The following is a 72089-nucleotide window of genomic DNA, read 5'->3' as shown; positions in this document are numbered from 1 at the left end:
ACAAAACAGAATTAGCCTGATTTCATTTATGCCAAGTTAGGGCATTTGGTACTGAAGTGTCTTTGTGCTTCCACAAATTTCAGGTCTGATTCATGAATGTAGTACAACATTAAGTGTTCTTACAGCTTTAGTAGCAGGAATTAAAGTTCAGGTAAACTTCAGCATTATTTTAACTCTTGCCTCCGTGGTTAAAATACTCTCAATAAAAACAGTTCAATCTCTCAAAACTTTCAGTGGTTATTTATTTGGGCAATATTGCAAAAGTAAAGTCTTCACATAGGCAGCAGGAAATCTAATACAGTGAGGTACTAAGATTTTCCATCATATTTTGTTAGAAAATAATGTTCATAAATGATAACTGTATTACAAAACCACTTTCTTATTAAAGAAAAGATCATGATGGAGTCTGTAAAAGTTATTTAACATTTATTGTTCAGATACTTTAAAGAATCTGAGTAAATAAGTGTTTTCCATTTAGCTGAAGTGATTGTGGTGTGCCAAATTTGTATTTCAATTTCTGTCCTTGAGGTGTAGGCTCATGGTTAAGTGTCAATGTAATAGTAGTAGTGTTTTCAGGAAGGTATTCTATGGCAGTAGGTAAACATGATAAGAATGCACCAAGTGAAATGCTCCGCTATGGTTTTGAGTCAGAATAAGGCTCAAAAGGGGGCTTAAATGGATGAGATACCCATCTTTCAAATTTAAGTTAATATTTGATCTTTATCCATTCTCAACATTTTCTTAAATCTTGATCTGGTTCTCTAATCAGAAATAGCAATGTCTTTTCCTTCATATAGGTTGACCATTTGTTTCTGTTTCTGTTTTGTTGCCAGCCTCTCACACAGGGTTTTTAAAAGAATTGAGTAAATTGTTTCTAACATTTGAACAGTACATGAATTGTAAGTTGTAAAATTGCCGCTGTAATTTAAAAATTAGTACACTTTATGTGGTACAAACCAGTTACTAGTAAGTGATAAACAGCAATGCAAAATGAAGAAGTGCTAGAGTCTCTAAGTGTTTATTTTTACATACTGTTTAGGGTAAATTACATAACAGCATCATTTTTATGCTGACTCCTGCTTTTCTTTATATTTAAATAGTAATGTAAGTTACATATTTTGTCTATTCTGAGGCATTAAGGCCATATTCTGCTTCATCCGCTCAAAAGAGGACATATAAAGATATATTTCTATGGCCATTTGGAGAGTAGTTTGATCGCTTAAAGGATTATTACACTTAGTCATTTCAGTGTATTTCGGTTTATTTTGGACCTGTTTACCTAAAGTTAACAAAGTTGTTTATGAAATGCCAAAAAAGAAATTTACATATGCCTGCTGGTTTAAAATGTAATTAATGGTGTAAACTAATGAACAGTTTTACCTAATTCACAGAGGAACTTTCATTTAGTACGTTTTGATACTGCATGGAAATTGCCCCCCTTTTTTTTTTTAGCGGAACAAGTAGCATGTAGTATAACCCAGACAAAAAAATCTCTAGCAGGCCGTGCCTTGTCACTGAAGCTGGGCCAGGGCACAGCTTAAGCTCTGCACGTGATCCCTGACGCTGTGTTATTGTTAAGCCGATCTCCGGTGCTGCTCACCGGGAGCTGTTTCCGATAAGCACTGTGGGCAAGGCCACTTTTGGTAGGGCAGGGGCTTGAGTCTCAGAACACAAATCGAGTGGTGTAGCTTTCCCTCAGGGCTTGAGAACAGGCCCAGCATTTTCTGTTAACCTGCAGAGAGAGTAATTCATGCCAACATGTCCGAGGGACCAGTAAGCACTTCCAGGAGGCAACTACAGCATCTGGGCGTGGGGGCAGGGGAAAGAATGTCTCCAGTTTTTGTACTGAAGGAATGGTGTCCGTCTGACAGATAATTATGAAATCACACAGTAAGAATAGTTTCAAAATGTAGTTCTCTTCAACCAAAATAATAATTGAATGTGAGCAGTGGTGGTATAGGCCCATTTCAGAAGACATATGCTCTTAGTTAATTACAAGATATTACAATATCTCAAGAAGAAAATAGCCTCCACAGAGGCTCACTTCTTAATAATCTCAAATTTCATCATTTCCAACTCTCTATACATTGTTAAGTTTCTAAAAAGATTTATAGAAATCCTCTAACTGAATGGTTATCACAGTTTAAAACTTAAATTCTTGAAATACCTGTACTCTGGCAAAGAAAATAGGTAAAGTGCACCTTAGATTTCATGATCTTCAAGTGTTAGCAACTATCTTACACGTAGATAACATGCATAATTTTGAAAACAATATCCATCTTTGGAGAACACTTAGTGATTTTTAAAACAAACTCCTATTCTCTCATGGAGAGGAGGAAATAAAAAAATATTGAAATATTCTCTTGGCAGCAGAATTGATTAGCAATTATGGATTTCCTTTCATTTTTTTTTCCCAAAAAAGGACATACACAGAGGAAAAATCATTTCAGAATTCTCACATAAGTCTGGACAAAGGTAATTGTATGCAAAGATACTGTTATGTGATAAAGATACCACAAAGTTCAGACAGCAATTGAATTTTGAATAAAGTATGCTTGATTTTTGGGTTCTGGCCATTTCTATCACTCAATATGAATATGTAATGTTAAAAATATAATTTCATAAGTTCTGTTGGGCTCTTAGGTTTCAATTTCCATTGTAAGGACTTGGATTCTTCCATGTTCTTAATCGTAGTATTTAGTTTTTTAGCTCTGAATGAAAAAGAGGAAGGCAGTATTTTCCAAGTAGTATCCACTTATGGTGTTAGAAAGAATATACAGTATTTATAATTGTATATTTATATATACAGTATTTATAACTGTATATGTATATTTATAATATACAGCTTTTTATAACATTATTGCTCTTTTTTCATTGGTCAATAGTGAAATGTTTAACTAGATTGACCATGAAATTATTAAGGCTCAGAATTAATACCCCTATAACATGAATATGGGACAATTCACACCTTTCCCAGCTCTTTGAAAAATCTACAGTTTATTCCTATTTCACAATTTGTAGATTTTCTGTGCGGTCATGCCAGACATACTGAGGTTCTAAGACAAGAAGAAAATAGACCTAAATATATCACTGATAGATGATCAGTCTGAGCCTTGAAAGCTTCCTCTGGCTTTTTAAATAAAGAAGAAAAAGCTCTAGCAATGTGTTTCTAGATGACACATAGAAAAAAAGCTGCAAGGCAGATTCCTCACATGCACAGGAACCTTCGGAAGATCTGAGGATATCCAAAGAGAATGGGTGAGACCAGTGGATATGTACTGCCCTTTTAAGCAGTCCTATAAACAATTTAGAACTGAATTACTACTACATTTTTTGTGTGAATGTTTTACTCCCTAGGAATGATCACAACCCTACAGCGAAGTTCCTGGCCACAGGATTTCAATGCATGCAACAATGTAGGAAGCCAGATTCATAAAGTGCTGGAATCAGTGCTGAGTCAGACTTCATGTTGATAGTCCAGACCATTGCATCCATTCTGGGAGATATGCCAGTGTTCAGAGGCCAAAACCCATGTCCACTCCATATGGAGAAGGAAGAATGGCATAGAAATAAATAGTGACTTCAGAAACTTTCTAGATTCCCAAGCAGACTTTTCCTGAAAAGGGTACTCTCTGAATTTGAGTTAATTTTTGGTTGGTACAAAGCTTAGCATTTTCTTGGTGTCAGTTTCCTATCTCTTTTCACATATTTATTTGGAGCAGAAATCACTACTCTCTTTCAATAGTTCAGTTATGCAAGATACTTTTCATCTCACATTAAAATTTATATCTTATTTGTTATCCAGAAATAGTGGCAAAGATTATTCTTCATTTCCTGACTGGATGCTCTCTGATATTGCTCAGGTAATCTTATTGATGAACAAAATGATAGTCTACCAAACTGCTTAGACTTTTTAGACAACTTTAAATCAGAATTACAGAATAGCCATCATAATTCTCTTCATAATAATGTAAAATACTCTTTTTCACTGCACAGGATTGCAGTAATGCCTGGAAAAATTTGCATTTCCTTCTGAAAAATTATACATACAACGCAGCTCCTAATTTTGACATCCATGTTCTCCTTATAGAAAAAGTATATCTCAATATCAGTAAGATTCTACAGCACAAGCTAACCTGTAGTGTGCTGTGCCTTCAGCTGGACAAGAAAATTCAATAGCTGCAGCATAGCTAGAGAAAGGTTTTTGACAGAAGAAAGTTAAAAACATGGATGCATGTTCACAATGAGATACTCTGTCACACGTATGGCAGAATCTGGAATGTGGATGGAAGGAACAGTGTCCTATGAAAAAATATTTCTTGATGCCTCAGTTGTCTGAAATGCAGCCCATTCACCCCCGCTGCTCACAGATGGCCACTGAAAACTTAGAAATCTATTGAATCATGTATATAATCCCACACCACATTGCAGATTTCTGCCAGTAGCAAGACTGCAGCCCACAGCAGCAGTAACTTACTGTTTTGGCATGTGCATGGGCTTTATAGGCCAGTTTTGCTACAAGTCAGAGAACTTCTTTGTATTCCACGACCTTACCCTCCCCAGGAGCATATTACCCTTAGCACAGTCTTAACACTGTACAGCCTCAGCTTCTGAGAGGCACCTTTCTCAGAGATGCAAACAACAATGCAGCATGAACTTTCTTGCATCTTATAAACAAAAAGAGGGTGAAGTTCAGAAGAAAATATGAGAAAAATGAAGAAAAAGGAACAGTAGAATAGCAGAAACAGGGAAAAGGGAAGAACAGACAGTCATAGTGCTTTAAAAATCGTTTTTTATATCTTAATTTCTTTTTAAATAAGCCAACAGCAGTACATCATGTAGACATAGCATAACTGATAAGATGACATTAATATTGTCAAATTACTGTTTATGGCTTCAGAGTGCAAGACTCATAAATGAGTGAAATGAGTATAAAGTACAACCGTAGTTGCAGAATTTGAACTAAAAAAGAATTTTCTCTTCTCCACAACTGTTATGTAGCACCCCTTCTGGGATCGATTAGCAGTGTCTCTGTCCTTACCAAATTAGATATTGTGGGCATCTCAGTTTGCCCAGTTTCAGTGAAGGAGGTTGCATACACACTAGCATCTCAACAATATTCATAGAAGCATGATGAAGACATTAAAAATATTAGAAACCTGTACCTATGGTGATTCCCCCATAGGTACAACGGTACCTATAGGAGATCTACCATTATGGCTTTATAATCACATTCACAACTTTTATAAGAGTTTTTCTTGTGCTATAAATCCATCAAATGAATGTTTTTAACAAATATATAATGATAGCTGGTAGAGTCTATGGTATTATCTCTACTTGTGTCCTATCTGTTCCTCATATTGTGCCAATGAGGCTCTCGCCCTTCAGAGCAGTAAAACTGCCCTCTGTATGTATCAGAACTGGTATTTATACTTTGAGCTGTATATAAAACTATGCATCATCATCTTGAATAGGAATATACATTCAAACTTTAAAGTCTATGTGAGCATAGACTCTCTTTTTGAGATTTTAGGTTTTTCTCAGCATCATGGACATGTTTTGGGTTATTAATGGGGTGTTCATAATTTATGAAACTCTTCAATTTATGCCATTAGCCTATAGATAGAATTGACTGTGTTAGGAAATCTTCCCATACAAACAGTCTTTCGAAAGTGTGACCAGCTAAGGTTTTCTGCCGTCAGAGCCAGATGCTTACTTTGCACAGCAGACTTAGAAAATAAGTGAAAGATACGACAGTCCAAAGGACTAAAGAACAGAGGGAAAGTACAGTTTAGAGTCACTCAGTAATTTGTAACTCCATATTCTTTTGAGAAAATGTAGAGTATTTTAGTAGTCCCCCTTACACCACAATAAAGCTAAATTATTCTCAAAGTTGATTGATTTAAATACATCATTGATTTTACTGATATTGGCAGTATATGTAGTGTTTATCATCTTCATATTATATCTGCTCACAACAAAATTATTTCAAATTCTCCTCTCCTTCTAAATTACACAAGTAATATCAAAAATTTCACGTAGCACTATAAAATGTAAAATTATGGTTACAACTTAGCTGAAGTGTCTCAGTAACTTAGAATTCTTTTCAGTTTTCCTTTTTAAACCCTTTTGAAAAATAAATTTAAAGTTTGAATCAAGCTGCTCCCAAAAATGTTACTCTAGAGACATTCCTTTGACTGATACTGTTAGTTAGGAATTATACCAGCTTAAAAAGAAGAAAATCAGAGTTTATGGTTGTTTCCTAGCCACTGATTTTAAAAAAATTAAGGTGGAAGATCTCTAAATAAAAATCCTAAAGAATTATCACTCCCTAGCCTTATCCCGTTAAGAACCCAAGGGGCAAAGTTGTCCTAACTTCTATAAAATCATTTCCATCAATACAACTGAGTGTAGGACATTTTTGTGGTATTCTCCAATCGTAAAAACAAATTACTTTGCACAATTGATGTAAACAAATGAGTAAAGTTAACTGTCAGATCTTTGAGTTTATTTGTGTATATAGTATCCTAGCTTCTTTTGTTCAGATCAGCTACCTTTATGTGTAAGTAGTTCTACAATGAACACCAAACAATCAAATTCAAGGATCCTATATTCCTGCTTGCGTTTTCCTGTTTTTTGGACATTGACCAGAAAAATCCTAGAGAGAATTTTTAAATGTGATTCTTCCCCTGGAGGTTGTTCCTGTGGCCACTCTCTGGACATGAAATGGTAGATTACATGACTCAAATAGCCACAGATGAACATATTTATTCAATGAGTTTTGGTACTTATTTTCAATTCCCTTTCACTCTGTAGGACTGCTACAAATAAAAAAGGACAAAATTTACTATGTGTTGCTTCTTTCTCATCCACTCCCTGAATTAAACACTGGAGTTATTAATGAAGAATTTTTGTATTATTTTAAAGTCACATGTTACATTCTTATTTTTGTTACATCGTCAACAGCACTGCTTCCTTTGCCTTGTCACCACTTTGCCTCCAAGTAGCACTAATTCCTTAATCCATCATTTTAGTCTGTATATCAAGTATGTGAGAGCCTATGTTATTTCAGGCCTGAGAATTTTAGGATGACAAAATGGAAAATTTGACTCTCTTAGATGAAGAAATCAAACAATTTTTTGGTATATTTTCTTGTCATTATTCATGTCATTATACCATGTATTGCTCCATAATGTGTTCTGTACTTCTAATGTTTATGGTACTTGGACAACTGTTTCATAGGCTGTATTTTCTCTTTCCCCGAATACATCTGCTTGTGATGATAAAACAAGATAATTGCTATTCTAAAGGATTCTTAACTTCTTATTTTGTCCTGTAAAGTGAAAAATATTGCTTGAGCCACTGATAAGTACAGGTAGACTCGGTATTGAAATAATTAATAATAAAATCTCCAAAAATGCACTATTTTTTTCTAATATCTTTAACTAGTGCAAAGTATAAAATTTTTTCAAAATTAGAGACTGATCAACCATTTTGAGTAGATATACCTCTAAATGTTACGTATAAACTCACTACAATACTTAAAAATAGAGGTGGATGTGGATATAATATAATTACCATGCATAGATCAACTGAAGTGTAATATTATGAATTAATTTTCTAAGACATTCTCAGCTGATTAATGGCACAAATATTGGTTTATATTTGTACTACAAAACTTATAGTACAAGTTCATTTATTTCATAAAATCTGTGTCACAGTAGGCCACATTATGGCTTTGAGACTACTTATGTTTTTGAGTGTTTTAAGTCACGGTGAATATCCCCATAGGCAAGTGTTAAAGTTTGGAGCTTGGTGGTAGTATTTGAAGGACCCAGTTTTTGTTTTGTTCACTGCTTCATAGTGTGGATATACCAACATCTAAATGGCTAACTTGTGTCTCTTATAATGCAAAACATTTTGAAATGTATAGAAGAAAACCAGTGGAGTTTCATAACTACCAAATGGTTTAAAAATGAAAGTACTACTCAGGTGCGTCTTTAGTTTAACCCTGTTGCAGGTGAGGTCAAATAAACGATTGATTATCTTGGCCGAGATGTGGGTTGTGAACCTTTTTCTGTACACGTTTACTCTATAGAAGATTGTCACCAATACTCATATGAAACTAACATTTATTCTTAAATCCCTGCTAGTGGGTGACTTTCAACATCTTTTAATGCATTCTACCAGAAGAACTGTGGACCTGCATCATCCAGTTCAACACTACATACAGCAATGCATCTATTTAATCATCCTCCAGCCCATCACTCTGCCTGGGGTTTGGGAAAAAGGCCTCTGGATGCAAGATAAGGGACCTAGAGGAAGAACCATCAGTTTCTACATCATGTAAACAAAGCCTTGATCATTTGAAAGACAGAAAAATATGTATGTTGTTGGGTATGCCTTATTTTACCTATTAGTCACCTCATATATAATTTTCAGTATCTATTTACCTACTTATATGGTTCTCTCATCTACCTTTCATATTCTCTTCAATATTTATCAAAATATCTCTCTTTTTCTCACTGTTAAACTCTGTTAACTCCTTGTCCTAGGATTTTAACCTCGGTCCTGTGCACTGCAGTATCAAAAAAAATAAATTCCAGTAAATGAAAGTAAGTCAGGTAACCTGAGGAATGGCTTATGAATAATGCTGATGAGAAAAAGTGTGTTATACTATGACCAAGATATTGCTAGGAGATAATGGGAGATAATAATTTGGGAAAAAAATATCCAGTAAATATAAGATATAAGAAGGAGTAGTGGCATAGACTTCTAGAAAGGGAAGTTTAGTCTGCTAATCAGGAAAATATTTCTCATGGTGAGATTTGACATCACGAAAGAATAAAAAAAATGGTGAAGTGCTTTGATTTATAGCTTCAAAAATCAGATAAGGAAAAAAAAAGAAAAATTTAACTTAGATTTCCAGAAACTCCATTCTATAAAAATACAAAGCTTTAATCTATTTTTTACTTTTATTACTTCATTTTGGGTTGTATAGGTTTTGTTAAAATACTTATGTATGGAAAATGGCCTCTTGAATTGAATGCAAGAAAACAAGCTGAGTAAGTTCAACGTGCTCAAGTTTTTAAAATGAGCAATGAGTTGATCTTAGACCATAAAGGTATGCATATACCAAGTGAACCTATTAAAAAAAACGGAAAGACCAGAGGATGTCCTTTATGACACACAGTAAGTCCAGTTCCAACTTTAGGATAGGAACAATTATTGATCAGTGTTTCATAACAAATCCCCCTGTTCTCTGAGAGGATTGCAGATCTTGAAATCATCACAATTTCATGCTATTTGTTCCAAAATATGCTAGCTCATACAAAGATCTAAACTTAAAATATTTTATATAATCTGAATCTTAAATTGAGGTAATAAGCAATGCTCTACAAGACAGCTCAGTTTCTGTTTCTGCAGCTGATCTCCTGCAGAGTCTCCATTTTCAAACTGCATAAAAAAGTCAGAGGACCAGTTCTGTGTGAAACTAATGCCATAACTGCCCTAAACTTCCGTGATGGTAGTATAAGGTGTTAAAAATCGTTCCTTATGTTAAAACTATAAAATCTTTCCAATTGGTAATGAAATACAGACCTTTGTCCTGAACCAGTTCATGACATCAGTGTATCCCAGTAGCAATAATATTAAACTGTTACCAGAGATCCACAATATCATTAAAACAAAGCACAACTGCTTTACATTATCACTTACTTGTATTTAAATAGCTTATGCTAGAATAGTGCTTCCAGAACCGTTGTTTAATTCTGACATGAAGCTAAATGGCTGAGAACAATGTATTTCACTTCATGCAGAAGATATATTGCTTTCTTGTTAGATTTCCTTACTTGAGATGACTTCTCTGTCTTATAGCCATGACTAAATCTCCTACTACAAAATGAATTTGATTAAATCCAACCACTTGACCTTGTCAACTAATGTCCCCAGACGCCTCTTTACTGACTATTCTATGGGCTTCTAAGCAGTGCAGCTGGAATATTTATACCCTATCTCATGTTCTCTGCTCTCAATAACTACAAATTCTGCAAAATAATTATTAAAATTAAAAATTTTTTAGAAGGATGGACCTTCATCCCTGTCAGGTTGACTTATATTCCTTAAAATGGAGTATTTTCTTAAACCATTAAATCCCATATAGATGTTTCCTTGTCGTAGACATCTCTGACAATTAAGATCTGTACCAATCCCTTTTGAAGTAAAATTGAAATTAAAAGTAGTTCTAGGTGAAGATTACATTGCTTCAAGGTGTTAAAATTATTTTAGATGCAGTTTAACAGTCACTAATCAAATGTTTTCAAAAAGTGGTGTTATGATGCAGTATAATTTTGGGTGTGAATTAAAAGGTTTGTTTCAACACTGTATCTAAAACTGCCTTTAATTTCAGCCAAGGCAATCTATAGTCCCATTCTCCTACACTACATTGACTTAAATATCAAACCTTAATGATTCAAAATCAATTAAAAATCTTCAGGGTTGCAATTTATTTATTTAGACTAATGTTTAACTACATTTTCCTACTCTCAGAAATGTAAAGAAATGTTACATCAATAAAGAACTCTTTGGTGAATTATAAAACCTCCAGCCAGTGCTTTATGCAGAGTCCTGTTGCACTTTAGTGAGATGTATACATACATTTTGACTTAATACAATAAAGATGAGTCAAGTGAAGGAACACCAAAACTTAAATGATGAAACCAAAGATAAATGAGACTATACTGAACATAGGTAAAATTGTCTGAAGACTAGAATGAAGTTTCCAACAATGAGAGCCATAATGTTTTAGGTCTTTCAGCAGAAGTGAATATAGATAATCTAACAGGTTTAGGATAAACAAGCGTTTTCAGAGAAGAATTATAGTAGAGAGTACCTGTGATATGAGGTGTTTGGGCATGATAGTTTTAAAATTTGCTTTATTTATATGCAAAATGCCATTGTATGTTTAAAGCAAAGTGTTATTGTTGTAGCATTTGTAGCAGACCAATTACAGTATTTAATTCAACAGAAAAAAATTATGGGGGATAGTTACATTTGATGCAAAATTTCTCCATCACTTGGTACGTGTTAGACATCATAAAAAGTTGATACCTTGAGGAACAAACTTACAAACTTTACCTGTAGTGGTCATTTTATATTGGGCTCATTCCTCTGCTGCGCTGAAGAGTGGAGATAAAGATTCTTTTATGACTCCACCCGTTCAGCACCATCCTGGTGATAAGAACCCAAGACAGCCTTCAGCACAAAGCTGGAGAAATCACAGGGGTGCTCTAATGTCTGACAACTAGAACAAAACACTCAGTACCCTCTGTCAGCCAGAACTGGAAGAGCATTCCACACTGCACCTCTCCCCACTTCTCATTGCCTCCAGGCATCACAAGCTGTCTGAATGCATGTAAATAGATGTCATTCCTGAAGCTGGCATGTAAATATATGTAATTCCTGAAGCTGACAGAAAATAAGGCTTTCTATGATGATTGCTCAGATTCCATGAAAGGGAAACTTATGGTCATTTTACTTCCCTCCAGAAATGTAAAATAGTATTATAGGACCTTACAATTGGTCGGTTTTGTTTCCTGCAGCACACTTTTTTCTGTGTATTTTGTAAAACACACACACACATAGTCACAAACACACACACCAAGTGTATGCACATATTTACATACGTATGTATTGCCTATATAGCCACACTTGTGGATACATACATATAGATTTTTTTAATGAAATCCAGAAATTCATTAAATAATGGTAACTCAACTTTAAAAAAGAAGCAGGACTCATTGTACTCTCATCATATTATTTGCTTATTAAACCCTCTGATTTTACAATGTCAGGTTTGATCTTGCACAGGTTAGGTGCAGTATGTTGCCCCTTTCTGTGAACTATCCTCCTATCTATTTCCTAAGCTGTTGTTCCACACTTGTAATCATGTTGTTTGAGTGCCTTATGTATTCTAAATATAACCATAATAGAAGTCGCATGTAAGTGCAAGGTGAGAAGTGATGAACAGGACAGCGACACAGCACAACTGATCGTACTGGATGTAAATGGGAGCCCAGACCACACTGCACTACAATAAATTATTACTATTACTATAATTTATAAAGAACCAAGGTGTTGGAAGCACTCTAAAGTGCACACAAAGAGGCATAATTCCTCCCCTGAAGACTTTATAATCTAGAAATGTTACCAGGTTGCTTATTCTTATCCCACAGGAGTAAAACAAAATAGAGAATGATGAGTTAAGTGCTGTATTATATTGGATCATGTTGAAGCCTATACTGCATCAACAAACTTTACTCTTTTCCCTCCTACTTTATAATACATTTTTGCCACTAAGGAAGGATCCATACCAGCAGTTTGAGATATGCTGAAACTTGGCTTGCAAGATATTAGTGATTAAACTCACTTGTATAGTCACAACTTGCAAATGACAAATGAACGTAAATGAATGAATGTAAATGTATTTTGCATGCTCATCACAACTTGATCTAAGTCAAACTTTCACTTCCTGGAGTCATCATTTCCAAGTCAGACCTCCAGCAAAACTTTCCTTTGGCTCACAGCCAACTGCCTGCACTTGTCTACAAGTGTGTCCTGCACCGTGGACCCTTGAACAATAGAAGTTCAGAAGTTTCTGCAAGCAAAAGTAATCCATCGTTTCCACTGCAATAGAAAGTATCCTTCATAAAAGAGAACAGTAAACACTTCCTGAAGAGGAGTATTCACTTCCGCAGAATTAGTTCATCAATTCCTTTTCCAAACACATACATCCCTAATCAACTTCTCTCCTGTAATGCCGACCCTAACATTAAACAATACCACAGCTGCTAACAAGGTAAATGTGAACAGGGGTGTGCTAAACCTTAGAACTCAAGAGAAATTATATTCTAGAGAGATGCCATACCTGCAAAAGTTAATAAAGGTGAGTACAAAGGCAAGAATCTGGTAAATAATAATGATTAATAATCTGTTCTATATGATTTAAATTCTCTGTATTACCAAATCACGTGATGCTCATCAAAGGTACCTAATCCTTTTCTGTGATGGTACTTTACTTTCTTATGCTGCTAGGTAGATGCCAGGACATACTCTAACAGTCAAAGAAGATCAGGAATTAATTTGACTCTTCTGAAGTTAATGGAATCTCTGCCATTTACTTCAGTGGGACCAGGGTCTCACATTGAACATTAACAATATAAAATTATTTCTGTGGGATTGCTCAAGGGTTAAAGTTCTCTTACAGTGTGAAAAAGTGAAGCTAAATCTCACTCTTAATGAGAATGGGTTGTTTTCTGTCCAAATAGTATCTACCTCAAATTGCAATAATAGAATATTTTCCCTTTCTGGAGATTGATTTATAGTCTGATTTTTTGCTTTTCTATATTTTACCTTTTCATATACTAGCCAAGCTGAGAAAAAGGTGAAAAGGCAACCTATTGGCATACAGTGTTGGAAAGTAAAACAATTTCAAAAGCCCATTTACACTCTTAAATTGCAAGTAACCTTTAAAATAAATATATCTCAGCAAGATTAGAAAAGAAACAAAAATATTTGTCTCCCTTTGGTAATTTATTTTGTACATGTAGTAAACTATTGTCAGTTTTACTTTTTCAGGGAAAATGGGCTTTCATTTTCCAATGTTACAAGACAGAGTGATTGTGTCATTCTCTCTGTGTCATTCTCTGGGAGAATTTCATGTGCATGCTGACCAGCAGACAGTGGAGCAGTGATTATAGCATATATCAGCACATCCTTGACACTGAAGAGACTTCAGGTAAGTATTCAAGTGGAAGCAAAAAGGGTCAACACTGCTCTTATGTCCAGATCATTTGATTCCAAATATTTGTGATATTTGATATATTATTTTCTCTCTCTCTAATGTTTTTTCTCTCTGTTTCAGCAGAAACCTGGAATTTCTATTCAAAACCAAAGCAGAAAGTTTTTATTTTTATTTCCATTCAAGAGAGTTTGGAAGATTCTATCTGAAACTGAACAAGAACACAAGTTCTGAGCTTTCTGGCTTTTTATGGCTTGCCTTGCGTCTATGTTCTCCTCAATGAAAATGAGAAGGCGAATCAGCCAACCTCTGACTCCTCTTGCCTCTACAGCAGAGAAACTGGAAACTCAGAGCCTGAGCCAGACCTTCCAGGAAGTTAAGATAGTACTGAGGGACCAGTGCTTTTAAAGCAAGACCATCCAGCTCTGATTAAGGGAACATGAGAGGACTAATGTCATGCTAATAGGTTGTGAATGAGGTCTTCCCAGACATTAAGGTCAAGACACTGAGGAAAGTCCACATGGAAGTGCTGTCCATTTGCAGCTTCCAGCTCCCAGTTTTGGAAGATTTTTCACAGAAAGAGTTATCTAAAACAAAGGAATCTGGAAGCTGGGGACTACCAACAGATGGCAAAGTAAGACGCCATGTGGATGGCCAGGAAAATCTTGAGTTTCATTGGAAACCTGTTTGCCAAACAGAGAAGTCATAAGAAATATTGTAGTTTTGATGTGTTGACTTTTTTTGGTAAGGAAAACCTACCACCTTTAAAGAATCTTAACCAGTTCTCAAAGGCATGAGAGTAAACAAGTCAAAGAGCTGGATTTTGCAGCACAGCTCCAGCTTTGTGTTGCACACGAACGTGCAGTGACAGAATTCTGTGGTGTGCATGGCTAGGGAGCGGATGGAGCCTAACAGTGTTACAAAATTCTTCATAATCATCAGATAATAATTATTTTATTAGCAATGATGTCAGCAAGATGATGTGACCTCGCCTTGTTTACAAAACAAGGAGTAATACCTGCAAAGTCTGTATTGTCCAAAGAGCCACTGGAAGGGACTTTGCAGTTAAGCAGGTGAAGCAGGCTTCAGGTTCCAGGTCACATCCTCCAAGTGTTGTCCTGCAGTAATTAGTGCAAATTTTTGTATTTATTTCTATAGTATGTATCAATAGACTTGATGTGTCAAAACTTCAGTTGTAGTAATAGTAAGACCTGCATCTACTTTTTTTTTCTTCCAAAATTTTCCATGTGGAAATTCACTTTTTGTTCAGTCTAGCAGCAATGCAATACAGGATTTTATTAAAAGAATCGAATGTGACTGTCAACAGACAGAGCAGTAGTATTGGATATCTTGTGCTGGAAAGTCGAAATAACACTACATGGAGAATATCAATATGGATTAATCTATAGGCCATGCATTTGACTGTTTATTAAATTGGGTTTAGTTGTATAATGTTCATTAAAGTGAGATAAATTCACAACTCACGTTTCATTGATTTAGCTAAGTTCAATTGAAAATTTGTGTTGTTGTTTTGTGTATTTATATTTGACTGTTTCTTCCTAGAAGCTTAATCAGTGTAAGCTTACATAGCCAATAAAACCTGCTGTGAAAGCTTGGATCTTTAATACTGTACCATAAGCCACGCTACTGAGGTAGAAAATTTACTGCTGGCCAGAAAAATAAGAATACCCTTCAAGATTATGAAATATATTTTGAAAAGATCTCCAGCTGGTCTTCCAGCTAGCTGGTTTCAGCAAAGGTATCTTAGACATAGAAAAACATAATTGTGAGAACAGAAAACTGCTCATATGAAAGATACAGCATGCAAATCAAAACTTATAATGCCTTTCTGTAGTCAGATGCATATATTAAATCCAGTGGCTCTCATCATCTATATACTGCCCAGATGTGTAACACCTACATGCATTTCAAGGAAGGCTTTAACTTGACTTGGTAGAAAGCCCTTGGAAAAAAATTAATGTTTTAATTATTTTTAACTGTATTTTATTGTGGAGTACTTCTTTTTCAGGTAATGGGCTAAAGTATTGTTATGCATCTTATACTAAGTCTAGTATACTAGTTTATAACAAAAATGCATATTATTACATATAACAATGACATTTAAAGTTCTGGGTATTCACATCTCCCTATAAACATATAGTGTGATTTTGCTATTCCATATATATTGATAGTCATTTTAATATTGAGTAGTGTGTTTACCGAAATTGATCCCCATTAATCAGTTTTGATGCAGTATTGTAGAAACCAAATGATGGAGAAACAGACAGACAAAGAATTCTCCCTATCCAGACTAACAAAGGTGTATCTTGAGAGCAGCGAAAAATATAACTACTCAACTAACTTTGGGTTCACACTAGTGGGGTTATTTACTACTGAAAAAAAAGAATGGTTCTCACAGTTGTGCTTGTAATAAACAGGGATTTCATTTTAAGTAGGCTTTGTAGTTTAACTGGATATTTAAATTATTCCAGGGAAATCAGCTTTGGATTGCTAGCCGTGGGTTAGCAGAGAGGTTGTACAAAGAAGTAACAGCCTAACTGCTAAATTGAGGGGAGATTCAACATCCAGCTCAATGACATTTCTGTCTACTTCTACTGTGCAATGCCTGGAATTTTATATTTGATCAATTTCTGTGAATCAATGGTTTGAACCCAATTACTTTTCCTAGTGGGTGGACAGGGAAAATCAAAGTAGATGGAACTCTGATTACCACATCCAGAATCTAAAATCTCCTGTGCAGCAGCCTATAGACTTTCACCGGCGCACCTGTATTCAGCTTTTTTAAATATGAAAATCCTTGAATAAATTGTTTCCAAGATACACAGGATGGGTGTCAGAAAACTTCTGGCAGGAAGTTAAGACAAGAAGGTATCCTAGTTTGAGAGAAAAGGAAGGGTAGGGATATATCTAGAAACTCTAGAATGAAGTAGGGAACCGAAGGAGCTGCAAAGAGCTGGTAAATTACAGGGGATAGGGAAGTTGGTGGCCAGTGCTAGGGGAGAAGAAAGGAGAAGAAAGGCACCCCAGGGTGCACAGTAGGCCTGACCTACAGAAGTAATGCACTATGTGACCCTCTTGTTGATGAAACAACAACAACAATAAAAGATTATTTTCTCTGGCACTCAAAAGCTTGCCACATAGTACAGCCTTTGATTGATAGTAAAATTAAATTAATATGAAATAATCTTAAAATTACAAAGCTTTCTAGAAGGGTCTTTGATTCTATACATGACTCAATGAAACAAAATTTTAAAGTAAATGTGTGAAACTGAAATTAAATAGACTAAGCTGAAAAATTCACCTAATATAGCCACTGCCACTTTGCTGTAGATGTTTTCTAATATTACTCAGTCTTCACATAGTGAAATTATAGACTTTCAGGAAATGTTTGAAACAATGGAAATATGCAGATAAATTTGACTTCTTTCAAATTTTACTTTTTGCTCCATTTCTGAGTTAAATTGTTGTGTAGACTGGCAAAATGGTCCTCCTGTGTTTCCAGTAGTTTGTTCATGTTGATAAGGATGATGGTTACAATGGCATATTTTCCTTTCCCGCCTTTCATTTACTAATATCTTCCTTCTAAGCTCATGTATAGGTGAAACTTTGGAACAGTAGAAGTGGAAAATACTGTGAACCTTCAGTTGTGAACATGAGTTGTCTATTTATAATCTGTTTGTCCCTCTCACTGGTCTACTGCTCCTCTCTCAAATGGAAGGTGGAAAATAATGTGGGGGTTTTTTCAAGTATTCTTTTTACTCTCCTTTTTCTTTTCCTTGGGACTGTTTGTTTTTTCCCTTGCTAATTTTCTTCTTCCATTAAATTTCCTTTTTTTTTTTTCCCCTCCAAGCTTTTTGCCAGTGCTCTTTTAAAGAGCTAGGGAAAAAACCTTTGCAGTTTGTGCCTTCCTCTGAGCACTAGAGAGATTTCTGAGAAGGGTCATAAGTATAGCTCAAATTAGCAGGCGTTAAGTCAGTATACCAGAGGTAACTTAGCTTTCTTACACTATGACGTGTTGTTAAAATCATCCAACACAAACAAATCTTTCGTAACTGGTATCAGTACCTGAGAGTACAAGAGACATAGAGTATGCACAACTGACCAACACTTGACTGTGTTATTACTGTGATCATGCTTTTCCCTCTTTTCTCTTTTTGACTGAACTAATTCTCAGCTGAAGGTAATGTTTAAATATGAGCAACTTCCAGGCACTCTTTCACCTCAAGCCTATTTGGCACTACACTGAAGCTCCAAGGTTTTCCAAACAAGTCTAGAGGGACTTGATTCCCTTCATTTCACTACCTGGTAAAAAGCTGGTTTCAATTCCATTTTAAAATCAATGTTAAAGCAGCATTGACTTACTAAGTATAACAGGTATGACTATTCTAACATTCAGTATTTTTGTGTCTCCAGCTTCCATGTCCATGAGTCAAATGTATCAGAACACTTGCTGTGACATTAATCTGTTTTTATGTGTTCAACTGATATTCATGATTTAGTGCATGAAAGCTATGAATATATTTTTTTAGCATGACGCTAAAAATGTATTTTTACCTCTTGTTCCTGCCAAGTTTCCAAGCCAGTTCAGGTTTTGGATTTTTTTAATTTCATTTACTCTCAGCAATAAACTTAATATGTTTTTTTCTAAAATGTTGTATCTGACCATTACTCTACCATAATAAAAGAAAAAGAAGGTGACCTCAGAGTAGGTTTTCCCTGAACCTTGCACATAAATTATTTTATACATATTTCTGAAATAAATAATTGAAAAATAAAAAAATAAAGACATTCATAACATTCACAAAGATGCGATAAGATAAAATTTAAAGTATTACAATACCTTTAATATTCGCACTTACAGATGGGATCCAAAAGCATCTTCTTTAGGGTATATTCCCACGTCCTAGTGATGTGTCTAAGTAGCGTTAAAATCCAAGGAAAATGCCATTTTTAAACTTGATATTCCAGCAAATTTTGGGAAACTAAGCTACTTATACTCTACTTAAGTGTTAGGAAGTAATTTAACCTTATCTCCCATCAACACTATGTCGCAGTTTCTTGTTTTGAACAGAGAATTAGGCCAATGCAACAACACTTCACAAGAGTCTACTGTACATTCTATGATCTGGTAAACTGCATGCCTTTGGTAGAAAACTAAGCAAGACAAGCCACCAGCCACAAGGTAGAGTGGTTTGAAAAACTGATTGTCAATAAAACAACTGTAAATGACTTTTGGATTCACTAGTTCCTGTCTTAAACCAATATACATAGCAGCTAAATATCCAACAGGAATATCTGGTTTTGTTATAAGTTTTGGCAGTTTTTTGTCATATGCAGAACTGGAGATAAAGAGCTTAGTCAAGGTTCCAAAACCATAAGTACATCTTCTGTTTGGTCCTGTGGTTTCCACAGACTTGAATAAGAAAAAAAAAATTTCTTTCTTGATGTTTCAGCCTTGTTTAAACAAAATTGGGGCACAGTAATTTGGAAAATATCTCGAGGGTAAACAGCATCCTTGCCCAACAGGATAGAAGAAAAAAGGATCCGCTCAGTTGCAAGCTGGTTACCTTCTGAAGAAACATTTAAATTTGGCATCAGGAATAGAATTAACTATTATTTGTTTTTCAAAACCATATAAATCATAGTATTTGAAACATGGATGCAAAGCAGCAGGCACTATCACTGCCCCAATTTAATCTTCTCAAACAGTGGGTAGATCCACTAGGATAGGATAACTGACTGTTGCTTACACATCTGAACATAAAAATTATGACTTGGAGGTTATCAGTACACAAAATAATGAATACGAAAGGTTCTTTCCTGAGCTCTCTTTCATTCTCTTTGTACAGATATCACTCCAAATTATTTTATTTCTGTCTGGACTGGAAATTTCAGAATGCTTATTTCTGAAAAAATCTGTTGATAGTATCATGTCTTGAAACTGTGACAGATAAAAGGATTGAACTTGAGAAGGGATAACTAGATCTCCTTGTTTGCTCAGTCTTTGGTCTCTTTATTGACTTATTTAACAAAATTATCAAGTGACAAACAGTTTGTGCTATGTGCACAATCTCTTGGTAACTGCACTAATTACAAATTCAAGTTTAAAACAATCATCTACTCTAATCTACATTGAATCCGAACATCTTAGCTATTTCTTTCAGCTGTTCTAGACTGAATAATAACTGTACACAAATTCCACCTAGCCTATTTCCTCAATTTTTGGAAGCTATTTTCATATTTGGGTCCTATATCCAAGCTTGTATCATAAATAGTGTGGCCAGCAGGACTGGGAAAGTGACTGTTCCCCAGTACTGGCCACTGGTGAAGTTGTGCCTTGAGTCTTGTGTCCAGTTCTGGGCCTCTCACTGCAAGAAGGACATTGAGGTGCTGGAGTGAGTCCAGAGAAGGACAACAAAGCTGGTGAAGAGTCTGGAGCACAAGTCCTATGAGTAGTGGCTGAGGAAGGTGGGGTTGCTTAGTCTGGAGAAGAGGAGGCTCAGGAGTGATCTTGTATCTCTCTACCTCCTCTGAAAGGAGATTGTAGCCAGGTGGGGTGGCCTCTTCTCCCGGGCAACTAGTGACAGGACAAGAGGACATAGCCTCGTGGTGTACAAGAGGAGATTCATGTCGGATATCAGGAGGAATTTCTTCACAGAAAGACTTGTTAAACACTGGAATGGACTGCCTAGGGAGATGGCGGAGTCACCATACCTGGAGGTGTTCAAGAAATGACTAGGCACGGCACTTGGTATCATGATTTAGTTGACAAGGTGGTGTTCAGCCAAAGGTTGGACTTGATGATCTCAGAGGTCTTTTCCAACCCAAGTGATTCTGTGAACAGAAAAATTCTTTTTGCCATATTAGTGGCAGTGCAGACAATTTTGTGAACTCTAAATGAAAGAAAAATTTAGTACATTTAAAGTGTATTTATCTTTTTAGAAGAAATGAACTAGCAAACCAGTCTTAGCCTTTGCTTGGTAGCTAAATGCAGTGAAGTCCCATTTCTAAGGAATAAATGGAGAGGAGTTATTTAGAAAGCCTCATTAGAAGTTCTTTATTTACCAATGCACAAATATACAAATACCTGCAAGTCTCACCTGTACAAAGACTATTAGCTAAAATTGTGTGCTTGGATATAACATAAATTTTAAAAAGACTGCACTCTTAAATGCATTATTTGCATAAATGGGGCTCAACTTATAAAATATTGACCTCTAGCTCATGATTCTTGGGCATTTTCTGTAGATAGTAAGTCAGTTGCCTAATCTCTGAACAACATACATTCTTCAGGAAAGAATTCCCATTTGGAGAAGGCAGGGTTGAAAATACTCCCTCATTTTTTGGGAAGCTATTTTAAATACATTGAGGACTCCCTAATATACGTGTCCTCTCAGAAGTCTTTGAGGAATCACCAAAAGGTAAAGTGATTAATAAATGGGATAACAAATTAGTAAAATCTAATTTTTAGTATCAGCTATTGAATTTAAAATGAGATAGTTTTGTGTGTGTATTTCTTATTACTAGGCAATTGGAGAACCAGATTAATTTAGGCCTTTCCTTCACAATCTTAAATGTGAATCCTGCACATATGATCTATCTCTATATAAGCACTGTGTATGTTTCGGGGATGTATGCATATACTCTATCAGTTCTCAACATAGTCTAATTATTTAATGATTTTCATCACCATAAAGTAGCCATAAAAACAAAGATTTTGGGAGGTTGTGTTTCAGATTTGGAGCCCTACTGCCTGTATCCCTGCTGCAGCCTCTGAGCAATGGACCTGGCTTTTACATGGCTTACTCACTCTTCAGGAGTGCTCAGATGAGGCTCAATGACATTCAAAGTACTCCAGGGACTGAAAATATTTGAAGCCTATTACAGTGCTGCTTCTCCCCCACTTACACACCTAGTGTCACTAACCAGCAGCTCTGAATAGGGCTCATAATGAGTTACCTCTCTCACCTGACTGCAAAGCCAGGTGTCAGCTGCAAATCTTTACAGACTGAAAGTTCAAACTTGCTTTCAGGTGAAGCATACTATGACGGTTCATCTGTTAAAGTCAACATTTCTGTCTTTCTATAATGTATTTACAGCATGTTGTAATTTCTAATGCAAATTAAATACCTGAATACTATACTGGAAGATTATCAGTGTAGTGCTTGTTACGTAAAAATGTGGGCATTTTTGCAATGCAGTAATAATTCAAAAAGTATATGTTTTCAGCAGCTGGTCATTTTCTAAAGATTTCAAATGTCATATTCATATGTCAAATTTCTGGCTGACAAGCTAGAGCATGAGCAGAATTTGTACACCTTCAATTTTCTATTTAGTATGTACTTCTTAGCTATTATTTTTCTATTTTAGAGATATTAAACATTCAATAGAACATTCAGGTTTCTAAAACACCTTGTCCTGATAATTAAAATACAGCATAACAGAAACCTAAGGCAGAATTTATCTCAGGTATTGTCAGCAGAACTATTTGGATCTTCAAGGCAAGTGAGATCTGTTCCATACCGTATGGAGTGTCTATGATCATTTTTCCTCTTTTTATGGAAGAAATTCTTTACTATGAGGGTGGTGAGGCACTGGAACAGGTTGCCCAGAGAAGTTGTAGATAGCCCATCCCTGGAAGTGCTCAAGGCCAGGTTGGATGTGGCTTTGAGCATCCTGGTTTAGTGGGAGCTGTCCCTGTCTGTGGCAGGGGGATTTGGAATTAGATGATGCTTAAGGTGCTTTCCAACCCAAACCATTCTATGATTCTAAGCACAGAATACGAGTAGCGAGGAAGAATGAATGCAGCAATGGAGAAATTAAACTGAGGGCTGAAAAACAAACTGTAAGAGTTAATTCACTGGAACACTATTGAAAGGTTGTCTCAATAGAGGCAAAGTATTTTTTTCCATCAGCCTTCAGTGGAGGGCCTAAGATTTTGGATTTACCTAGTCATTCAAGGTAGAGAAGATAATGGTGGGTAGAAATTACTGAAGATCAGAAAAAGATAAACAATTAAAATAATAATTTGAAAATAATTATTGATCAACTGGGAGGAAGGAACAACCAGTAATAAAAGAGTAAGGGGAAGTAATTATTTGAGAGTAGAAATACATTGAAAAGAGAAGTGAGGAGACCTGAAAAACCCCAGGAGAAAAACTTTGACACATTGCAGAAGCCACCACTAAAAAGTGAAAACTATGTTATTTAGGCAGGAGCAAAACTGCCTGTAATAATATATTGGAATGGGGTAAGAAGAAATTAAATATAGAGAGTCATAGAAATTATCCACATTCGTGAGAAAACGCCTGCTGCCAGAAGAAGCACTTAAGTCTAAGAGAGTAAGAGGGAGTAATGAAGTACAGGCAGCAAAAACAGGGAGTCACCTAGTCACTAAGAGCAAGATGAGAATTCTATATAATCGCCAGTTTGCAGTCTGGGCTGACACTGGGAAAAGCTAGCACTGCATAGCACAAATGTGTGAAAAGTAGAGGAGGACATTTTCTTTGAGAAGTAAAAAGGGTAAAAGTCTGCACAATGTTTCTGAGGAGGATCCCTCTAATTACCAAATTTAAGAAAATCATATCAACATGAAGTGAGAAAAGCTATGAGATATGTAGGTATGGAAGTAGATATCATTCTAGAGTCATGTTCACAACTGAGAAAATTGTTAGATTTCAAGAGAAAAATAAATCTTTTTGACTGCCCCCAGAAAACACTGGGATGGAAAAATAGCCAGGCTGGTTCAAGAACAGAATTATTGATATGGAAATGGAGCAGTGGCCACGAGCATACATCAAAATGAGGAAGAAAACATACATCAAAATTAGGCTGAATTTGCAATGCTTAGGCGTCCCCATGGAATATCTGATGAGATTTACAACTCTTGTAGCAGACCAAGATAGCCCTGGTAAGAAGATGAATACCTGAATGGATTTAGTTTGTAGAGAAATCCACTGACAGCAAGAGGCTGCAGAATCCCTGAGACAGTATCTGGGGATGTCAGAATGAAGTATTGCTATTTGCTCAGTACCAGTATGTCACAGTTCAAAAGTGCAAAGCCTTCCTATATAACTTTGTTTCCAATACTGAGCATTAAAGAGAATTATGGTTGTGTCTGAAAGGTTTCCTTGGCTTGTCAGTCCAGGAAAAGGCAAATATGTGCAAAACCATGGCCTCCTTCAGCAAGGCTGGTGAAGTGTCTAGAGAGCGTCATGTGAGGAGCATCTGAGGGAGCTGCGGTTGTTCAGCCTGGTGAAAAGGATTCTCAGGGGACAGCTTATCAGGACGATGGTGTGTTGGTTTCTTCTCCCAGGGAACTAGCAATAGGAGGAGAGGGCATAGCCTCAAGCTGTGCCAGAGAAGGTTCAGGTTGGTCATCAGAAGAATTTCTTCACTGAAAGGGTTATCAAGCATTGGAACTTGCTGCCCAGGGAGGTGATGGAATTGTGTATGTGGCACGTAGGGACATTGTTTAATGGTGAATTTGACAGTGCTGGGTTAACGGTTAGACTCAAAGATCTTAGAAGTCTTTTCTCAACTAAACACTTCTGTGATTCTAAGGTAGAGTCATGCCACTCCATCTCTGGTATGGAAAAGCCTGCAAAAATCAGCCAGCTGCAGGATGGGTAGGACACTATGCAGAGAGCAGGGAGCGGCCTGCCTCTGGTACAAACAAGTGCATATACGATGCTAGAGAATAATGTGCAGCTCACTGAAAGCCTGGGGAAAACAGATTGCCCAAGGGTTGGGAGAATTCACACTGCCTTTCAGTAGGTGAGCTGATGGCTGTAAATAAGCAGTTAAATTTTATTATGGTAAATAAATGCTCTGGGCAGTTCCTAGAGCTTTGGGAGTCTCATTACTGTCTTCTCTCCTGAAAATTCTTGCAAACAATGTTATAAGCAATACTTATGAAAGAGTATATCAGCTACTAAAAATTCTTAATAAAAACCCCAAATAATTGTCACCAAAAGTATATGAAGGCAAAAAATAAAAGCACTGCTCTGGGACATAGTCTACTGTGTTTTTTTTAGCATTCTGACAAGTACATTTGAAGTCCATGAATGCCAATGGTGTCTTGAAGTACTGAAAAATTAATACAGATGTTGTGGGGAAAGTTGAAAGTCAGTAGACAACCTCAATATATGATAGATATGGAAAAAAAATTTCTGGTAATTGGCATATGTTTAAATATAATTAGAACTTGATGACAGTTTACTAAAAGAAAATTACTGTGTCAGAAGTAAATAAATAATAAAGAGAATGTGCAGACAGAAGGATGTTGAAAACTGCTAATGTGGGCATGGATTTAGGTGGGGAACTTAGGAAAAAAGGAATCTGTGTTTAAGACTTTTCCATGGCAAATTCAACCAGTGAATTTGAATCCCGTCCTCCTCCTAATACTCCTGGCTTACTCCTACAGAAGAATTTCTCAAGAAGGCAATATGTTTAGAGGAGTATATTTGATTTAGCTAACATATTTTTAAACTCATTAAATCATTAAGCAAAATTAGCACTTGGATGTATGAGTAACATCTTTCCTGTTATAATGAGAGAAAGCAAACTCACCTAAATTCACACTTCCAGAATACTTAATGTACCTTAGATATTTTGGTGTGCATCAAAACAACTTATAATACTGAAGATTAGATATTTAAATTTTGATGATTATGTATTTAGAATCATGACAATTTAAAAAAAAGAACATCAAAAACACACTACAAGAAACCAACTCTTAGAAGTTGAACATTAGTCTTCTGCTAGTAAGAAACATGTAAATAACAATTTTTTTGAAACATTTGGAGGCAAATTTTAAAATGTATGTGTAAATATAGGTGTATCTATACCCCTATAATCACTTATTTGATGAATGAACTTGATCCATGCTGTATCTATTGGTATTTTTCATTTTATTTAATTTTAATTCATTTATTCATAGTTTTAACCTTTGTAAGAACATCAGTTATTTAAATGAGTAGAAGGTAAACCACATCAACAAAACTGCAGGGTTTAATGTTGGAGATAACTGACATGCATGAAGTCATTGTATTAAAATATTGTTTTTTCTATTGTTTAGCACAGATGGTGCTGGTAATTAATATTGTGCTATTTTTTCATCAGGGGATTCCCTGATTACAAAAGTCAAGCAGTATGTAATAAACTGGTACATTACACTGTATGAATAAATGATTTATGATTTATATATTTATTAATCAAAAATCCATTATTCAAGATGCAAATTATGAAATGTTTTAAAGCTTCTCAAGATACATATTGTGAAAAATTGTATATTTTTATAAAATCCACAGTTTATTAAATACCGTACAGTATCAAAAAGATCCCATTTACTTCTCTCTTTTCTAAAGGTTTTATATAAGTGTTGATGATCACAAACAAGCTCATTAGCAATAGCACATTGGTAATCAAAATATCTTTTAGGGTGTTCTGATACTTCCTGCAGAGGATATTATAAGTACAATTAGGAATAAATTCTTCTGTTTTTACCATATGAGGGTAAACATTATGACCTCTGTGCCATTTTTGTTTCAGGGTTTGTTTACATGGGATCTTGCTTTTAAAACACTCATTGAAATCAAAGCATATATTCTAGAAACTAATTTCAAAATAGGATCACAGAAACACACTTATATATAATCACCTGAAGTGATACCATCGTTCTTTGTTGGTGTATGCTTTTAAATTTTAAAGCACTTTGCACTGTTACCAAAATGTTCATGGATGAGCACCTCTCAAGAAAACCCAGTTGTCCTGTAGTGGGACCCTACTGACAAATCTCCAAGCTGCAGAATGCAGATCTTTTTCTCCTGATGCAGACAACTACTTTAAGGTACGAAGTCCTTTCCAAATTACTCACCAAGAGAGTAACAGCAGCAACATTATTCCAGGCCACATCCTAAATAGGCACACTCCCAGTCCATCCATTGAAACTGCAAATGTAGATTCAGATGATTGAAGCCTGCCCTCCAGATTGGAGGAATTCCTAAGTCTAAATATGCGTGGTAAACTGGCAAGGATATGCAAGACAAACAAGGTGCATGAGATATGCTTCAATTACCCACATGTGCGAATTAGTAACCATAACTAGTATAAAATGAATTCCTTTACTGGTTCTGCACATATTCCATCCAGAAGTGGGTTTTTATCATCTGCCTGTAACCTCTTGTCAACATATCTTTCTCTTGTACAGTCAACTTAAACGGTACAGAAATACAGGTTATTGACTGTATTAGACATGAAGAACCCTCATTTTTGCACTCCTCAACTTTTCAAAAGATTGCTTTCCTGGAGAATATTTTCAATGATAGTGTTCTCAGAATGAGCCCCTGCTGTGCTTCACCTTCATCTCCTGACCTGATCTGGGGCAAGTGAAAACCTTAACTGTGCTACTCATTTTGAGAATGAGGAAAAAAATTTTTCCCTTCTACCTAAAATACTGGGATGCCTGAAATGAATCAAAATCCATTCTGTAAGAGTCAGACATGTGGGAACATTTATCTAGAAATGGTTGGGACTGTAGGTCGGGTGGGCAAGAATTTTCATGCCTGTATTTGGAGAGCGAGCGACATGATTAACCAGATGTCCTTATGCTTTTTCAAAACCTGAAAAAGGCAAGCTCTAAAGTAAATGTTTTCCAGAAATGTTTCCATATTTTGAGGTTGTGCAGACTGTATTTAATTTCATTCATCTGCAGTTCAGGGCTGGAATTTTGAGGCAAAAGATTTAGATATACAACATGACTTTTCAATGAGTAGAAAATGGAATCAAAATGTTCATATCAAAGAAAAGAATACTTTTGTCTTCTGAGTCAAGATGCCTGAGTCCTAAGCAACAGCAACTGCCTAGTACATGGTACTACAGACTTTAACATTTGTTTCTTAAAACAGCCAATTATTTTTCCGATAAAAGTCCTAACTACATCTACTGCAAAAATAAGTAATTTCCTGTATTCAATTGATTATGAACATATTCAATCAAAACCATATATTTCAGAAGCATACTGTATGTAGTATCTGTCTCTGGTTTTTTATTATCAGCTATTATTATACTTTTTGAAGATATGAGAAATGTCTATAAAACCATTGAACACCATAATTAATAATTGCACTTAATCATTAGTAGTAAAGCAATAGATAATTTGAATGTACACTCATGCTCTACTAAACGTCATCTTTAAAGTACACATTTATTTTAAAAATCAATACCTTTTAGCCATTGCAACTTTTGAAATCACTTTAGACTAAATTGAGTAATGCCAGATATTATTTACATTTTCATCAGATGCTCTGCAGATTTCTCTCCAGGTTTCTCTATTGATATGCACCCTTTCCAGGGAGGACAAAATTATGTACTTATAATGTAATTTGTGAGAAAACATATTTTCTGTTTAACAATGTGAAATTATTTTCCCTTTCAAATTAATAATTCCTGTCATACATTACATTTTACAATCTACAAATTTATTATGCCACTACTGAGTTTCAAGAATCTCTGGGATTTTTTGTTCCCACACAAGAACATATACATTTGTGTGGGTTCTTTAAAGTTCTCTGATTTGTTAGGTTATTATAACATGAACTAGCACATTAGAATGCAGATTATGTATCTACGCCATAAATTTTAGGGAGAAAAGCAGTATTTTAAAACAGACTAATACTGGTACAGTATGTAGCATTTATGTTTTGCTGCATGGAAAACAGCAGGTTTAAAAAAGAAACCTTTGTCATGAAGCAATTAATCCAGCTTGTTAACTTTTTAATGGAAAGATGTTACTAGAAGTGTAACAGCAGTTCCACTTGTAAACTATCTCACAATTCTCAGTTCTCTGTTAAATATTACTGTAATGTAACATATTGCATGTTTCAGATTTGCAACAGAACAATTTAAGGAAGAGCTAATAATTCCCACAAATAAAGCAATAATAAAGCTCATCGTGATCACTGAGACTCTTCTCCTAAAGTGGAAATCGAATTGCTTAGAATTTCAGCTTTCCATGGGATTTTTCTTTAATGTTTTCTGCATGAAAATGTTTAATGAATATAGGAAGCAAATGTGTAAATATCCAGCTTTAAGCTAGTATAATAATCTTTCTTTCAAATTCATATTTCACAGATACAGTGTTACTAACTGCATAAAGTATATTAGTCCAAATCACAGAGGATTTGTTCTTAAATCAGAGTCCTTGAATCATATGATATCAGGTCTGTAATGCATTTTTATACGTAGGACTATTTATTTTCTAGTAACAGTGAAGGAATTTAAAATGTGTAAAACAAATCTTCCTACTACAGTATTTTCTTTATGAGCTTCTGCTTTGACTAGGCCAATGACATCCTGGCTTGTATCAGGAATAGCACGCCCAGTGGGACTAGAGCAGGGATTGTCCTTCCCTGCTGGGCACTGGTGAGGCCACACCTTGAATCCCGTGCTCAGTTTTGTGTCCCTCACTGTAAGAGACATGGAGGGGCTGGAGCATAACCAGGCAAGGGCAACAAAGCTGGTGAAGGGTCTGGAGAACAGGTCTTACAAGGAGCACCTGAGGGAGCTGAGATTGTTTAGTCTGGAGCAAAGAAGGTTAAGGGGATTCCTTATCACTCTCTACAACTACCTGAAAGGAGGTTGTTGCAAAGTAGAGGTCTCTTCTTCAAAATAACAAATAGTAGGATGAGAGGAAATTGCCTCAGATTGTGTCAGGGGAATTTGGATATCAGGAAAAATTTCTTCACAGAAATGGTTGTCAAACAGGCTGCCCAGGAAAATGTGAAGTCACTGTTCCCAAAGGGATTTGAAAGATGTGTAGATGTGACACCTGAGAACATGGTTTAGTCATGGATTTGGCAGTGTTGGGTTAATGGTTGGATTTGAGGATCTTAGAAGTCTTTTCCAACATAAATGATTCTATGGTTTTAGTTGCTTTAATTCTTAATTGCTTATATCTCTCATTTAAATCTGGTTATGTGACCATACTTGTATGTTGCTTGGATGAGTAATAATTACAGACAGTGAAAGCATCATAAAAACAACTCTTCATATAAGTCTCTGGGTGGTTTTGGGTCCTGCCACTGCAGGCTTTTATCGTGAAAACCTCACAAAATATGCGCTTTCACTGGCCACAATTTTAAGCCTGTCAGGATTACAACTATACATCCAAAAGGACTGTAGAGTATTAGGAAATGTTCTAAACTTACAGATTCCTGTGCTTTATTGCAACTGATTGCATGACTGAGATCAACGGCTAATTTACAACACTGGATCTATTTAGTCAACACCAAGGCTGAAATAATTTGTAATTGCAACACATGTAAGCAAATATGCATGTGCAATTGCAAATCAGGTACTTCCATTTTTAAAGACTTCTCTGCATTTCTACTCAATTTATTTATTATGGGTTATTTTTTATATATGTATGATGCTATAAATGCAGGAAATCATACTACTGAGGAAAATACTTGATGAAATCTTTGTTGTTACAAGATGATACCATAGAATATCTGGTTTAGTTAAGCAAATGAACACTTCTTAATGTAGGTGGTCTTTATCTGGAAAATGCATGATAAGGAATACAATTCAAATAAATTGAAAGTTAATATTTTAGCTCAGACCAAGAAGAAACCTAGAGCTAAAGGTAAATGACTTTTCATACTTAGGGGAATAATATTTTTAGCAATATTATTATCCTTGGAATTACACCATTAAAACTTACTACATTGTATTAGAATTTTCTTTCTGTTTCATTCTGCCAAGTATCATACCTCAGGATCAATAAGTAGATAATAAACTTCATTTCTTACATTGAGCAATTACAAATGTGATCTATGGCAGCTGAAACGCAGTACAAGGATGAAGTAATGTTCTAAATCTATGTGAGTAGCTTCATTATGGAGAAAAAAAACAGCACTGGAGTTACTGGACACTTCTACTCCCAACAAAGTGAGGAGAGTAAAACATGTACGACAATTTGGAGTGATTTCCTACCTTCTCATCCTTTACTTTTACTGATACATTGCAGATATTCATTATTCTTTTTAAAGTATCTACAAATACATATCTCCTACTATATTTTAATCTCTACACTGAACTTTTTACCCAGTACTGCAGAGTTTGACAGTAGCAGGAACTGTGTGTGAAGATCTAGGATAGCATATGGCCTGAAGTCCAGCTGGATGTCTGAGCATGTCATTCCAGACTCAGGTTTTGATTGCTCAGTAATTAGCAACTGACTGTTTAATATTGTTAACTCATTTTTACTTTGCAATTCATGTCTCGCTTTTCAAAATTCTAAAAGCACAAATTGTGTGAGTGCCAGCAAAAAAAAATAATAGTAATGAGCTCATTTTCATGCCATTGGACCCATTTTCCTGCTGACTGGTGACGGTTTCCAAAACTGAGCTTTACTGGCAAACATGGTCCTACTAGCATTGTCCTTCCAAATGCCTGGAGGAAATAATCCCAGGTTTCAAATGGAAAAATAAAAAATATGCTCAGTTCTATGTTGGTTTTAGCTTTATTTTTGTTATGATCTGCAACAGCCTGTAGTAAATTCAGCTTTGGAAAAAATAAATTTTTCTTTGTTAACAGTTTGAAGTAATTGCATTCCTGCTCATGAGGTGCCACAGACTCAGGCAGTTGAGCTCTCCTTGCTCTATCTCAGTGAGGCAAGGAGACTTACTGTGATTTGTCAAATGCTGGCAACTCTATGGCTCTGCCTTTTCTATTACCAGGCTGCAATCTGCCTCAGAACAGATCTGTAGTGGAAAGTTTTTCCTCTAGGCATTTGTGCTTCATCGTTGAGGTGTATCTGTAATCAGGCTACAGCGAAGTCGTGCAGATACAAGCATCAAGAGGGTGCCTGTTCTTGTGTTTGACTTGAGCACAAAACCCACTTACTCTAAGAAGGGCCATCTTCTTTTCCAGTAGGTTGGAAACCCTCATCTGTTTTTTCTTCATTTGCTATTTTAGTGCCTGCATCCATATGCCCTTTTAGTTTTGAAATGGTTGCCTCCCTTTTAATTGCCAAAGGCCACCTTCAATTTTCAAGTCCTATTTCAAGTACTGTTCTGGAAAGCCTGTCTGAATGCAGTGAGGCTTTTGTACCATTTCATTTGTATATCACTGACCAGTGAATGTTACAAAACACTCTTTCTGTATTGGGCTTACTCCACTCCTGTTCCCAAGTCAAACTGCTCCAGGGCCAGAGAAGATGGCTGAATCTGATTCTGATTCTACTCAGTTCTCAACAAATAACAAACTATCAAGGTGAGTACATAAAGCACGTAATGGCATTCCTGGTTCCCGGAAATGCTATATATTTTTTCTGTCAGCAACATTAGCTAAAGGTTGAGTGTATTTATGGGCTTTTCATGCAGATACTCCTTTTTGAATATATTATGCTGGCAAAAGTTTTGTTTACCTCTATTTTTTTTTTGATTTTTTGATACAATGGTAAAAATACACATTTTACACCTAAACTGTAACATCTGTCCTTGAAAGCTCCATCTTATAATTCTTTCTAATACAGACAACAACTTTTTAGCTCTGTGCCAGGATTTGTGGCAAAGAGATTGATTGTACTCTGCAAATAAATTCAGCGTTTTAGCTATAATTTCATGCTCTTTAAGAGAGATTCTGACATTTACTGAAAGTTTTGTATAGTCCATTCACTTTGGTTTCGTACAACGAAGGAGTTCAGAATTTTACGTGCTTTAGTTCTCTCCCTAGGTCCAGAGGAAAACAAATGAAAGAAGGAAAGGAAGAGAAGAAAGCTCCCTGGCTCTGTCAGTGTGAATGTCATGGATACCTTGTTGATCATATTGCAGCTCATATGAAAATTTCATGTTTTTTTAAACCTAAACACTTATATTAGACACAAGAGTGTGTGATAGTATCTGGTAATTTATTTATTTACTCTTGCTGCTAATAGTTCATCCTGGAGGTTAGAGTTGGAGTTAAGGGTACATTTTTGTGTAGGATATAAAATGAGGATGCAAATCCATTTTTATTAAAATGAAGTATGACATCTATCCAGCTGGACTTCTCTGAATCTATTTGTTCCCTCATAGCTACCTATTAAACTCTTACTGCTACCTATCCATTGAAGCAGGTTACATGAGCAGATAATCTTGCTGTTCATTTCTTAGGCCAAAGATCATTTGAGGACCCTCATCAAGGCTCCTTTTCAAAGATAGGGTCCTATTGCATCTGCCCACTTATTCTTGTGGGAGGGTTGTTTGTTGTTTGGTTCGTTGTGTGGCTGAGTTAGGATTTTGTGTTATTTTTTACTTAAATTTTTATAATAACAAAACACCAAGCTCTCTTAATGGAACTTATGCAGGGATTTTATGGACAAATCATCAGACCCACTTGCTTTTAAATGTCTCTGCGCTTACCTACAGTATTTTGTCTACTTGGTTGCTAAGGGACTTACTTTTTGTGTTGCATATCACAACTGGTTTCCCAGGTCTCCTTGCTAAGCTTAATACACTGGACATCTAATAACATAACCACGCTCATTGCCAGACTTCCAGCATAGTGAGGACTTGGGTTTTACTCTTCACATCTTCAGGAAGGTGAAAGTGGGTAGACACAATGAGTTTTCAATGATTCTAAATATCAGTCAATCTTTACATTGTGGATGGTGTACGCATGCCAGGACAAACAAAAAAACCTTTGTATTCTGAATGTAGCCTGGCAAATTCCTATGCATCTATGGCATTCCATGGGATTCTGATTCATCACCTGACCATAGCTGATACATGTTAAAACCCATTGCTTATGCTGTGCTTTATGCCAGGTGGCCCAATATACAGACGGCATGCATCTGGGAACTGAAAAAGATTTTCCTTCCTTGATACAGGTGTCACTGCAAAACTGCTTCACAGTACATTAAGTAGAATTCATATGCTGAACAAAATCAGAAACCCTAAATTAAACAGAGCAATATTTTTGGAAGGAGTGGGGAAATTCTTTTAAGTAAAATTTACAAATCAATTGGTAATTCATTTACAGTTGCTTTCCAGTTATAAAATTGAGGATAGATTAATGCAAGGCAATGCTATGCATGGATAAATTGCAATCATTTGATTCGCACTGAATCTAGGCTTCTGACTGAGGGTACATTTCTGCAGAGCACTGATCTCATTGTTTATGGCTAAATGTTGATCTTCTATAAGGCCAAATCAATACAGAGATTGATAAAAAGGAGCTTGAGAAATTCATGTTTATCATCTGAAACAAGTGCTGAAATATGTTGAATAACTGGAAGATTGCTGTGTGCTACAAATTCCCTTTTTTCTGAATGCTGTGGCTGTTGCCATTCTTTTCAGGAGAAAAAAGTATTCATTCTATGCTGCCATGCCATGAAATCCTCCGAAGTATTAGTGTAGAAATTTTTGTTCTTAAATTAGTACGGTAATTTTTAGTTACTTAAATAATTATTACAGAATACTATTATGTACAACAGGATGACAGGTGAAATATAAATAGATATAAAATATAAAAGGCATATGGTTTTAGTTGATATCTATAATTTTATTTTTAGCTAAAATAAGTTTGGCCAGTTTGAAATATTTTTGTGTGGTTTAATCGTGTCAGTACTGAAAGTTTGCAGTGTAAATTCTTAGAAGAACCTTTCTGATAGAAATGATCAACAGTAATTAAACCTGATTTTACCACCAAAATTGTACTGAAACTCAAGTCTTACTAAAGACAATACAGATTTTGTGATTGACTTCAATAGAGTCAAGATTTCACTGTAAGAGATATTTCTATGGTAATATGCAGTTCATGTAATCTGTGTACTAGGTTTTTCTCCCGAATTAGGTTAAATCAGTTATTTTTACTAAAAATATTACACAATTGGAAATTAATATCTCAAGCACTTCTGAATATTGGCTATTAACTTATTTAATTACTGATACTACAGATATATGCTGAAAGAACACAAATGTTAAGGATTTTATTTATGTGCTAAATACACAATTTTACAAATGTTTAAAAATTTTGATTATTTTAAATGTGGTTTTAACTATTTCTCTTAAAAACTTAGAGAGTTGAATGTGTACATAATTATTTTTTTCTGAAAAGCATTTTCAAACATTTTGATTTTGCCAAAACTGTAATGTTAAAATTGTAATATGCCAGAAATATCCTTAAGTTCACTAGTGCTTTAAGACTGTCTGTCATTATGAAGCAACTGGAAAACCTTCTTTGTTCTCCTTCTGATATATAAAAACATATCCTAGTGTGATCACTAGTCATTCTTGTATGGTGCATTTTATTACCTGAAAATCCAAACTAGAACAGTGACATTTTCTTTACTTACTAGTGACATACATTTCATTACAAGTGCTATTTTTATGTGGGAATGTGGCCCAACCCTGTATTAAGCTCCTTGTTTTGTATGTTAAATGGATGTTGCCACAAATATCATTGTTTTGCTGTATGTTTCTTTTTTTTTTTTTTTTTACTCTGCTATGTGCCGGGGAGTTCCTCTAATTTATTTTTTTTATTTCTTTCCCATGTATTTTTCAAATGAAAGATAACTGTCTAATGATAACAAAGATTTCCTAAGAGCTAAATCTCCATTTGCAGTCAGTGTAGCAACTTTTGCCCCTCTGTTAACTGTGAGTGTCAACATTTCCTTCCACAACAGCATAAATTGCTGATTTCTAGCATATGGGCATGAAATGCTAGATACGTTGTGGCTTAGCTGAGGCATTAAAGGAATCTCTCAGTGTTGCTGAATGCTGCTGCTTCCTAGGGTCAAGGAAATGAAGGATGTGAATTTTGTGTTAGAGAAATAAAAGGAGAAGAATATTTAAATTTTGGTAATATTTGAGGAAAAAAAAAGAAAGAGAAGAGGAAAGTCCTAGCTTCCCACTAGCTCTTGTTATTCACATGCAATGCCAGGCTGCTATGGAGTACAGCTGAGCCTTTTCAAAATATAAGTACAATCCTCAAGAGCTGCACTGAAATAACAAAACATATCACATGTTATAAATGAGTGAACACAGAGACTGTAAATGTAGAAAGGACCCTAAGAAATGAAAGCTAACTTTGTGAAAGATAGAGGAAGATGAACTGCTTTTTTGGGATCACGCGTTGTCACTTTAAAAAACCCTTCATACTGGACAAAGTCTGAATGTGCCCTACCAAGTTTGGCTCATGTAGCTATACTAAATAGAAACCTACGACAGTGAGTACATTGTTTAAAGACTACTTCAGGATGGTTTAAGAAGAGGATGATATAATCTAAATATGTGATAAAAAGAGATTACTGGTACATATAATATTCCACAGTGGCAGGCATTCCTATCATGTCATATCAAAGTCTAGCAAAATGTTGAAAGTTAGAAATGTTATCTAGCATTAGCAGGCATTTAAGGAACGTCTCTTGAATATTTCTAGCATAAAAAAGTATTTCATGTGATGTAAATGAATGGTAATTTTCTGACTTTAAAAGAGAACTGTGCCAGTACATTTCAGCATTCTGGACCCAATTCTGCAAACATGGAGATGCTTTCAATTTGCTCTGCCTGCCTTCCCGCCTTAGATGGCTGCGATTGCAGCGAAATTAATCCATTTAAAAATCTGCAGCTTAAACTTAAGGATTTTCAGTTTTTTCCCCCTCTCTTTTTTTTCTTAGAATATCAATAAGTTCCAATTGAAGAGCGGATTCTTTTGCAATTCAGGCATGTGCCGGCGATAACGGGCGAGTTGGCATGAAGAGAGGCAGAGATGGATTAATTATGCAGAGAACATGGAAATTCTGCTTATCATCGGCTAGCAAAGGAGCCCAGCTCACATAATCAGCAAACGAAGGGAGAGAAAAAAATAACAATGCAATGGCACCTTCCAGCCCATCATCAGGATTTTTTCTACCCCCTTGTAATTAAAAAATAACATACACTTATAGCCCTATCTCCTGTGCAGGCAAGGAGTGGATGTCCACAAAAAAATTGCAGTGGGATATTAGAGCTGGGAACAAGGGCTGTCCATTCCTAGTATCCCTTACTCTCTCCCTCCCTTTCTCTTCTGGCCTCTCTTAGGCACTTTCCTTCTGTCTGCATTCGGAATCAGATGAATGTCTCAGGTGACATCCTATCTCAGTGTCCATAAGTCCCAAATCTCAGTCTTATCAAGATTCAAGCAAACACGTATATGATAAATATTTGAAGTGCTGAAGCTGTGGGGTTTTATCCTGATCACCTATGAGCTATCTGCAGAAAATCACTTTGATGAAAACCTTTCCAAATAGTCTTCCTGAGTTACAAAATAGGCTGACTAGGATTTTTTTGTTGCTGTTTCTATTTCACTTTTTCTCAAAGAAGATCATGGAACCTGTAAAGCCCATAATTTTTTTTTCTTTTTTGTCTCATGCTTTTTTAAACACAAGGTAAAAAACAAAGCAACAGATCCATTGTTTGGATGAAATTGTGGTTGTTTAACAAGGTTCATTAGCAATATATTTGAGGGGAATGATAGAATAAAAAAGAAGAAATCTGTTTCTGGTGCAAGAAAAACACATTGATTCTATATTTGTTATTGTTCATTTTACTAATGGTATATCTCATGCAAATTAAGGTACAGACAGTGTATTTTACAATTTTGCTCCATAGGCAGATGGTTTTACGAATGTATGTTTGCTGCTTTTGTATCTATCTACTATTTTGCCCATTTATCCCTGTAAGTCATGCTCCCAGACTTCCTGAGCTCCAGTGTCGCTACCCTGGACTCGTCAGTCAGGAACAGAGGCCAAACAGAGAGAATGAAACCCAGAACGACAAAAAATTATGCACATAGGAAGGGAGAGCAGTAGGCCAGGATTATAAAGCTGGCTGTCTCTGGAAATTTAATTTATTCATTGAGTTCCTCCAAGGCAGGGGACCAGTGTGGGGCGCAGTTTGCACACCAGTAAATGAGCTCCTGGGGACTTTGATGATAACTGATTCTCTAAGTTTGTAAAAATTTTTAATCCCAATTCAGAAACAGCGATGAAACTGGAACAGAAAAATCTGATTCCATTGCAGAATTACACATGATAAATCAGTAATAAATTTTCATCAGCATCCTTAAGAAAAGAAATGCATTTACAAAAGTGGCATCTTAAAGACAAAGTACTGTTCCAAACTCTGCTCTGAGGCTCCGTAGTGTAAATCCAGAATAAATCCACTGAGCTCATTACATTATATAATCAAAGCAGTGCTAATGTATATGTGCACACATAGATACACATGGTTTCAGAAAAAGGTTCAACAGGATGAAGCTTATACTATTTTTTTCAGCAGAACAAGACCCTCTCTAAAATCCTACATTAAAATGACTTCAGTGTGGTTTCTTTGTTTGTTTTAAATTAAATTGGAACAGAACAGCTCTTAGACACCACAGCTCTTCCTGCACTGCAGGGTTGCAGCAGCGACATGTGTACGTCTGGAAAAATCACTTCTAGCCTGAGAAATACCCCTGTCCAATTGTTCTGACTACCAACCACTTCTCCCAGTAAAGATGCCACCTAAAGGCATTTGGAATTCAGTGTTCCCACCTGGGCATTTTGTGAATAGGAGATGATCTGAGACCTTCGACCCTTCAAACCACAGCAGTACTTTGGGAGTAGACTGACTCTGGGATTTAGTTCACTATTCCCACACTTATCTCAGGTTTCACAGGAAAGTGCTCCAACCACACTGTCTGAGTCACAGAAGGCAAAGGCAAGGACTGGGAGAATGAAAAACTACCCACTGTAAGAGAAGATCAGGTTCAAGAACATCTAAGGAACCTGAAGGTATGCAAGTTCACAGGACTTGATGAGATGCATCTGCAGGTCCTGAAGGAATTGACAAAGGAAGTAATTAAGCCACCCACTGATAGGAAAAGGGGAAATGTAACCCCCATTTTTAAGAAAGTAAAAAAGGTCTGGGGAACAACAGACTAGTCATTCTCACCTCAATGTCCTGCAAGATCATGAAGCAGATCCTCCTGCAGGTTATACTAAGGCACATGGAAAACAAGGCAGCAATTGGTGACAACTAACAGGGCTTCACTAAGGACAAATTGTGCCTGAAAAATTTGGTGGCCTTCTATGACAGGGTTGCAGCATTAGTTGATGAGGCAAGAGTAACTGATGTCATCTACCTGGACTTTTGAAAAGCATTCGGCACTGTCCCACACAACATCCTTGTCACTAAACTGGAGAGAGATGGACTTGATGAGTGGATAAGGAATTGATTGAACAGTTGCACTCTCCAAGTGGAGAGACACTCTTACAAGGATTTCGGAATACTGGTTGACGAGAAGGTCAATATGACCTGTTAAGGTGCATTTGCAGCCCAGAAAGTCAGCCACATCTTGGACTGTATCAAGAGAAATGTGTCCAGAAGGTCAAGGGATATGATTCTTTCCCTCTACTCTGCTCCAGTGAAACCCCACTTGGGCCCCCCAGCTCTGGGGCCCTCACAGAAGGACATGGACTTGCTGGAAAAAGTCCAGAGAAGGGACATGAAGATGATCAGAGGGGTAGAGCACCGCTTCTATGAAGACAGGCTGAGAGACTTGGTTTTTTTCAGCCTGGAGAAGAGAAGGCTCTGGAGAGATGTTAGATCAGCCTTCCAGTATCTGAAGGGGGCCTACAAGAAAGCAGGAGGAGTGCTGTTTACTAGCACTCCTATCACAAGTGATAGGACAAGTAATTGCTTTAAACTGAAAGAGGGTAGGTTTAGACTAGGTATTAGGAAGAAATTTTTACTGTGAGGATGGTGAGACACTGGCTGCCCATAGAACTTGTGGGTGCTCCATCCCTGGAAGTGCTCAAGGCCAGGCTGCATGGGGCATTGAGCAATCTGCTCTAGTGGCAGAGGGGTTGTAATTAGATGAACTTTAAGATCCCTTCCAACCCAAATCATCCTATGAATCTATGATGTCAGATATTTTAGCGTGTTTATAGAGGGGACACAGTAACCCCAGCCTGATGGCAGCTCTGTTGTAGCAATAGTTATTTAGTGTTGAATGGAACCGGAAAGAAAAAAAAAGAAAGAAAAGAAAAGGAAAGGAAAAACAAACTAAAAAAGTAGGTGAGATGATATGTTCATAGTCACAGGAAAACACCAGAGGTATAGCCAACAGAAGAACTAACTACTCTCTAGATTACCTAGTCTATATATTAGATTGCACCTTCATTGCAGAGGCTGGTCACCTGGCTAAGTATGCTTGTGAGTAGAAGAAATCTTGGTGAGAATCTAAACCTGGTACTGCATTGTCCTTGAACCTCTAGATAGGTCTGCATAGCCAGGCATACGTTCACACAGAGGTGCAGCTCCAAATTCACCCGGAGAGTTTCATCTTTAAGTTTCTGGTATTAAGCTGGATCTTGTTGCTCTGCTGTGATAGAAACTTTGCATAAAGCACATATTTCTATAATCTTTTGCATTTCCTGAAAACAAGTTTCAACATCTTTCACAATAGGAGGCAGATAAAAGAATTCTCAGTAACCGTAACAGTAAATGGATTTGTAATCTACCTATGATTAAAATTATTTTCATCATGAAGCAGAATTCTCATTATTGCCATTTTAATATTATCAACTATAAAGTGTCTCGGTGATTGATACTATAGACAGCAAAACCCTATATTATGGTAATTAAATCTAAAATGAATCAGCCATCCTTATATGTCTTAGTATAACACTTGATTATTTAAAAACAATTATATTCTGGTGTCATATAATGGGGGAAATCGCTTTAAGGAACAAACTAGTAAAAGAACTGCTCAGGGTCAAAAAGTTAAGTCATGGACAAAACAAAAAGGAAAAAAAAAAGATGCGTTGTCCCAAATTTTAGGTAAAGAGGATTTCAATTTGTGAAGACTTTCAGTTCTAAAATCTTTGCGCAAGTTGGATAGGAGACAAACTAACTGATATCCAAAATGCAGGCATCTCCTTGTTCACAGTACAGGCTTGTAAGACAGGAAAAAAACAAAACCCATTTGCCTTTAAATGTATTTGTTCTGTCTTGGAAGCAAACCAAGTAATTGTGAGAACAAAACTAAACTCTGCTCTTTTCAGAAAAGGTATTTGTCCCAGCCCCCCTCCAAGTTTTAGAATGACAGTTTAGTGCTCTCATAAATTAGGGTTAGCTCATGGATTAGTAGCTCTTCAAAACAGATGTCAATATCTGGAAATGCTAAACTCGGCAAAAATATTCTAAAAAAATATTTGTTTACCCATTCCATATAAGGCGATTTTATGGGGAGAGGAACCTCTCAACCAGCAGAGCATTTATACCTTTTATCCCCTTAATCTTCAGTTGTTTTCAGTGCATTTTGCCACTGCCAGCTCTTACAAGCCACTTTTTCATTTTGGTGAAATTTTAGTACAAAAAAATTCTTTAGTGCCTCTACTCATTTGCAGATTTCACCAGGCTTGCAAAAGCACACCTGTTGTGCTGTCTGGATTTCCTTTTCTGATCATAGGCTTCTGACAAAGAGGAGGGAAAAGAAAGATTTTTATCAAACACTCTTCACCGGACAATGAATTTTCTTCACCATTTGAATGTATCTGTGGAATGCCTGAGTGATTCATTACAGCAGATTCTGAAGTATGACAATGGGCCGCAGAAATGACTGATGGTATCTTTTTCCTGATTTCATTTCCCTGATCCTCTTCATCCCTTGGCCTGTGTACCTCGATTAATTAGAAACCAGGGATTTTCACTCATCAGCTGATGGGTTTCATGCTCCACTCTGTCACAAATCTGCTGCTTGCACTATCTCTCTTACAGCTGGTGGCTGCTTTAAAAACTTTCTTTTTTCTTTTTTTCTTTTTTTCCCCTTTTTTGAAGCAGTGCTTTGTGACTACAGGTTTAGGCCTTTTTAAGATTCAGACATATTTTTAAAAAGAGATTAAAAATTAAAGTAAAGAAGATTCAAAATCTCTGATTAAGTTAATCCCTATCCAAATGATACTTGTCCAAAAATGAACTTTTTGAAGAGATAATAATGTAAATGTTTCATAGCTCTCAGCTTTCCAAGTTCTTTTTTCAAGATATAATAATTGAAGTATTATGCAAAGGATGAAAGTATATAAATATGATTTTTGTGAAAAAGGCCCATATGCTCAGTTCACATGCATTTTAGTCCTCCCTATACTATATTGTTAAGCCAATTGCATTTCAGATTTCACTTGTATGAGGCACCTTATAATAGGATCCTGCAATAAATCATTGAACCATTATTGTTTCTGGAGGAAATATTTCATAATTGAAAATATGCTGCCCCTTAGGGTATATACAAAATTAAAATCACATGGTGATATAATCCCTAAGGAAACAAACCATAATTAAATAGTATTTAAAATGCAGAATATTTTGCAATAAAAATCCCCCTCAGAAACTTAAAATAATGTGTGAATCACAGACAACAAACATATCAATTATGCCTACCATAGAAAATGTAACCACTGCTAGTTTACTTTCTTATCGTTATATATAACCCCCCTGAATTGTTTCATTTAATTTCTTCATTTAATATATTGTCAGCATTAAAGCAGGAGCCTTCTTTTTCTCCCTTTTTTCCCCCTGTGTGAACAAGGAACAGAAGAAACACAGTCTTTCTGGAATGTCAGGTTTCCTGGACTTCATATGTTACTGAGAGGGGCAATGCAGAGCCATAGAAATACATAACTTTTGTTTTCATGGATTTAAACAGATCAAGTCTACAATATAGTTAAACTTAATTATGATTCTTTGAGACCCTGTATTACTGATTAATGGCCTAGGTATATAACTATAGATAAAATATCCCATGATGCAGCTTTCTCCCAGGTAGGAATTTACCCAAGCAAGAATATTTTCTTTTTATTCCCTCCCACAGCTTTCCTTTTGTCTCAAAATGAATGCCTGGTTGTAGAGTTGCAAGACCAAAATGAAAATCAACATTTCTGTGCAATTAAAAACTAACTTGAAAATGTTAATCGAATTACCTTAACCCACTAATTCTTGTGGTTCCTTTCTACACTAACTGACTGTAATATTTTGCTCATCAATAATAGGGTGCTATTACCAGGTAGCCTCCAAAATGTACTGAGATCTTTGCTACCCTGAAGGAATCTAAACCTTGGCAACCTGCAGCAGAGGGTTGGTTGTATAGTGCCCAGTCTCCACCTACAGTGCTGCGTTCAGCTCTGGGGTCCCCAGCACAGGAAACATATGAACCTGTTGGATCAAGTCTGTAGGAGGAGCACCAAGATGACTAGAGGGATGGAGTACCTCTCCTATGAAGAAAGGCTGAGACAATTGGAATTGCTCAGCCTGGAGAAGAGAAGGCTTTGAGGTGACCTAATTGTGGCTTTCTGGTCCCTGAAAGGAGCCTACAAAGAAGAGAGAGGCTTTTGACAAGGAAATGTAGCGATAGGGGGAATGGCTTTAAGCTGAGAGTAGATTTAGATTAGATATTAGGAAGAAATTCTTTACTCTGATGATGGTGAGGCACTGGAACAGGTTGCCCAGAAAACCTGTGAGTGCCCCATTCCTGAAAGTGTTCAAAGCCAGGCTGGATGAGGCTTTGAACAACCTAGTCTGGTAGCAGGTGTCTGTGCCCATGGCAGGAGGGTTGAACTAGATGATGTTTAACATTCCCTCCATCTTTAATTTGAGGTATATGGATTCAATTATTTAAATAGTCTGCTTCAGGTTGCTGTGACCATTTAAATGAAGTATAGGCACCTGTATCTAGGACTCCAGCTTTCCTATATAGTCAAGTTAGCAGCCTTCAGAAGGTGATTTAGAGCTGTAAAAGCAGCTGTAGGGAGCTACAAAGGGTGACTATTCTTTCTCCTCACTCCTGATGAACACAGTGAGGTCCTGTCCTGACAGTGCCTTTCTGGGATTGAGACAATGGTAATATGAAAAAACTATAATAATTTTAACTGTCATTGAGTCTTGAACAATTCTGTGTGTTACAGAAGAAGATTTTAAGAAACAATCTGTGAAACTGAACATTTATTTTGTGGAATTGAACCCTGATGAACTGAAATCCCAATTATCATTTCATTTGTTCCCTGAGATTCATTTCTCTCAGATTTCCAAAGAACAGCACTAGATCAGTACATCTCAGCCCAAGCTTACCAGTCATCATCAACACTATCTTTGTATTTGAAAATTAAAAAGTTAATTAAAAAGCAAGGATGGATAAGAATTTGCATTTCTGATCAACAAAGTTTTTAAAGTTTTTCTTGCTATCAGACTTAGCAAGAAAATAATCGTGTGAAACAGTTTTACCTGTTTATTAGGAAGCAGAACTTTCTTAGGGTAAGCAACACCTATTTGCTTTTATATAGAGACATTATTATCTGCATTTTTCTTTAAGCTCAAGAAAGACATTATCAACAGCTCCTTTTCTAGGTTGCCTAATTCTGAGATTACATGTGAATAAAAATGTGAACAAAGGAGCTTTTTGCTCTGACACAGACAGCTCTTTGAAAGGATCCCCAAAGGCAGTCAAGTGGTACAGTCAAAGCACAGGAAGGCGAAGTGACCTGCTGAGAGTAACTTGGTAGACTGGAAATGTGGGAGATGAACACTGTCTTCACAACATGGATTTTTAACTTTGTTCTTGGCAAAGACACATACCCTAAACCCAAATGCTATCATAGATACCCTAATCAAATCTAATCAACCTGAAAATGTCCTTGTAAACAGTATCATTCATTGCAATGCCAAGCCATAAACAAAGTCCACCAAAACAAGCATATTTGTGTATGTTTCTCTTTTGCTCATCTAAAGAGATTGAATCTGGACTGCTTTCTTTTCAGTAGGACCTGATGTTGTTAGACAGAGGGATGGGACTCTGTTACACCTGTCGCTAAGTACGCTGCCGAGAGGGCAGACTCAGTCACTGTTTGCCTAGTTAGATCCACAGCTGAAAGGGAGACATCTTATTTCTCCCATCAACATTTCTGCTCAGCAGGGGGTTCAAGCTGGTCTGTGTTATGTTAATTTTAAGCAGAACTATGAAAAAAAGGGGTGTTTCAAATGCCTGTTTATGAAGTGGTATTGATCAGAATTGAGGGAAATAGGATTAATAACAGTGAAGCCAATGAAAAATTGCATGCATGCAAATCCACCATCTTTGGACAAGTTCATTATTATCATATTCTAATTTGTTTTCTACAAATTTGATGAAGCATTTATTTTATTCAGAAACAGTAAAACCTTAGAAATGCAGAACATATTTTTCTCAGAAGAAAAACATCTGGCACAGTCCTAGTTTGACTCTCAGCACTGATTGTAGACACTCGAGAAAAGAGTTCACTTCTCAAAGGAGTCCACTGTGAAAACAATGTAAATCTTCCCTTGTTATAACCTGCATCTAGCAATGTAAGTCTTGAGGACTTTCTGAACTGGAAGGTGAATCTAATTCCTTGTGCTTGGCAATTCTTGTAGAATGTTCTCATCAACAGATGTGCCTAATTGCTTTTTTTAACACACTAATACACTGGGCTTCCACTACATCCTGGGCTCACCCGGATTGTGCAGCTGATTGTGTGAACTGTGTGAAGAACTTCCTTCTGTGAAAAAATTTGCATGAATTTTAATTGATAAAGGTTTTTGTGCTAGGCAAATAGTGAATAAACATTCTCCATTCGCTTTCTACATGTCTTTCATGATTTATGGACACTAATTTATGTTTCCCTACAATAATTTCGTTCCCAAGATGAAAAGTAATTTTATATTTAGTCTTTTCTCATAAAAAGTTGGTTTGTACTTTTTTCCACTTGTCTCTACTTTTTCTAATTCTACTATAACATTTTTCAGGTTACTCATTGTTTATTTTGTTACATCTTTATTTTATTTTATTAAAATTTCCAAATTGCTCTCTCTTTAATATGTAAGAGTGCTGTGTGACTGCGCAGTGGCATGATATTTTTTGCTTTGTTCTTTATTTCTTTCCTAATGATTTTTAATATTTATTTTCTTTTTTGATTGCTTTAAGGGTAGAGATGATATTTTCATATGATTGTTATAACTCTGCGATCTTTTTCTTGAATGGTAATAGTTAGTTTATAGCCTATCATTTTTTTCTTAGTTACATAGCCTTCTGTTCATCCATATGAATTTCATCTGCCTTTTATTTCCCAGTCACAGTGTTGTGACATCCTTCACAAATCTTCTTAGTCAGTTTTCATTTTAAATAATCTGAACAATTTTAGAGAATAATTTCTGTAGCAAACCCTCTTCCACTTTGTTGATAAATATGTTAAATAATAAAGTCTGCACTGGTCTGTAAGGAACTCCTCTGTTAACTCCTTTGCACTGTAAAAAATAACTGTTAATTTCTGCTACTTTTTGATGCTTTTGAACCTATGAGAACGCAAATTCTTAAAATCCTTTTTTGGAATATTTTTTATAGTCTTCCAGGTACACTAAGAGAATTTGGTCACTTTTATCTATGTTCACTGATTCCACTAAAGAACTTTCTTGTAAGTTAGTGAGACATGACTTCTACCTGTAAATTTATATTAAAATGTTTAAATTATATCTAATAATAATAATTGTCTTAATGATATCTTAAAATACAAGTGTCTTAGTCTTAGGAATATCTTATTAATAATATATGGCCATTCTTTACTATGGCTTTCCATCAATTTGTTCTGTATGGAAGACATACAAGTTTGAAACATACCAGGGCTTCCTTAAAAACTTACATTTAAATAAGCATCATGCCTAATAACTCTTTTTTCATCTGACATGAATGGTAGACTCTATACAATAACTAATTAATAAATATGATAAGACTATTACATTTCACATTTTAGTCCATTCAGAAATACAGGATGGCATGCTAACACTAATTTTATTAAATTTTTCCAATCCATGACAGATTATTTTGGCTGTGTGGACAGACTTTTTGTGAAGCAGAGCCACACAACCCAAACTTTTACCAGCCTGTGTTGAAGGGCTTGAACGACTAAGCAAACAAACTAACTGCCCAGGGCATTAGGAGGGACTCCTGACTCTTTTGGTTGAATAAGTAGTCCAGGTCATAGGTATCACTTCTCCTGAAGGAACTGGGATTAATAGTTGCATAGCTGCATAGTGTATGCAACATGTAGTTCTACACACACATTTAGTCTGGTGCACTAGCTGGTTACACTTTATAAAGGCAGTGAGGTACCTTTTTAACCTGTTTTTCAGGTTAAAAAATGTACATAATATATACAAAGTACACAATTTATACAATGACATTCAGATTTAGAGACAGGAAAAACTAACAGTAAAAAAAGTGAAAAATTAATTGTGGGAAAATATGACTCCTTATTCTTTTATTGTTTCTTTTTCTGTGCAGCATTAAAAGTTCCTGCTTAATTTTTCTTCTGACAGCAAAACCTGGATGATGCACTAATCAACTCATGTTCAGATTTCCCTTTTTCATCTTTTAAAGTGAGAATAAACATAGCCATGAATGTGAATGTGAGGTTTGAAACCTGATTTATTTTAATTTCTTGCATTAAGCCTGGCTTCTAGTACTCTGCACATATATAGCCAGCACAAGAGCCAACTTTAGCAAAAAGTTATTTTATAACTGAAATTGAGGAAAAGCATGTTTACGGAGACTCCAAGATTAACGTAAAGTGTGCTTTGAAATAACAAATTTAAATAGTGTTATTCCAGCCACATAATCCAGCATTAGTTTCTCCACCTTTTATTAGTATAAGCAAGTCAGCATCTTGGATAGCATCATAAAGTTTTCCAACAATTTGCAATTGCTGCAATTTATAATATCAGTCATAACAGTACCAGAAAATGCCCTGATGCAATATACTGCAGTAAATATAACACACCAACAATACTTGGGCTTAAATCTACTGCAGTTATTCTTATTTATGTCAAGCAGTATCCAATCACTAAATATCATCTGAAAGCATTCATAGATATTTGTCTTACCAAGTACTATTCCTTCTCTTAATATTACTCCTGCCACTACACAGTAGGAGAAAAGGTGTCAGAAAAGGCCCCTGATCAGCCTAGGACACTCTTTGAAGCCCTGCAAATATTCTGAAGTGGAAGAAGAGCTGATCATAATTTTTCCTTCACTTGCCGGGCATGGCAAGGAGCAGATGAAGCATGCTTTCCCTCTGATTTCCTGGGGATGCTACAAAGGAGTGATAAGAGATGCAGTGGCCCATGGGATAGGCCTGGCACTACATCTAGGAGCCAGATGTATCCATGAGAAAATATGTACAGGAGACCTGTGTCCAACAAAGCTGTGCTGGGATTTTAGGAGTGACACCATGAAGTCTTCCAATCCAGAAGAAAAGCTGGAATTTCAAAGCATACGGCATTGAGTGAGCTTTTTTATGTTCACCTGCCAGTTTTACACTGGCATGCGCAGCTATTAATTTTAAAAGGGTTACAAATTATTTAGACCCTTTGAAAACCTTATGATGAGCAGGATACATCCAGGCATTTCTATTGTTTCATTGCATCATACTGAATGAAATTCTGTCCCCATTCGTGAAGTAAATGTGGCAGTACTAAAATGTTAAAATTAATTTCATTCCAACATAACCCTTTTATTTAATATTCCTTAAGGATTTTGGAATTATTTTCTTAACATCTGGCTTGTCTCGTATCTACTTCTCCAGTCTAATGTTCTCAGTTTCAAAAGAAAAGAAATTTCACTGAGATTCACCGGTAGATGACAGATGGATTCTCTCGTACTGTCTGAGACATGAAATTGCAGGTGACACATGATGTACGATAATAAAAGAGCACCCATCAAGTAATCGGCCCCTGGCCTTTATTTCAGTGACATCATGAGAACACAGGTGGCTTACCTCTGGATCCCAGGGCTTCAGAGTAAAATGGTGTGCATTGTTAGGAGTTTACTGAGAGAACTTTTATCTTCCCATCTGTGTGGTCTCTGTTGTGATAATTTTGGATTGAAGCCATCTTCACTATTCTGCCTGCTTAGCTGAGAGTTAGGAGCAATTGGCTGCAGGGCTGTTTATCCTGTGCTCTCTTGTAAAGGCCATCTTTTGGGCTTGCAGTTTTCATCAATACTGGAACAGGTCCTGCACAGTGATTAAGAGACTATAAGAGGAGAAAATTAATTCCATTGCACTGTCCAGCTCTCAAATAAGAAGCCAGTCAAACTAAAGTTTTAGCAGTCTAAAAACCTCAAAGAGATCCTTTTTCTGCACCCAGTACTGTAAGTATCAGATTTGTTGATTTGAAGGAGTAACTAATTTTTAATATACTGGTAGACATTTTCAGAGCTATCAGCTCAGGTTTAAAAACCATGATTCATGTTGGAAGTCCAACTATTCTTTATCCGAGGAGTCAAGAAGATTATATGGCAGTATAATATCTCCCCTGGAACATTCCTAAAAGCAATGTGTTTGTGTTTTGAAGCCATCTTTTCAATCACTCCTGGAAATGCCCATAAAAAGACCCAAATCCTAAATCAGTCTTTGCATCAAAGCATGAGGCACTGAATTCAACTGTGTGAGACACCTGTGGAGTCTTTGTGGTTCTTGGTTATGACCAAATATTCTGCTGCTAATGAAACTATGTCTCAGGAGAGTGCAGAGGTATCAAATTCACTGGGGTGACAAATTTTCAAGGCTGCACCACCAAAGTGTCTTTTTTGCCTCAGAGACCATTTTATGAATAAAGCCTCAGTTGAAAACAGCAACCCATTGTCATGAACACAGCTAAGCCACTCTCATCTCTGTGAAGGGATTAGTAGAATTGCTCTGATTACTCAGACTGAGAAAAAGGTGGTACCATGATCAGGGTTGCACTGCTAGTCCCCCCTCCACAACATCTTCGAAGAAACCAGAATAGCACATCCCTTACTTAATGCAAAGTACAAAATACCAATGCAATGGACTAAAACAGGCTGTGTAAAATGAGTCTTGCTGCCAGTGTAAGCAAAGGTGCCTTTCTGATGGGGCACGTGCTCTGTGAAATGAGCCTGCCTTGTAACACAATGACACATAAAGAGCTCCCAAAAGCAGGAGTAATCATCTGACAGCTGTGCCTCTGATACAGACATGGTTAAACAAGTCACCAGGAGTGGTCTGAAGATCATGGTAGAATCACAGAATATTCTGAGCTGGAAGGGACCCACAGGGATCTTCAAGTCCAACTCTTCAGTGAATGGCCCCTCCAGGGACTGAACCCACAACTTTGGCATCATTTGCACCAGGCTTTAATCAGCCGAGCTAATCTCAGGTTAACACAGCTTTGTGGCAGTCCCAGTAAGAATGTGTTGTCCAGTCACCCAGGATGGTAAGTCATGATTTCATTGCTGATGATAGAAAGGCCCGTATATCAGGAGCTAGGGAGGAGTAACTTTGAAAAATACACCCAAGGGGAAGATGCATCAGCAATATCATCGGTCCAAATGATAGGAAATAACAAAGCTCAGCTCTATGTGTGGATAAGTTCAGCAGACAGACATTGCTCAATACAAAGTACAGAGAGAGATTGTTCTTAACGTCTTCCCAGAAGTCCATTCCAAAAGCTAATATCTCATTTTCTTTACTTTATTTAATTAACAAGGACTTTTTAGCTTTCCCCTTTGAAACTGATAGTTTTTATATGTTTCTGTTGGAGTAGGATGATTTTCTCCTTTAACCCTGTTCTTAGTTATATCTCTGCCTGCAATTCACACTTATAGCTTCAATAGATAGAATACAGCTTTACAAGTGTGCATCTACTATTTTGACTGTCCCTGAGCTTGGTTTCAATAAAACACAATAACCAACCATTTTCTCCTTCTGTTCTAATGCCTTGATAATTGTCATCTATTTTTGTCACTGTTGTCTTGCTTTAACATCTCACTGAGATCAAACTCCTTGTTCTATCTCTCAGAAATCTATCTTTTTTAGAAACAGATTCCTTTCTCCCACCCACATTCTGGCAGCCCTTGGGCTGAGCAGAGTTTTCCCATTCACAAAAGTCTTGATATTTAGAAACATTCCTGTTTTACGTGCAAGCCAACTCAAACAGACAAGCCAGAGAGGACTTCATCCATCCCAGAATGGGCGATGGAACAGTGATACATGAGTTTTCTGGTGATCCAGGAGGAATTTGATATTCTGCTCTACCTTAGTCAGACTTATGCAGCTGGACTTCTGCAGCTGAGGAGGTAACCACAGTCACTTGGTGCTTCACTATTGCAGGAAAGGTATTCAGCCAGAAATTTCCTTCTTGTTTGGTACTGCAGTATGAACACATTTTTGAAAAATTAAGTCTTCATGGAGAGAAAAAAATTAGGAAAAAAAATAAAAGCCTCAATTTCTGGAATGCTGACTTTATTTTCTACAGTCAAGGCACCCCAGCTTTGCTAGTTGGCAGGCTGAATTTGGTCTCTTTCTTTTATAGCCTGTCCCAAACCCAACTGGTAGCAGTCAACCTTATTTTTCCCCATGATCTCCCTATAGAAACTTTTCCTCCTCTTTAGTCTCGGGTTCCAACAGTAGTCACCAAACTCATTCCATTGCTCTGTTCACAGAATGCTAGGAAGATCTACAGTCTTGTTTGGGAAAGTTGTCATAGTTCACACTCAGAAGAGCCGGGGTCCTGCTTTTTGTGTTACTGCTAGAGACAGGAGAGGGGAGAAAGCAGAGGAGTGGCTGAGAGAAGCATCTGAATGGTCAGAGCCAGAGTGTGACCTACTTGTTCTGTCATCATCTTCCATTTGGTAACCTCCCACTAGTAGCTTTATTCTTCTGTCTATAGGAAACCTTATTATGGATATATTCAGAGCATTATTTACAGTCTTTCTTATCAAGAATCAGGTAAAAATATTCTGCTTCCAAAAGTGTGTGTAGGACTTTGAAAGGCATATTTTGGAGATGTTAAATACAAGAATATGCCTACCTTTTTATAGGTACTATTTTAAATGTTCCATCTGCGTTCACTAGCGTGAGCTGGGATGTGTTTGACTGTGTCATGATAATCAGGTTTTGACCAATTCCTGTGTTCAAAATATTAAAATAGTAATATTTTAACAAAAATACATCTTTTGAATTATTTACTTATATGTTATTTCTCTGGTTCCCTGAAGAGTAGGCAAAATATTGTTTGTGTAAGTTCTAGCCCACTGCAGCAAATACTATTTCCATAAATATTTACACAATATAAAAAATGATTTGGGGATGTTTTCAAACCAGAGTTTTTCTTCCCGTATACTTTCTGGAAGTGTCTTTTTATTGCCATGAACATCTCATAAAACATATTTTAATGTTGCATGCTCAACAGTTGCAGGTATTTATTTTCCAGGAGTTTTCACATCAGAGGCTCTGTATCTACAATTTCACACATCCAACTAGAGAGTAAGAAACAATTATATGAGTCTCCAGTGACCCATTGTAGCTAAGAAAACAACTGAAATAAGAAATGATGGAGAAACAAAAATTCACAAAAAATTCAGTGAACAATTTCAAATACAGATTAAAAGAAAATAAGCTATTTTGTACAAGCAGGTAAAGAGGTAAAAATATTGAAAAATTTATAAATAATGAAAAATATTCATTATTTCTTGGTAGAATTTTTTCACAGAATCTAAGGAGTTATACTAGATATGATTTTCAAGAGGTTTTGGTTTAGAGTGCTTGTCCTTGACAATGCTAGACAATTCAATGTGTCATTTTTTATTAACCTTAAAGGGACAAGGTTCTTTGTCCTGAAGTGCACATAAATGGAATCAGACCCAGATACTGGAAGGTATCCTTAGTATCCTCAACAGTTTTAACTGGGACACTCATTTCTCCATTTTTTTTCCAATCTGAAAGAGTAGTCTTAATTATTACATTTTTCATGTAGGGCCCAAACTGTAAGCAAGCAGTTATGATGCCTGTATACCAACACCTGGGTGTGAAAAGACTGCTCTCCACATGCAAACTGTGTGCATGAAACAGTCCTGAGAAACTGTTGCCTTATGTAATAATATCAAGTCATATGTGTCTCCAAGGTTTACATTTAATTCACCATTACACTATCAAAGTGGCAGTGCACTATCTCAATCACTGCGGACTTTTTGGTCTTTACTGTATAGGTAGCTAAGCACATGAAAATGGTTTTGTCCAATAAAGCAGAAAAGTATCACTGAATGCTGAAACTCCTCAGCCCCTGTCTTAATTACCAAGCTGCTCAATTTATGGGACAATTTTTATATCATAGGTCTATAACAGAAGATCATGACTGAGCTTGGTCTATAAATTAAATGTTAACTTTTCTAACTAATCTACTTCTGTAGTGTATATTCAGCCTTGCATTCACTGTCCTCTGACTTGGTAGACTAAATCAGCATTGCAGGATAGAGAATTGTCCCTGGGGATCACCATGACTAAGCTGAAAGCTCCTGTGTTTTCAAAGAGTATGTGCTATATCAACATTTCTCCAACTTGTTTATATTCTGCCTTGTTATCGGAGTTGAACTGGTAGTACTGCTTGTTTTGAATCTTGTATGATGCTTCCCATTATAAGATTCTGTTTTCACTTTCTGACACGTTTTTCAGACTTTAACCTTTTGTTTTGAAATGGAAGTTTTCTTGTTGTGTAGCACTCTCAGATGGAATAAGTCTGTGAAATTTCAGTCAAAAAGGATTCCACTGTTTCTGAGAAAAAGCTCGTGGTATCTTTTCAAAGGCTCCTAAGGCCTATTAATTGTTCTAGTGACCTTTCCCTAAAAGATCTGGTGCCCCTATCCATGAAAGAAGTCTTTTTGTCTTGCCTAAATTAATTGCCAAATTAATTTGGATCAGATCGCAGGCCCCTGAGAGGTGCAGTTTTACAGCTGAAGCCAGCAGTGATGCCTGGGCTGCAGGCTTAGGAGTCCAGTCTGGCCTGTGTGCCCAACAAGAGGAGCTGCACTCTGTCTGTCCCCCAAGACCTTGATTTCCACACATACTGTGTGTGTACACATACGTTATAAACAGATACCATGAGCTGAAATTACAGATGTTGCAAATAACATCCCAAATGCATGGACCATCAGAGCAAAATGAGCGTTGAACAAAGTGTGCTCTTGAGGTGAAGGATGATGAAAAGCAATCCTGGATGGCTATCAGAAAACAGTACACATATTTATATCAATCTTTCCATGCCTGCATTCCCTATTTACAAAAAGAAAGCGTAAATAATACTTTTTCTCAGAAGAAAAGTGTGAAAGCCTCGCTATGCCATCACTGGTCATGAAACTGTAGTACCAAACACCTACAGCAAAGCTCATGAAAGAATATGCAATTCTGTCTGAGAAACAAACCAGGCCTTCACCAATGAAGGAACGGCAGATTGGATAGTTGGTCACCAAATATGCAGCGGATAAAGCAGAAGATATGTAATCAAAATATCTTTTCACTAAAGGTCTGAATTGTGGTGAAAGAGGTAATGTTATCTTATGAATTTTTACTAAGAGTCAGTGTACTACCTGAGTCCATTTGTGTTAATAGTCATGTGTAATTTACCCATAGAGTAAGATCACTCTGAGCATTGTATATAGTTTCATATTAGTTAGATTTGCTTTATTCTGTTTTTATATGTGAAAACAGATATCTATTTGGCCTGTTATATCACCAGTTTCCTCTTGAAACATCTATAGAAAACATGTTTCTTCAAATTCTGTGTTCTACTAAACTAATTCTCTCTCTCTGACTACGAGTGACATTGATTATATTCCACATAGAAGCTGAAAAATATTTAATCTGATGCCCATAGTCCCACAATAATCAGCTGAGATTCACTCACTAAGATACATCATCCATTGAGCCAGCTAGTTCTTTCTCTACCCATTTTTAGACTGCAAAGTCTTATTCCTAGCAAATTCTTGCCTTTCAAATTACTGGTTAATACTGTAGTAGCAAAGATAAACTTCATAAAGTAGATTAAATATGAAAAATGTAATTATGTTTTAAATTAAATGTAAATGTTTAAAAATATAAAACTTTGTAAATGTGTTTTTGCATTTTGTACTGAAACCTCCCATATATATGTATAGAGCAATTGACCACACATAAAACTGTCTCACAAATTTCAAAGTAATAGTTTGTGTAATTATATTGAATCAGAGGGGTCCTGTTACTTTGTTCATAGCTGGGAAAAAAAGCTTATGTAATACTGAAATGAAATGTTATTACAGTCTCACTTACTCATTCTTGGAATTGGCTTAGTGATTACTTCAACATCGACATCAGTGAAAAACATTTGACATCTGGCCTAGAAAATCAGACAGCAGACCGCAGAGACTTTGATTAAAAAACTTCATGTAATTTTCTCCAATCAGTAAGCTAGTCTATTCTTTTAATAGAATGAAGGCTTCTCTCATCACCTGCAAATTTCTAGGAAGACCTCAGACAAAAAGGAAAAAAAGCAGTTCTACCACTTTTATAATAAATTTCCATTCCAACAAGCAATTGCACAGACTGAAGAGGAGCATTGGTTCCATGGACAAATTGTTCTCCTCTGTTTGCGAAGGGTCAAACATCTGATTTCCACAAGTATTTCTGCCATTTATTCCTTTATCAGAGTTTACTATTTCACCCTTCTCTGTTTAATGATTCCTCAGTGTTTTGCACAAGATGCAAACCCATTTTCTGGAAAAAGACAGCAAAATGTACCAGCTTTTTCATGTTCCCTGTAAGTCACTGAACAATCCAAGCTAGAAATAATGTAGGCCACTTATGATCATGTTTTTATATCCTTCTCCAGAGCACAACCACTTTATCATGAGAAAGAATGAACCATTAGCACAGTATTACAACATACATTCAGAAACAAGCTGCACTGCAGTATCATCATGAATTAGTCTCGGGCTGAGACTTCGACTCATGACATGAGAGCAAGGCATCAATGAACTCATGCAAGAAATACTGCAGTAATGAACCATCACACTGCCTTTCCTCTGTGGATCAAATTTATACAAACTAATGTCAATGTATCTGTTTTCAGCTCCAAGAAGGTTGCTGATGCCATTTCAGATGCAATACCCCAACAACCTCTTCTTTGGCAAGGACAAAATCCTTGCTAATATAATACCAGAGTAGATTTGCTTACCTCTTAAGAACAACAAGGTATGCTGTAAAATATGATGCTACAATTAAAACATTCATAACCAAATCCTAATAAAATTGCAAATTTGGAATAGGAAGAAAGAACTGTATTTCCTTAAACTGAATGTCACAGGGTAACCCTTATAAAAGATAATGCTCAAAAAATCTGGAGAAAAGAACTGTAGCCAGGAAATGGAATAAGCTGGCTCCTGGAAACAACAAGAAATCTCTCTACCATTGTAAACTGAGAACTGTATTTAATGATGTGCCTTACAGATCCTGACCATAATCTATCACATTCCAATGCAGACGAGTTTCTCTTGCTCCTTTTGGGTTTTGTTAGAAGCTATTGTGCTGGTTCCTCCTGTTTAATATAGCCTTTTAATTATACAACACATTGATACTTCCAGTTATTTGCAGTCATATTAGAGGAATAAAAGTTTCCTTTATGAAGATGTGCCTAATGACCCAAACACAACACCTCAAAACATGTATTAACAATATAGCATAGAGCTTTTCCCCTGTATATAGGGAAAGAACAACCTGCTTGCTACCAGAGCACAAATACTGATCACTGCATCCTGGCTGTGTTCTGTAGTTCCTTCTTTAACTTCAGCTACTAATTGTAAAATACCATGCTTAATTTCTCACTAAAGCATTAGCACATGACTATGAATTTCACAGTATAGCAAACCTATTTTTATGATGGATATAACTAAATCTCACTGAGAAAGATATTGAATAGGATCTATTGCCCTGTTGTCCAAAGGCTTGTTACTCTGTTTTATTTTCTCAAAATGTTTTGCATTCATGCTAGACTCCATTCCACAGCAGTCATTTTGTTAACAGTTAAAGTGCTGTAGTCTCTCTACTAGGGACTAGGTCAGTTACTACTTTTGTAATAGTAGCAGGACAGAATAAAACCAGAACACTATGTTCTCCTGTCTGTGTTAGGAAAACAGGGACAAAAGCGCACATGATGGAGAGTTTTCTCATGCAGTATGGAGAAGTGGGATACATACAGGGGTATGACAAGCTATATCTTGTTTATTTTGTTCTGCTGCATGGCTGCATTCCCACAGTAAACTATTACAGAACTGAACATTAATAACTTCACTCTGACTAATTGGTTATGGACTTTATGGTACTAATCAATAAACTAATTAAGCTGGATCACTTGTTCTCATGAGCCCTTTTTAAGAACAACAAATAGACAATTGTCAAATCTATGGGTCACACACACTGCCAGAAGGAAGTGAGTTATGTACCTGGAGGATGCAGGCAAATATAGGTGTCTGAGCCTGGGAGGGGGGTCACCAAACCTGTTGGGGAGATGCTGCTGCTGGGAGTAGGCAGGCAGGGAGGAAGGAAGGACACCTGTAGAAATGCTTGAAGCATGGCCATAAGGGAAAGCCAAGACAAAAGGCTTTCCTAGCAGAGCACTGGCTGGAAAGATCCCAGAAATTTCTTTCCCTTCTTGTGCTTCAAGCATTTAAAGTTTCTTCTTGAAAAATGTATAGAACAGCATTAAAACCAAGTCTGCCTATGTCATTGACTTCACCCTCCAAACAGACCTAGCCTATAATATTTCAGCAACTCTGTTAAGGGATGGGGTAAAGAAAAGCAACAGAAATGGTCTTCTTGCTTTTCTCTTGAGCATGTGCTACCATTCCTTCCTCTGAGAAGGTTGAACTTCATGTAAATTTGCTTCTGCCTGAAACTTCAACCACAGTTGTTTGCTTTTCCTCCCCATGAGTACATTACAGAAATTTACTTTAAGTTGATTGAGCCTCACAATGTATGATAAACATGATGATACTTTATGTTTTATCAGTTTAATGCAATGAATTTGGTAAAGGCTGAAATAAGAGGAATTATACAATCATATAGTCTGTGATTGTAATGAAATGGAGTAAGTGATGCAGGCTACTTCTTTCAGGGCTGTGCCATTATAATTCTATTTCAAGATGTCTGAATATGAATTAAGTTACACCAAATGTATTTTGTCTTCAAAGTAAGTAACATCTGTTTACTGAGCTCTACATGGTATTTGCCAAGGATGTAACAATTCTTCATGGAGTTGTAGTAAATGCTTAGCACACTAAGCTCCCAAACTAAAGAAGTGACATATTAAGACTAGTCTAAGAGAGGGCTCTGCTGTTCCATAATTCTATGCACTGGTACATGCTATAAAGTAGCACAATATTTCTTTTCTTCCTATAATTTTTTTGAATAATTGCATCACCAACAAGTTATATCTCATCACAAAAGATGAGAGATTTCATTACTTGTCTCAGATGAATCCTTCAGTATGGTTTGCCTGAACATCTGTTGTTTTGCACTGTCATGAGAGGAAAAAAAAGCACTCCCAGTAACATTTTATATGTAGCACAAAAGGTCTGTTTAACTGGTTTGTTTTAAACAATACAGGAATTTGGTTAGATGTTATTGAATTTCTCCCTCAGAATAAAATTAACTCTGTTACTAACAACATAGTCATAATATTTTTATTTTTTTTCCTTTTCTACAGAACCATACCAGTAAGTGATTTTTTTTCAGATTGGACATAATTAAAGATAACTAAAAGTTCACTTTGGTCAACCCATTTTTTTCTTACTTCAGCCATTTTAATGTTATTTTCAGGTGTAATTAATTATTTCTTTAGCTTACACTTCAAGTATTTTGTTCTGACACAGTATCAACAATATACATCTTGTATTGATACTAAATTTGATGCAAGTTCGAAATAAAATCGTGCTTTAGAGCAAAATAGATTTAATTAAATATTTAATTTAAAATGAATATATTATTTTTCTAAGCTTTATTCAAATCTCTGGGCCTAATCTCTAAAATTCTCTTCTCCTGATTACAGATCTTTTTTGTATTCTTTAGATTTCTAGTCTTTAACTTGACAAAGGTAGTGTGCTAATAGAGACAATACCATTAGGATTTTTCTACCTTTTCTTCATTTTCATCCGCAAGACAGAGGGAATTCTGTTGTCTGAAGCAGTAGACATTTACTATGGAGACTAAATATGGTTCTATTTGAAAATGATATATTGGAATGTTTGCTAAGAATGGGTTTAGCACATATTTCTAATGCTATGGATAGTGTTTCATGACCGCATGAATCCTTTTTGTAGGGTTTATCTGTGACAATTTCATAATCTGTCACTAAGGGGATTGTATATACAAATGCATTAATTCTTTGTTTGAGGATCTTATGACCATCCTAAATATGGGATCCTGCAGAAGAGTCCTGCCTAATCATGTGTTTACAAAGTTTATGTTTGTTTGCATACTGTATGGTTGCCAAAATGTCTGGATTTGGGACTGTGACTGCACAACTGAGAGATGACCTGTGCTATTTTCCATTCAGTAAAGATACTCTATGGTTTGCTGTTCCCAGAAAAGTTTCTCTCAAGATCTTTTTTTTAGGCTATTGTAAGGTTTCCTCAAGAATAAATAATAAAAAACACTTCACATTATAATTGAAAGGTTTTCTTGTTATAAACCTTTCAGATGTTTGAGATTATTTTAAGAGCAATCTCAACTGTATAACTAAGGCACCTACTAATTTCTTTATTTATTTGATTTTTTTTATAATATCTCTATTCTTGGAAAGCATTTCCCATGTTTTGTTACTTATATGTATCCCAAAACTAAGAACAAGTACAGGAAAAAGCATTTTGCAGATCTAAAGTACTCTTGATCTTTATTACAAAAGTAAAGTTTGATCTTTATTACATGTCATGGGTTAAGATTGGCCCCCCCTGAGCGTTGGAGGCTCAGAGGTGACTGGGTGCCAGGGCAGCGTTCCCTGGAGAGCCAGTCACCACTCATCTTGTTCGCTTCTGCTAAAAATCATATATACACGGCCACTGGAAACTGTTGGCAGTTTCTGTTGGTGTCTGCTGCGTGTAGGTGGAGAAGAAGGCTAGGGGGTGGCTGGGCTCCTTCTTCCCCCCACTCCGGGGGGGAGAGGGGAGCCCTGTGGCCCCTCAATTCTGCTTAGGCCAGAGTTAGAGGCAGCATTGGAGTGAGTGTATGTTTGTGAGGGATGCGACTCACAAACAACTGGTAAGTGAGAGAGAGAGAGAGAGACAGGCCTTGCAGCCAGGCCCTCTTCTTCTTCCCCCCCCCCTTTGCAGCCAGGCTGTAGAAGGGGGCTATTTTTCCCCTTCACTGTTTAGTGGGAGTGGTGCAAGGCTCAGCATCGAAGCAGAGCCAAGTGGATGGGCTGATAACGAAACAGTTCAGAGCCAGGGAAAGGAATCCCAGGTGAAATTGGAGACGGGCCAACAGAGAGACGCTCAGGAGTCGCCCTGCCAAGGTTTGACCAGGGGCAGCCAAAAACTGACTTGGAAGACGCGTACGTTGATAAGCTACACTACAGCAGCCTACAGAACCAAGGTATGAGACTGAGAGAGAGAGATCACACAGCAGAAATGACACAGGACCAAAGAGAAAAGGATTCAGAGCTACCTTCTTGGACTTCGTGAGGAGGGAAGGACTTCCACAAACAGTTGGAGTTTGGTGAGGGGGAGCGTTTGGGTCCCCGAACACTCCCACGAGAGAGAGACTGGTTACTTATCAGCCTAAAAAGGCTTTTCCTGGACTAAAGTTAAAAGGAGAACCTTCGAAGGGACTGATAGAAGTGTAATAATATATATACAGTTGCTTTTATTTTGTACAGTATATTTATTTGTGTAAATAAATGTAAATACTTCCCCCTTCCCCTATAGAAGCCTCTGGCCTGGAAGTTTGCTCTTTGGTGTTAGGATAAATTGTGGGAAGGGGTGAGGAAGCCTGGAAATTGGATTTTGGATTTCTAATGTGGGTCAAACTGCCACATTACACTAAAAGCATTTGGCATAACACAGCATTTTTGTAGTGGGCATTGAGTAACATGATTATGGAAGAAAATGAGAAATGAACGGATGTGTTTTGCTGTAAAGTTATACAGGTTTCAGCTCAGAGACAACAAGCTGACTTTCTTTGCCCTTATTTACCATGTAACCCAAGTATATTAAAACACCATGTGATCTCCTCCTGCTCTAATGCTAGCTTGTACCTCATTAAATTTACTGGCATTTATGCAACTTTCACATTTCAGTGTAAACAATTCTAGAAAGACATATCACATGATTCTGTAAGAAAATAAAAGCAATTTTCAAGTATTAGAAATTACTGCAATTAACAGCAGATTTTTTTCTTTCAGCTCTGACATCACTTTGAATTCTGTTTACATGGCAAAAATAATTTCGGATAATCTTTTGCAGACATGCTTTCCATCTTTTCATATAAACTCTTAACTACATTGCATAGGTCAAGTGATTCTCTCCCAAAATATTCATAGGATATCCTGAGCTAGAACAGACCCACAAGGATCACTGAAGTCCAATCCTGGCCCTACATGAATGTGCCTCAAAGCATTGTCCAGATGCTTTTTGAACTCTGTCAGGCTTTGTGCTGTGATCACTTCACTGGGGAACTTCTTCCAGTGCCCAGTCACATTCTGTGTGAGGAACCTTTTCCTAATATTCAACCTAAACTTCCCCTAACACAGACTCATGCTGTTCCCTTGGGTCCTGTCACTGGTTACCAGAGAGAAGAAATCAGTACCTGCTTGTGAGTACCTTCCTCGTGAGGAAACTGTGAACCAAGAAGACCCTCAGTCTCCTCTTCTGTAGGTTGAACAAACCAAGTGACCTCAACCACACCTCATATGGCCCTTTACCATCTTCATTGCCCTCCTTTGGATCCTCTCTAATAGTTTTATATCCTTCTTATATTGTGGAGCCCAATACTGGACACAGGACTCGAGGTGAGGCCACACTAGTGCAGAGCAGAGCAGGACAATCACCTCCCTCATCCAGGTGGTGATGCTTTGTCTGATGGACTCCAGGACACATTTGTCTCTCTGGGCTGCCAGGACACACTGTTGACTCATATTCCACTTGCCCTTGACCAGAATTCTCAGGTCCCTTTCCACAGTGCTATCTCTAGCACTTCATTCCCTAGTCTGTGCATACAACCAGGGCTGCCCCATCCTGGGTACAGAATGCAACACTTGTCTTTGTTAAACTTCATACAGTCGGTGATCACTCAGCCCTCTGATTTGTCTAGGTTTCCCTACAGGGCATATTATAATGTAGAGTTTATATGATTTCTGCAGGGCCTATATTATAAAGTAGAGTATAAATTTTTCAGCATCCATCTGACACAACTCATGGCTCATCCAGTAACCAAAGTCTTCAAAACCATGCTGCTGTAGGAGTTTTTATTGGTTCTCCTAATTACAATTTGCAGCCTCTATTGTACATGCTTAATGGTCTGTCACACTTTTTTTCTTGTTCATTCAGTTGTGCTCGTTTTATGTAGTGGTTTAGAGGACTTCCTACCAACACAAGCGTGGGGAAATTATTTTTAATCATGTACCTAAGAGTTTTTTAACTGAAAGCTCAGCATTCCATTAGCATTCAGATCCAGTGAATCTGTAGCAGTTATAGGAGAGAATGCCAACCACTGAATTATCAATACCAATTCAGTTCATATCCCACGTTTTTCTTACAGGTCCCTTAGATTAATCCTGATTGACCTCAATACTAAATGGCTCTGATACTTGGCAAGACCACAAACCATAGAAGTATGACTTGGCAATTCATATAATGGGCAGCTGATTTTTAAGGCTGTTGAAATAAAATATAAAAAAGAAGCATCGATACATTTTGCAATACGTTGTATTCCAAGAAGAATGCAGCAAGTAGACTTTTAGGAGTTTTATGAGATTAAAAATTCTGCAAATTAAAGTAGAACATATTTTTTTAAGTTTTGGAAAGGAGATACTGATGGATCACAAACCAAAATACTTTTCAAATTTATTGGTAATCAGAACAGTCACAGTAAGGCACTTCTTAGAACTTGCATGTTCTTATAACTCTATCAAGACAAATGATTGGCGATGAAAATATTTTAAATTGCCTTGTAACTGTGGGCAATTGTGGTGGGTCTGACTGAGCTGGAATTTATTTCCCCATAGTAGTCCTCACAGTAATGTGCTTTGCATTGGTAGCTAGAGGAGTGTTGATAACACACCTGTGTTTTGGCTGCTGCTGAGCACAACACTGTAACATTCCTTCTTCAGTCGAGGGCGAGATCCTGGGAGGGGACACAAGTAGATCAGCTGACCCACACTGACCAAGGGGATATTCCACACCATACCACCAACCCTATAAAAGCTGAGGCAAGGAGCAGGACCGGAGGCACTCACTGTCTCCGATGGCTGCCAGCTGACAACCGTTACGTGTGCTGGAGCCCGGCTTCTCAGAGAAGTGCTTTGCTGCCTATGGGAAGTAGAGATTAACTGCTAGCTTTTGCTTTCTTTTTTTTGCATAAATATAAACTGCCTTAACGCAACCCATGATTTGTTTTGTTTTCCCACCTTACTCTCCCCTGTCTGGCTGGGAAGGGGAAGGATAGAGTGGTTGGGTGGGCACCTGGAGTTCAACCAAGTTGAACCCACCAGCAATGCAGCTGTGAGACTGTGTTTCCTATCCCATGTTCCATCGATGTTGCTAACCAAGTTCTGTTTCAAAATCTCTGACTGGCAGTAATTTAATCAAGATGACTACAGTTAAATCTCTAAAACCAGAGACAAGTATAGTTTACTTCAAAGTAGACAGACCTGTAAACTGAGCAGGCTTGATCTTGAAACTACTGGAATAAAATAGTATGCAAAAATATGGGCCACTGATATTTTACCCCATGTCAGTTTGTCTTCAGTAAAGTGCATATACTAGGGGATAATAAGGCCATGAAGAATCTTCTTATATTTTTTCTGATGAGAATCCCAGTTCTGTTATTCTATTATTCTTTGCAGCCTTATGCAATAGTCACATTACAGCCATACACATTCATATTATTTGTAAGGTCAGGCCAGTATTTTGGGTGTAACTTTTAATGACCTTTGCTACACTTAATAGTATATTTTATACAGCAATGACACTCAAAGGAAGAAACAGAGTGGAAATCAGTACAGCTTTCAAATTAAGTAGATAATGACATTAACATCTGCGGTGTAAAACAAGGAGAGCACAACTCCCAGTCTCAATTTTTTTGAAATTAGGTCACATCATAGGAGAATGAAAACCCTCTTCTAAATGATACATCTGAATGTAACGGTACTTTTTCATATCCTATGGTTATTCAAGATAATTTAGAATAAGTAGAACTTTATTTGTCATTTAAATATGCACATTAGGGCTGAATACCACAAAGAAATCACTATTCACATTCCACTCAAGAGCAGAAACATTATCCCATAATTCGTATGGAAATTTGTACCTGAAAAACAACCTCAAGATTCATTGAGTCCCTACCGTTGCTATGTTTGGCTATATTAAGCACCAAAATAAAAGTCCATTAGTTCATTTTTATTTTTTTATATACAATTCAACAACAGATGTAAATGTCAAATGCTGTAAATAATATAAAACCTGGATACAAATAATAATGAGAAAATACCTTCTTTTTGTACAAAACTGGCATGCATTTCAAGGGTACTTAAAATAATCAATCACCCAAAAAAGATGTGCTTGGTAGGGTACTGAGTCTTGCAGGATAGGGACTCAGCACCCTACCAATATGATGATGTGTAAAACAGAGGAAAATTGTCTGTCAACAACTCACATATTGATAGTGAGGAAATATTTTCTGGGTGTGAGCAAGAGGGGATGGAGGGCTATGCAGTCTACCTTTGCCATCATCCAGTGCAGCAGAGGCGGGGACTGACCTTGGAGGGGGCAGCAGGATCGTGCGCTGCTGCTGTGTCCTGGCTCGCAGGTGCAAGGCCCTTTAGTCTCCCTCTCTGATAGGTGAGCTTGCGATGACAGTCCAGCACCTTTCAAAGCTTCAAGTACTCAACAATATGCTCAGATAATATTTTAATGACTTAAAAAAACTTTAAGAAGCAGTCCGCTCTGAAGGAATGTCTATGGGCAGATGGCAAGTGTTGTCAACATTAAAATTCATTTAATGTTATTTTATTAAAGTAACAAAAATTCCCATGGAATTTGTATTATTTCCTGTCAGGAGATGTGCAAACACAACAACAAAATCAGAGCATGATTAACAGTTCCTTATTTTGCTTTAAGTTAATTCACATTTTGCCATTGATGCAAGATATTTTTCTCTCTGAATTCCCCACCTCTGAAAGGGTGTAAAAACAGCTGCTACTCACAGGGTTGTTGTGACTAAAGATAGTTAAATTATTTCCCTGATTTGACAAAGCAGGCTTTGTTTATTTAGGGCAAATCATTTGCAAACAGAGTTTGCGCTTCACAAATATATTCTCTGTTCATAATTGTTTAATGAGCAACATTTACAAACAAAGACCAGTGGTGGGGTTGGCTGTGACAGATTTCCTCTGCATGAGGTTTCTGCTGAGTTGTTGGTCATTTTAGCCACACCATTTTGCTTTTGCTCTTTTTAGCAACTCAAGGGATTTAAAGAGGAAATGACACCTATTAAGTGATGACAGTGAGAAACAGGTGTGTTTTCCCACATGATGGATCTCTTTTTATTCAAAGCTCATAGTATTTTTCAGTTCCCTCCAAGAACCAGCATAGGTCTTGATGGACATCACTGAGTAGCACTGAGGGCCAAAAAACTCAAAATAATCCACAGAAATACCAGGAAACACATCAAGAACTAACAAACAGAATCACTGTTTACAATCTAAGTAACATTTGTGAGCTTTGTCTTGCATTATTTCCTGAGCTCTCACTGCTACCATGAGAATAAATAGAACATGTAGTAGATGCATACTACCATTATCTTTTTAATATATCACACTGTTTTGGGTTTTTTTAAAACTTGATAATATTTTATTCTTTTTCTAAGCTTATTTGTCACAATGTAAAGAAATGCTTTTTATAAATACTATTAGCATGGTCTTTCTTGGGAGTCCCAGCTAAACAGTGAGCACCGCTGTTTGATGATAACATATAATAACTCCCAGTATTTATTCAGGATTCAGTCCCTACTACTACCATTTGCAGGCCAATCTCCGTCTTTTGACCTTAATCTCCTTCCCTGTCACTTTTCCCCATGAAAAGAAATGTTAGGAAAAGCAGAAAATGAAAGAGAACTTTCAAATTTCCATCAAACAAAAAAGCAACCAAAAAACCCTTCATCCTTCTCTCGTTATGGTTTGTTGAATCTTCCTTTGTCTTGTTGTATAATAGGAATAATGTTCATGGCACTGGAGTATACACACAATAAATAGCTTCTATGGTTATCAAACACCTCAGCTTCACTTCAGTATTTAATCACCCACAAAAGCCATTTCTTTGCCTTGTATACTTCTCTGCCACAAACATTATCCTGTAGCTAACATACACCCTGGAGTGCCAGACCTTCATTTTGCACTCTGAAAACTGAATTGGAAAAATGAAAACCCAAACCCTCAGTTTTTAAAATAACAGTTGAAAAGTTAAAAAGAGGGTAATAGTAATCAAAATCCCCATGCTCCCATTGATGTAGTAGAGAGAAAGGGATGTCTTAAGTGGTCTCCCAAAATTACCTGCTGGAAGGACTCCAAAGAAAAAGCATAGTTATGATAGGCATATGCTAGCAAATTATGATAATAACTTTGTTCTGGGAGGAATTAACTTTTCTCCCATGTTAGAAATAACCCTAACAGAGCCAACAATGTTCTTCATAACGCAACTTTAAGAAGTTTCTAACAATAAATATAAATGGTTCTCTCAAGCTGCTTTGACAGACCTAAGATGTTAATGACCTGAGAAGCATAAAGAAATGTAATATAAAATTAATATTCCCCTAGTTTATCTTCCCTGCCTTTTCCACATCCCTCTCTTCATATCTCCTCAGGTTGCCCGTTAAGCTGTAGACAGCACTGAGGAGCTCCTGAGATCCTCAAAACTGCTGAGCTTATTTTATTCTCAGGCAGTTCTGTATTAGCAAACTGTATGATCCCAATCAGTCCAGCTGTCCTCTTCATTTATCTCACCTATGACTGTCTACCAACAGTATTTGGTCAACTTAAATTATTCCACTTCCTGGATGGGTATGTGTGTGTGCCTTCTAAGTACTTAAAAGTAAAAAAGGGGGAGTTGAAAGAGAACTGAGCCTTTGGGAAAGTGAGACAATGAATACAATGTTCTCCATTAATGTCAGAAAGCAAATATTCTGAGACAGTAATAAGACAAAGCAAATGTGTCTGAAGAGAAAGAAGAAAAAAACTGAAGGAAGAATGGAAGGCCGACAAAAAGAGAAAGATAATGGAACCTCTACAGAGGAAAAGCAGTAAAGTAGTTGGGTGACCAGAGAAATTAATGTATCAACAACTGGAAGAGAGGTCGTGCTATAAAAACAGAATATGACAGAAAAAGAAGGAAAAACTAAACAAATTCCACAGTGACTGGAAGTAGAACTGAAGTTTAGTAAGAAGTGAAAGGCATTGTAATACTGGAAAGAGGGACAAAGAATTGGAAATGAGAAAGGGAAGGTCAAAAGAGAAAGGATGAAAGAAAAAAACTAGACAGAGGGAAGAACAAAGAAGCTTATGTTTGGCTGGTGGATGTATTTTTCAGTGCTTTGGCCACTGTGAAATTATAAAAGTGAAAACCTGGGGACTAGTGTATTATACATTCTGTTGTATAAGCTTGAGTTGGACGAGAAACACCATGTAAATGAAAGCAGAGAGTCCTTACACTAAAGCTTACCTCTTTTTCTACATGCTTTTGATTTAATCTGAATTTGTTAATGTGATATAAAGGAAAGAACTATAAGGTGAAGCAGAAAAATGAGTGAGCATGCACTGGTGCATGTTAGCAACCTTCCCCTGATTCTTTAGGAGGAATTAAAGAGAAGAGTTAGTGTCTTTTGCATGCACGAGAAGGGAGGCTGCTCCAGATCCAAAACACAGCATAGGAAACACTTCAGGTACAGATATTGTTTGAGCTGTTTCTTCTAGAAAATGTCCCTTTTAGCGTGAAGTTGTTGGAACGTTACTCAAATAAACTTTTCGATTTTAATTTCCGGTATCTGTGGTGCCATGTTTGGTCTTAATATGAGGCTCACAGAGAAAGACTCATTATAAGAAGAAGGTCACACATTTACTGTGTTAGATAATATAATGCATTGCAGCTTTACCAGTCAGTCTTCAGAAGACTAGGAGGGAGACAGGGGGGTGAAGTCAGGAATACGTCAATTCAGATATACTATTGAAAGGTTAATTTTAATTAAAGATATCAGCAGGTGGAGAGAAGGATTTACACCAGGTAGTCACACTGCTGCCTCTCCTGCACAGTACATATCCAGCTACAGGAAACAAGGAAGGAAGTCATCTCCAGGGGGAAGTGAACAGAGAGATTTATTTGCTGCTGTGTTGAACTTTGCCATATAAAAGCATCCTGCCATCTAATGGAGTTCCTGGTCCTGATTTGGCCAGTTCTCAGGGGTCCCCTGAGCAGTGAATAGGAAGGGGTGGGTATGAAGAATTACATTCATGAAAGCAGAATGATGACCTTTTTAAAGAGTGGGTTTTATTTATATTCATCTCATTCAAATGTCTTTAAAAAATCACATTACAGAGTCATTTTCTTGCCTTTATCCATTCACTGGCCTAAATAAATATTGCATTATGTCATATAGATTCATGTTATAGACAGAGGAAGTCCAATTGCAGGTCACCTTGTAACCAAGGGCATTCTCTGGGGAACCAAAAGATGTGACATAAGGACCACACAGGAAGGGAAGATTTAAAGTCGGACCTTTCACAGTCCAAATTAACAAAAAACCGACTGAATCCTTAGGTAAAAATGGGGGTGCAGTTACTCTCTCTTCCTCTTTTTAAGTGTTACCTGAGCCTGCTAGGTCCAGCCCTGCTGATGGCATAAGCAGAGGAAGACTAACCTGTGGCAATTTAAGGCAGGAATAGTGAGCCTAGGTGCTTTGGCCTCTCTGGATTTAGGAGTTTCTTACTTTTTCAAGGTGTCAGGGAAGCTGAGGTACCTACAGGATTAGACAAGGTGACACAATATCATTAGATACCAGCAGTACCTAAATGTTGGACTTTGGTGCCAAAGGAGGCATTGTGATCCTTAAGTTCCCCTTATAAACTGAACGCCATGTTTTGTATCCCACAAAACTGCTTCTGTCAGCATCCTTGTTTCTTTCAGAAATGTTCATTTTGATTGGGTTTTTTATATAACCTGCTTTATATTCTTTGTTGCTTCTATAAACTTATAAAATTGCCCTATTTTATAGAAATGTAAGTCACTTAAGTCAACTAACAATATTATCTCCACTGAATACACTCAGGATGAAACCGCTGTATAAGCTTTAACCCTTTATGCCAGCCTCAGGTTATTATCCTTACTTATTTAACTCACAAGCTGAAATAACTTCCTTGTCCTGAGCCATGCACTTGTCTTCTTCTGATGCAGCTTTAATAGCTTTCGTTTTGCATTCACAGTTTTTTTAGCATGTTATAAGTGGAACTGGAAACATGTCCTCTCATTTACTAGACACTCTGCTGATTTCAGTGACTTAGAGCTTAGCCAAATTTCATCTGTTTGAGATAAAACAATGCTTGCCTTCTGTCTACCCTAGGCTGGATTCCTTGAGGCTACATCCAGCGAGGCTAAATTGAGCCCTGTTTTACTTATATTGAAAAATACTGGTGTCACTGTTCTCAAGGATGTCACCTTTTCACTGAGGCACAGACTATGGCTTGGACTAAGTAATCTTTGTATCCAGGCTACAGGCAAGATAAAGCCAGCCTGCATAGGACTGCCTGTTGTTTCAGCTTGATTTGTTGTTGAAAGTCAGACCACTTAAGTGGTAATATATACCAGTGTAGGTAATGAAGGTGGGCAAGCAGGATACCCAATCTCCATGTTTTCTTCCGTGGTCTGCTCTCCAACTGAAGTGTCACAGTCACCACTATAGGAGGGCGGAACTGATGTGGGAATAAGTCCTCATTCTTGCAAATGTGCAGCCAAGGCAAATTTTGTGGTCTCAGGTCTCCAATGGAACTGTGCAAAACAACTCTTCTACAAAATTTGTCCCATTTCTTGCTGGGACCTGCATGCACCGCTGCTCTCCAAGATGTAGGCTTCAAGGATCACGTCAGGGAGGTCACAAGTAGCTGCATCCAACCTTTTGTGTGATCAACTGAAATAAGAGCTGTCATGGACTTGAGCGCAGATCTCAGGATGAAACAATGGCACCAAGTGACTCACCAGACCAGGGGTGACAGGTCAGATGACTGTGTGAAGAACGGACATGAAATTACATTAGATATTAGGAAGAAATTCTTTACTATGAGGATGTTGAGGTACTTGAACAGGTTGTCCAGAAAAGCTGTGGATGCCCATCCCTGGAAGTGTTCAAGGCCAGGTTGGATGGAGGTTTAAGTGACCTGATCTGATGGAAGGTGTCTCTGCCCATGAAAGGGGGGTTGAACTAGATGATCTTTAACATCTCTTCCAACCCAGGCCATTCTACTATTGTATGATTAGGACTACAGAGAAAAGTGTTGGACTAAAGCAAAATGTATTGCATAAAGTGGCAGGATTATTGAGTGATGCTGGACAATCACTTAAATCAGACTTTTCACAAGATGTGAATAACTATATTTTATTAATTTCCCGGGTCCTAATTTCAAACTGGGATGTTTGATTAGTGGAAATGGTAAACATTTATGTCTGACCAAAATGAAAGAGGGTTTGAATGTGTGCAGGGATGCCACAGAGTCTTCCCAAGGACTCAAAAAAATCAGATTCTAGGTATACCTGGTTGAGAGTCCAAAATTAGAACAAGTTTTCTATTTTCATCAAAATTTGTTTCATCATTAGCCTGGAAATAATAACAGCACCATAGCTACCCACATGATGAGACTTATTGAGAACAAACCCCACTTCCTGAGAAAAACAAATTATTCGAAGCACTCAGATGCACTGCTGGCAGGGCAGGATTTGTAGGAGGCACTTCATGGCACGCACTTGGTGGTGTTGGATCTCCGTGTTATGCCACTGCAGCAGTTGCACATCTCTCCCTGCCCCTACTACAGCTATCCTACTAACAATGAGCACCATACATGAACCCAAAAATGACTGACTGTCTTCTGGGAAGGTATGAAAAGGGTGCAATAAATATAGTCTCACAGCACACACTGAGCAATGAGGAGACAACAAAATACAGAACAAAAGCTTGTGAAGTGGGGGTTGTCCATCAGGTACGATGGATGAGGTAGGGCTTTGTGTACAGCTCAATGTCAGCCATGCAGTTAAGGGCTGTACTAGAATCAATGCAAAAAATGAGCCAGATCAATGACACCCAACCTATCTTTTCTAGCATTTGAGTAGCTGATTCTGAAAGCCTTAATGAAGTTCTTGCAAAGCCTTTCTTTGTGTGTATGTGCATGTATTTATGAAATTAAATACTTCACTCAGTCATTTTTAAAAGCTACTTTTCTTCCTTACTTTTTGCATATATCCTTAATCTTCATTTTTATTTAAAATTATATGAAAAAAAATCCTGATATCAATGATAATGGTACTTTATTAAAGAGTATTTTCTAAAGATGACACCTGATATTTATAGTGTCTGCATTCATTGTGGTGGCATTATAATACTGTAATTACTTGATATAATAAAAGGTATTATTTCTCTGTGTAAATCTCACCTGAATCCAAGTAACCAATTTGGCTCATTGATTTTTTCTACCAGGAGTATCCATCCACCAATGATTTCCTGTAAATCTAAACTATGGTAATAAGGAAGCCAGGCTGTGTTCCTTATTTGTTACCTTCATCAAAGGCAAAGTATAACATCAAGGATACATTTAACCTTATTATCTTTAATTCAGTGTTAAATTTATAATAACATTCATGAAGATGTTTAAGTTGAACACATGACACTAGACTCAGATTAAAACCATCAGCAAAAAATCAACATATTATTGGTTTAATCCAGAGTAACAAAAAGGAGTTCAGGCTGTTGCAGAAAACTTGCAAAATCAGCCTAGAAATAGATGGGAAATTTTAAAAATGCAGAGAACAAAAGTGAGTGTTGGTGCAAACAAAGTACTGCAGTAAAGCTAGAATGCATTCAAGTTGCAAATACCAAAATGCTTTCTTGAGTAAGAAAGATAAGCGAGGTTTTGTGCTT

The sequence above is a fragment of the Manacus candei genome, unplaced genomic scaffold (genome assembly GCF_025592945.1).
Source record: "Manacus candei isolate 608988 ecotype Guabito, Panama unplaced genomic scaffold, ASM2559294v1 h1tg000019l, whole genome shotgun sequence".
Lineage (NCBI taxonomy): Eukaryota > Metazoa > Chordata > Aves > Passeriformes > Pipridae > Manacus > Manacus candei.
This window is presented reverse-complemented; position numbering follows the sequence as displayed.